Raw genomic sequence first — 63,234 nt, 5'->3', positions numbered from 1 at the left:
TTTACAGCCAGCTGTATGTGCAGCATTCAGCCAGCTAGCCCCCTAGGCACTGCTCCTCACACTCCTCCCAGCTTCCTGTTGCCACATGCCCTTTGGATTCAGATTTTATTTCCTCTGGTTTCATTGAGTAAACCTTTGGTGCCTTAGGTTTGAAAATACAGGAGTAGGACACATTTGGGGTTCACCCTTCTGTTCAGCAAACAGAGACGGTCTTCTTTCAGCTCAGTGGGTCAGAGTGTCCGGGCCCACGTTTCCACCAGTGATCCAGTGGGAATAAAGGCTGCTCTGTCCCAGCAGTGGAGCGAGGTTGATCCCAGGCATATTGGCTGGCTCCTTTAAGACCAGCCTTTGATACAGTGTCAGGAAAATTGTGGTTTCAAGTTCAAACTGTGGTTTGGGGGAGATTCTAGCTTAAAAGGAAAAGAGCAAGGAAGCATCTCTGCTTTGGGGGTCTTTGGGATTAAGTTTCCTTCCCTGGAGGCATTCCTTGAGTTTCATTACTGTTCTTTTCCCCTTACTCTCCTGGGGTTTCTGAGGGTGGAGGATAAGGGTCTTAAGGGAAAAAATAATCATCTCTCAAAAACCACAGTTTGAACTTGAAACTCAACACTGATTTGAATTCTTCAAGTCATGGTTTGAATTGAAAAGGCCTGCCCCCATGCCAGAGACCAGCTTTAATGAGGCAGGCAAGCAAAGGCCTCCAGATTGTGATTATTTAAAAAATTTAATCCTAGATGGGAGAAAAACAGAATGTGGCAGGGTTATTATTCTGGTGCTTCTCAGTGGTTTGACCTGCAGCTGCGGAGACCTGCCATGTTCAGGAGAAGGTTACTACCCGTGGCTTCAGTCTTCACTTTGGAAACCAGAGTGCATGCAGCTTTTTGTTTCCTACAATCTTGGGTATATTCACTCTGGATTGAATTCCAGCAGTCCTTTAGAAACTGACATCCTGCTGCCACACTCCCACATCCCCTCTTAAAACTATTAATCACCTCTCCCGGGGTGAAAGGTTGCCTTTGGAGCTTTGCTGCAGCCAGCTGGAATGGCTCCTCTCCATGTAGGCGCTGATGAGCTCGCCTCACTCCCGGCCTCTGCACGAACGGACCTTTGGGAGAGTAATAGAAACACTGACTCATCACATGACCATTTGGAAGGGTCACAAGCCAGAGGCCTCCTTTCTACAGCCAACAACAACTTGAATCCTCCACCCTCGGTGGAGGGTCCCTTTTGTTACTGAGCAGCCACAAGCTACAGAACCGGGGAGGAAATATTGAGGAACCATATGGGCCCAAACTCGTCCTTGAGGATGAATGATTTTAAGTGAGCAGCTCTCCGGGTCCAAAGTTTGAGAAGCCTCGAGGTCACACAAACCAAAACACAAAACAAACAGAAAATAGTGAAAACCAAACTGAAGAGGTGAACTTGGTATGACGAGCAAGGTGAATGCCATAAGGTCAAAGAAACAGGAAATGAAAGAAATGTCGGGCTATTTAGAAAGTCGTTTCTTTCAAAATTCACCGGTAGGAATTTACAGATTTAAATATCCTGGGCTTCTCCTGTCGAGGGTAGGTAAGGATTTTCTTTATACACAAAGTTATACCTCGGTCATTGTGGCTGCCCACTGACCCAAGTCTGCCAGACTTAACAGGGTGAGACGGAGGGGCTGGAACTCCATTAAGTAGTCAAGTTCAGAAAGGAGGTAGCTGAGCTGTGCTGGAGCGTGGGAGAAGATGGCATGAAGGGTGACAGGTGTGTAAAGAAAAAGCTGTCCTGTGCAAATGTGTTGAGAATCTGTGTGTAGCTTCTAGATCCAGGAACACAGAACACCTGTTTGACACTGATGGTGGTCTAGATAGGAAAGATAAGGACGGTGGTGTGATAGATTTTGCAGGCTCGAATGAAGGAAGAGTTTTCTGTTTATCCCTATTTAATAATTCAGGGCTATGGGATTCCCCTGGTGGTCCAGTGGCTAAGACTCCATATCCCCAAAGTAGGGAGCCCAGGTTCCATCCCTGGTCAGAGAACTAGATCCCATACTCCACAACTAGGACACAGCGCAGCCAAATAAGTATTTTTTTAAGAATGATATCAGGGCTAGATTTCTGACTATGTGCCCACTGACAGTGAGCATCGAAGCACTTTGTGAGTGGTAGTGAGGGATGCAGTCTGAACGGCAGAGGGGGAAGTGCACCTTTGATGTTTAACATAAAGGAAAGATGCCCTAAGACTCTGAGGGTCCTCAGGACTCAGAATGGACATAAATATGGAAGTAGCATTCATTTCCAATACAGAGTATTTTGGCAACCTATTAGCTGAAAACGTGTTGCTTAGATGGGTCAAACTAACAGGATGAGCTTATTTAGTCACTAAGTTATGTCCAACTCTTCTCGACTCCATGGACTGTAGCCTGGCTCCTCTGTCCACGGGATTTCCCAGGTAGAAATACTGGACCGGGTTGCCATTTCCTTCTCCAGCAGGGTGAGGTAACCACCCTGAATTGAACATCTGCAAAAACTCAGCCACACAGGTTCAGGTAAGGAGATCGGCTTAGCAGTTTGTGTTCAATAACAAAAAGACATGACAACAAAGAGCACCGGAGGGAGGCTTCCTTTTACTGTAAATCTTATGTAAGGAAATGACAGCTTCATTGGGTTGTCGAAAAGGCCAAGTAATATCAGGCTGTGTTAATAGAAGTATGGCATCTGGAAGGGAGGGGCAAGAATCCAGACCACTGTTGGCACCGTGTTCATTTGTGGCCACCAATGTTAAGGACCTTAGTGACAGGCTGAGGTCGCCAGTGGAAGGGCGACTGCACAGGCAGAACCAAAGGCACGGGAGTTATTTAGCTGGGAAGGAAAAACACTTCCCAACAAATGAGAGTTACTCAAATTGGATTGGGCTGCCCTCTGGTAGGTAGTGAGACCTTCATCCCCGCAAGTGTTTAAGTAAAAGCTGGACCGATTGGGTCTGGGTGGTGAGGGGAGGTTCCTGCCCAAAGCTGAAGGTAGAACTTAGTCAGCCTTTCAGCTTCCTCCCAGCCGGATGATTCTGACTTAGGTCCACCACCTGCTCACCACCCTCCTGCCTACCATCTCTCGACTGGCCTGGGGCAGCTGCTGAAGGGGACAAGGGGAGTCTGTGGGTTCAAGAGCCGCTAGAGCCCCCAGTCAGGGAGCAAGGGAGCCCACTGACCGGCGCACCCAGGGAGGGTTAGGGTGCAAACCTGCTGGTAGGCTGGGGGCTAGCCTAGAAGTGCCCAGCAGCGAAAGGGCCCAGCATCCCACCTTCTCGTACAACACAGGTATCTCGGGCTCCATCGCGACCAGCAATTCCTGGGGCGCGCAGCCTCCAGCCTTGTTCCCGGAGTCTCTTTCCTCCCTGGGCCTCCGTCTCACGCCCACAGCCCTTCGCAGGAAGCCGACTCCCAAACCCGGGCAGGGGGTGTGGGCCGAGGACGAAACCCCGCCCCCAGGGGTCCCTGATCTTTGCCCCCGCCCCGGGCTCCGCGCCTCCCCGGGAGGCCACCGGCGGGCCGGCGGGCGCCGCTGCCTTTTGTGTGTTTCGTTTCGAGGTGCGAGAGACCCCCAGCCGTTCGCCGCGTCCCCTCGCGGCCCCCGGCGCCTCCTCTCGGCGTCCCCAGCCCCCCTGCTCGGCTCCGCGTGCCAGCTCGGGGCTCGCTGGTTCGCTCCCCGCGACGCCAGGAGGAGGGGCGAGGGCCCGCAGCCCCCTCCCCCGCGCGCGGCGCCGGAGCCCAGCCGAGCCGGGGGGACCCGCCGCCGCCGGTCATGTGGGCCGGACTGCTCCTCCGGGCCGCCTGCGTCGTGCTCCTGCTGCCGGGCACCCCGGCCCGCGGCTACACCGGGAGGAAGACGCCGGGGCACTTCGGGGCCGAGAGGTAAGCGCCCCGCACCCCTCCTCTGCGCCTTCGCCGGAGCGCTACCGGCGCGGAGCCCCGAGGCGCGGAGGGGCGTCCCGGAGCCGCGGGTCCGGGCACCCGCCCGGGGCACTGTCGGCGCGGGCGAGCCTGGGAGGTCGGGACAAAGGGACACCAGCTTGTGGTCCGGGCGGGTGGTCGTCCTGCGCCCTTGACCGGGGCTGTCCTGACTGGGATCTGGCGGGGGGACCGGAGACCCTGACGCTAGGTGAGCCCTTCTGAGTACCGTGGAGCCCGGATCCCTGGCCAGGGGGCCGGGGACATACCAGCTGGTCTTAGGACTGGCGCGCTTTTCGCTCCCAAACGTACCCGTGGCTCTGCCTAGGCAGTGCCTGGCCTGCCCCGCGGCGCTGGCCGCTCCGCGACGGGGGGCTTTGCCTGCGTCCAGGCTCCGTGCCCGCTGTGGACCTTGGAACCGCCGGGGTCTCTAGGTTATGTTTCGGTTTCTGCCAGTGTGTGCACGCGGGCGGGGGTGGGGTGTCTGTCCCTTTGCTCTTTCCCGATTGATGTCTCCCTCCCCTCGTGTCTCCTGGGAGGGCCGGGTCGCCGCGGGCGGAGCGCGTGTGTGCGTGATGCTCAAAGCGAGGGAACACGGTGTCAGCGGGCGGCCTGGCCCGCGGCCACGGCCTCGAGGGCGGGGGGCGCGCAGGGGGGCGGCCCCGCCAGGCTCGCAACTCGCACGTGTGTTCCGCAGCCACCGCCAGCTCCTGCTCAGATCCGCCCCGCTCCGCCGGCGTGTCAGAGCCCTGCTGCCCGCCACCTGTGTCCCCGTCACCGCCCGCCCTCGGCCCCTTGGGGCGCTCTTTCCCTGCCCACCTGAGGATGAGGCTCCAGTGGCCTCCCGGGCATCCTTCCATCCGCCGCTCTGGTGGCCCCCCTGTCCCTTTGAGAGCCCCATCTGAGGAGCCTCCTTCTCAGGCTGCTGCCATAATCGCTCCCGCGAGGGCAGCGGGTGAGACATCCCTGCCGCACCCCCCACCCCCTTCCAGGGCCCCTTCTGTGCGATGACTTCAGAGAGGGAAAAAGCTTTTGGAGGCTCCAGGGACAGTTTTCTGCAGACGTTTCTGTTTTACCCTGTGCCCAGAGTTTCCCTTTCCAGAATACTTGTCACTTTTGACACTGATTATTCTCCAAAAGACCAGACTGACTGTCTTTCCATCCCTGTCCCCAGTGTCTGCTGCGCATCATGGATGCTCTGTAGACTGCCTATTGCTGTTGTTTAGTCCCTAAGTCGCGTCCAGCTCTTTGGGGTCCCAAAGGCCCCAGAGGAACCGTCCAGGCTTCTCTGTCCATGGGATTTTCCAGGCAAGAATACTGGAGTGGGGTGCCATTTCCTTCTCCAGGGAATCTTCCCGACCCAGGGATCGAGCCCGCGTCTCCTGTCCTGGCAGGTGGATTCTTTCTCCCCAAGCCACCAGGGAAGCCCGTAGACTGCCCGACTGGCAGGATATTCCCACCAGTCTTCAGTCTCGGGCAAAACACTGTTGGGGGAGATTTCTTGTCCCTATTCTGTTGGACTAGGATTCCAAGTTCAAACTAGGCTGGGCTTCATCATCCTCTGCCCAGCCCAGAACCAGTTCTTGTCATCATCTCTGACCCCTTCCAGCCCATGCACATGCCGCTCCTGCCTGGAACATTCCTCCACTCTCACCGGCTGCCCCCATTCTCTCTCCAGCCTCAATTGAGGAAACCACTCCTGTGCTCCCTGGGCCTCCCTAGCCTGTAACATTGTGGCACTTGTTGTTATACGTGGTTCCTTGTCTGCCCCTTGAAGGTGGAGAAAATGGCTTGTTCATGGCTGGACTGCCTCGCCTCACCCAGCCTTGGGTACACTGGGTTCCCCTTCACTCCCTTGGGCAGCTCACCGGTGCCCTCTCCCCCTTCCCAGAGATGTCACCTGGGGAATGACATTTCACCATCTCCCCCCTCTTCTTTTGTTATCCCTTCTCAACCTTGCCCTCAACTGCCATTGATTAAGCACCTACTATGTGCCAGATGCTGCCCTTGGTGTGGAGTTGAGCAAGAAGATGAAGCCCCTGTTCTCAGGGTATGGTAGGGGAGCCGGGGAGTGAGTACATCAATAAACTAGGGAGTATTGGGTTGGCAAAAAAGTTTAAGATGTTATGGAACAAACTTTTTGTCCAACCCAATAATTCACTGTCCCAGGAAGTAAGTGTTATGAAGCAGAATAAAGTGAGGTAAGGGTGTAAGGGTGCACAAGTAGGGCCTCTCTGAGAAGGTGACTTGAGCAGAGAGACTTTTACAGGAAAGGGGGTGCTCTGTGTGTGTGTGTGTTTGGGGAAGAGCCCTCCTGATAGGGGAAACTGCAAGTGCAAAGGCCCTGAGGCTGTCGTCCCTGGGGTTCTTCATCCATTGCAGTCTTCCCTTCTCAGCTCTGAGGGCCCACCTTGCTCTCAGAGCAAGTGTCCACATGACAGGCATATACAGGCAGCTAGTGTCTGTTCTCTTACAACTTTGTCTTTGTCCTGCCTCCAGGAGGGACAGACCGTCTGGATCATTTTTCTTTGGAAACTTCTCATTGTCCATTGCGGGTGGAGGTGGGGGTTTCCAGAAGTGTTGGTTGAGTGACTTACTGACTGGCTGGGAGGCTGTCACTGCCCAGGAGATGAATCTTCCCCCGACCCCCAGGACAGAACATGGAAGGTACTCTCTCCTCTCTTGCAGACGCCGGCTGGGCCCCCACGTCTGCCTCTCGGGATTCGGGAGTGGCTGCTGCCCTGGCTGGGCGCCCTCCATGGGCAGTGGGCACTGCACCCTTCGTAAGTGCCTGTCCCTGTGCCCCAAACGTCCTCCACAGCAGGGTGCACCTTCCCTGGGCTGGCCTGAGGGGCAGACTGGGGGGCTCCAGCCCCGACTCCCTCACCTGTGTTTCTCCTCTCAGCCCTCTGCTCCTTTGGCTGTGGGAGTGGCATCTGCATCGCTCCCAATGTCTGCTCCTGCCAGGACGGAGAGCAAGGGCCCACCTGCCCAGGTAAACTGGGGGCGCGGGCCCTGGCTGATGGGAAGAGCTCTGTTTACACTGAGACTGTGCCGGGCACTGGGCAGTTGTGCCCTAGCGCATCATTTTCAAACAACCCTATGAGGTAGGCATTCTCATTCCCATTTTATAGATGAGAAAACTGAGGTGCAGAAGCTAGTGGCTCGCCCAAGTTTACATGGCCAGTAAGTGGCAGAGCTGCATTTAAACTCAGTCCTGTTTGCTTCCAGGGCCCCCTTCCCTACAGAATTTAGGAGAAACCGGGTGGGAGGGAGCGGTGGAGGCGGGGCGGCTGGGACTGCCGCATGGTGCATGCTCACAGGTGTAGTAATTGTTTCAGAAGCCCATGGACCCTGCGGGGAATACGGCTGTGATCTCACCTGTAACCACGGCGGCTGTCAGGAGGTGGCCCGAGTGTGCCCCGTGGGGTTCTCCATGACCGAGACAGCGGTTGGCATCAGGTGTACTGGTGAGAGGCCTGGGAGCAGCAGGGAGAGGCAGGTGGGAAGGGGGTCTCCTCCCTGTCGTCCGAGGCCAGTCTCCTGGGATATGCTGGAGTGAAGCTGAGCTGGGAGCAGCTCTGAAGTCTGCAAGTGGGCACGTGGGCAGCTGACAAGGAATCTGCCCCTTTGGCTATTCCACAAATACCTATCAAACGTGTCTTAGGGACCAGGAACTGACCTGTGGTTGGGGTTATGTGGGCGGTCTCTGCTCATATGTTGCTTCAAGATATAGTGCAGGGAGGTGAGTAAGGACAGTGACAGTCCCACCTAATGGGACCATTACTGGAGGAGTGCACAGTGCCGGGCCCACAGGGGCACAGGGAACTGGGGCTGGAGGTGGGCTGGACTGGAAAAGACTCCCTCGAGAATGTGACATTTGAACGATGAGGCAGGATAAACTCAATAGTTATTTTGTAAAAGTATTATTTGTTCATGATTCAAAAAATTTCCTATAGGCCAAGTCTGTTACTTTCCCCATAGATGCTACTGTGACCAGCTTCTTACTTGTCTTTCCAGAGAGCTTGCAAGCCACCCCCACCCCGACCCTTGTGCCTTTTTAACATTTTGTGAAAATAAACATTTCTTCCCCTGAATATAAAAATAAAAAATAACTTACTTTGGAACATTTGGAAAGTAAAAGAAGGGTATAAAGGTGAAAATAAACATGTCCCAGAAGTTCCTACCCAGAGATATTTGTTACTAAAATGAAGTTATTTTCTTTTCCTGCCCTCGTCCCCTGGGTCTGTATGTGTACTTGTGTGTGTGGGACTGTGTGTCAGGCATGCCTCTCTGTCTGTTTTATAAAATTGGGATCATACCTTATCTATCACTTTTGTTCATTGTTTTTCTCATTTTGTTCTGTGAGCAGGAAATATTAGTAGTCCTTACAACATCACTTTTAATGGCTGCAGATGTGGCTTCTGTAATCTAAGTACCTACTTCTGTGCTCTCCATCCTTAGCTTGTCTGCAATGTTTGGCTGCTATGAGTAATGCTGCAGTAAAGTGGCTTCTAGTCGGCCTCTCTGATTATTTCCAGAAGGAAGACTATTGGGTCAAAGGTCCCATGAAGGAGTTTTGGTGCTTATTCCTCCCCCACCCCCTTCCCCGCCTTTTTCGGAAGGTTGAAATACTTTCCAGACACATTTCTCCTTGCAGAGGCAAACTGGACTAAGGAAAAGCCAGAGACCAATGTCAAAGCAAGTGCAGGGCAGGGGAGTCACAGGGGTGGGATAGGGTGAGTCAGGGGGGATGTCTTAGAGGAAGTGGGCATAGTCCCAAAGTTGCCTGCTGTGGGAAGAGCAAGAAAGGAGAATGGAGGGGACCAGTAGGCATGGGGACCAGGGGTGGAAGGGAGACTCAGGTGGGCAGATTGGAGTGGGAGGAGCTGACCTCGTAGGTCTCCATGGTTCTGAGATAGGAAGGGATGCTTTGAAGCTGGGTGTTGTGGGGGGGTGGTTCTGTCTCTCAGCCCCCTCCCCCGCCAGGCTTGAACTTCCCTAAAGCACTATTGGCTCCCCCTGGACAGAAGCCTGGGGGCTCCTTTGTGCCCCACAGCTGAACCTTAACCCACCACCTCTCCAACTCAGCCTCCCACCAGACTGCCCCCCCACCCCCCCAACTCCTCCACTTTGTTCCCAGTGCTTCCTGGAAGTTCCACTCGACAGCTCCCTTCTTGATGCCACCTGGTCCTCTCAGCCCATGTCTCCTCCATCACACACCTGCTGTGCGGGGCGGCCCCTGGTGGGGCACATACATAACCCCTGCCCTACACTGGCCTCTCGTGGGTGTGCATCATGACTCCTGTGTTCTCAGGCTGCAACCGTCTGGAGAGCCAGCACTGTGTCTTAGTCACATTTGTGTCCTCGACAGATCCCTTCCAGGTCCACTGCATGCCAGCAGTGCTCCACAAGAACCGAAGGGAATTTAATCAACCTTCCTGCCCATTCCCCTGGCCTTTTTGGGGTTGCCTTGCAGGTGGAACTGTTGGAAATGGTTCTGTTTCAACCAGTCTCTCCCGTCATCTGTTCTATGTGGGTCAGAAGAGGCCTGGCCCCGTGGCCTCTTCTTTCTTGGACTGGGGGCCCCTAAAACCAGAAGATTTACCTAGTGTCCTCTTTCTTCCTGGGGTGGCAGTGGGGCATGCCCCATGTGGGCTCAGGGTCCTTGTGGGATGAAGTCCCTCCCCACAAACAAAACATGTTCAGAGTGAGCTATGCAAGAGTGTTTCCTCTCTCCCCAGACATTGATGAATGTTTAAGCTCCTCTTGTGAGGGCCACTGCGTGAACACGGAAGGCGGGTTCGTGTGCGAGTGTGGGCCGGGCATGCAGCTGTCTGCGGACCGCCACAGCTGCCAAGGTGAGTGGCTCTGGGAGGGGTAGTGAGGCTGCATGCTGTCGCCACAGCTTTTAGGCTCTGATGTGGACCTCGAGCCCCTGCCAGGTCCAGCCTGTGCTCTCCAGGCATGACTGCATGTCACCTTCACCACGGTCCTCTAAGCGAGATGCTGCTCTCTCTTTTTTTTTTTGCCTGCATCTCTTGGCATGTGGGACTTTAGTTCCCTGAGCAGGGAACGCCAAGTCTTAACCGCTGGACTGACAGGGAAGTTCCAGGAGATGGTGCTCTCATCTTCACTTTATGGATGAGGCTTGCCCAAGCCATTCCGACAGCAGGAGGAGGGGCAGTCAGGTTGCATGTCTGACACTAAGGCCTTTGCTCTGGACCACGACTCAGTAGAAACTGCTGCTGCCATCGTTGCAGGGTTGGGGGTAGGGGAGGGAGAGGCAGGGGGAAGGGCCAGGGGCAGGCGGAGCAGACTAAGCAGAGCGAGGAGGCCACTGAGACGAGGGAGGGCTGAGGGGACAGGGCTGTGACACATGGGGGTGTGTCATGTGCAAGGCCATGCTGTGATAGAGTCGCCACCTGCCCCTGTGCTGGGCCAGGCTCTGGAGACACACAGCCAGTAGAAAGCATCCTGCCCTCCAGCGCCCCGCCCGATGGAAGGGGAAGAACAGTGAGGTTCTTCAGTGAGGTCCTCATGGCTCTTCTTCTAAGGGCACTAATCCCATCATGAGGGCCCCACCCTCAAGACCTCATCTACCTCCCAAAGACCCCGCCTCCTAATACCATCACATTGAGGGTTAGGGCTTCCATACATGAATTTGGAGAGAATGCATTTGAATAGCACTTGGTTGTCAATCTGATGAGTGCCCTGCCTGCCTCTCCCCAGTACATGAACAGACACACATGTGCCCTTATAGAGACAGAAGGATAAGAGATGCAGGGAGTTAATAGTTATTCAACTCCTGTGTTCCAGGCACCATATTAAGTACTTAACACACATTTTCTCATTTCATCCTCAGAACTGTCCTATGGAGTTGGTACTGTTTTATTTCCATTTTCCTGGTAGAAATAGTGAGGTTTAAAGAAATTAATTTGGTCAAGATCATATTAGAGTTGAGATCTGAACCCAGTCATTCCTCCATCAGCTTTTTCCCCCTCAACAGTCCATCTTGAAGATATTTCCACATCAGGGTCAACAGATTTGCTTTATTCTTGTCAACTGCTGCCTAGTGCTCTGCAGTGCAAGTATCTCATAGTTTACTAACTCTTCTCTTATTGATGAATATACAGATTATTTTCAGTTTTTTCCTAATTTCAAACAAAATTGAAGGGGTGGCTTGGGGAGACTTTGACAGAGGAGGTGGTATAGAAGCTGGGTTTTGAGGTATGAGTAGGAGTTTTCCAGCCAGACAAGATGAGAAAACATTCTAAGCAGATAGGAGAACATGTGTAAAGGAGGAGGGCCACAAGTGCATGGTGCATTTGGAAAATGGCCAGAATTTAGGCCAAAGTAAAGGTGAGGGGGAAGGAGGGAGCTTGGAAAGGCAGCCCTGGGCTTGTGAGCTATGGTGTAGCATTAGTACTTGTGGGAGCCTTGGAGAGATTTTAAGCAGAAAGTAGCCTGATCAGAGGTACTCTTTGTCAGAACTTCCTAGAGGCTGTGTAGAGGATAGCTTGGGAGGAGCACAGGGGGAGGCAGAGAGACACACAACACTGTTGTTATCCTCCAGACCAGAGACAAAGGTGCCCTGGGCTAGGATATGGCAGTGAGGATGGAGAGAAGTGGGCTGGTCCACGGAGAACTTAGGAGTTGATAGACTGGATGTGGGTTTTGAGAAGGAGAGGGGTTAAGAGTCTGGTAGGAGATGGTGATGACAGAGGTAGGTAGAGAGGACTGTATGTTTCCAAAACCCCACAGGGAAATGAGCTCTAGCCATGTCCTGTTCCCTTCCAGACACTGATGAATGCCTTGGGACCCCCTGCCAGCAGAGATGTAAAAACAGCATTGGCAGCTACAGGTGTTCCTGTAGAACTGGCTTCCATCTCCATGGCAACCGGCACTCCTGTGTAGGTAAGGGCAGGGACCCTGCTGTCTTCATATTTAGGTTGCCAATCAGGAAGACTGACAGGGTGAGCCCAGGGACAGGGAAAGGTCAACAGGCTGGACCTCCTTGGTTCCCTGGAGCCTGCAATCGCTTGAGCCTTTGCTCAGAGCCTGCCTTGCCCTGGGGTTGGCGTGGCTCCTGATGGAAGACCCTGTCTTGGACTTTTCCTGGCCACATGCCACTTTCATCCTGTTATGTTCCTCTTCCACCCTCTCCCAGATACACCCCAAGGATTCCTCTCTGCTCACCCATTTTCTTGGCTGCCTTTGCTCCCCTTGGTAAATAAAGCACGTTATGTCTTGGTTGCTCTGGTTTAGAAGGAGACCCCTGTTTTCTCAGCCCATTAGCAGAAATTTCCAGAAAGGGATTGGCATGTTTGGCTTGAGCTTGGCTCATGGGTTGAAGGTGGGGTCCCATGGGCCTGAAAAAAGACCTTGTTCTAGCAGAGTTGGGTGTTTGTCCTGAAGCTTGCCCTGAGCAGTGCAGTGATTTTTTTGAGACTCTTTTTTCAGAAGGGCCCACAGCACCTGATGCCCAGCACTGGGATGGTGGAGGGTTTGGAGCCGAGATTCCCAATGGGGGCCCATCCCCACCAGCCAGCACTTAATTGCTGCTGCACAGTGCTGGAGTGTGAGTCACTGGTGCATCCATTAAATGCCTACTGGATGTACAGACCTTCCAAGGGGACCAGCACTAGACTTCAGCCCCATTCCCAGACATCTGAGTCACGTCATCGCCCTGGGGCAGGGAGACTTCCCCGGTCTTTTGGGCTAAGAAGTGGAGGAAGGATAACTTGGTAGCCCCGACAAGGCAGCCGTCGGTAGCGAGGCTCTCCCTCAGATGTAAACGAGTGTCGGAGGCCCCTGGAGAGGCGAGTCTGTCACCATTCCTGCCACAACACCGTGGGCAGCTTCCTGTGCACCTGCCGACCTGGCTTCCGGCTCCGGGCTGACCGAGTGTCCTGCGAAGGTGAGCGCCTGGCCCCGCCCCCGGCTCTAGGCCCCGCCCCCAGCCTCTCCCTGCTCTCGCTGAGCGCGGGAGACGCGGTGCCTCTTCCTTCCGCAGGAACTTTTTTTCAGTTCATCTTCTTTGTTATTTCCACCACCGACCTTTCATCTTCTCTGTCTCTTTCCCCTTTACCCATCCTTCTTTTATTTTCCTTTCACTGTTTCCCCAGCCCTACTGTTTTCCCCCAAATAGTAAAGGGGAAAAAACCCACCGAAAAACAATCAGTGATAGAGAAGCCTTTGATGTAGGAGTCCCAGTAACCTGGGCTCCGCGGGACACCGGACAGTGTGGGGTCAGTTCTCTGCCATGCTTTAACAGCGTGCCTGTAAACGTCTGTGTAATATCGTGTCAATATCCAAGGCGTTCTGTCTAGTCCCGGGGCCAGTTTTCCATGGTGTGACTGCCCGTGTTGGTCTGAGCTTGGCCACCCAGGTTCCCCTTCCCTGCCCAGCCTGTTTTCTCCCGGGAGCACTCTGATTTGTAATTCTCCCTTTTTCCTCTTACCTTTGCCCCACATTTGCCTCCTCTCTCTCATGGTGGTCGGATCTCTCTTTCAGATTGTTGGGCAGTCCATCTGCAGGGAAAATGTGCACTTTCCTAAGCATGTATGTGAGTGTGTGTGTGTGTGTGTGTGTGTGTGTGTTGGAGGAGGCAACATCTTGTAAGCTGGCCTGTCTAGGGTGGGACCAGAGAGGACCCTGGGCTCTTCCTTCTCCTGAGCCTCAGCATCTCCTCGTGGGAAGCCCCATCTGGGTAGGGGAGCAGGGGAGACACTGCCAACTTGTCCGGACACAGAAGTAGGGAAGGGTCATTCCCGGGATGGATCCCTGAGGGCTTCAGGGATCCTGAGTCTCCTCTGTGGCCAGCGAGGAGGGGAAGGGAGAAGACTGATTTTGCAGTGGCCGAAGCTTCTGACTGCCAGCATCACCAACTCATAACTTCAGTCTGCTTGTTTGGTACTTTTTCATCAATCTTCTCTCCTGATTGTCACTGCAGCCCCATTAGTCTGAGGTTGAACTGGTGGCGTTAGACCCATCCTGCTGATGAAGCAACTGACCCAGAGACGTTCAGCGCCGTGTGATGGTGGCCCCTAGTCCACGCCCCGCGAATCACGCCTCTTGCCCCTGCTACCTCCTTCCAGACCCTTCTGTGTTTCTGTTTCAGCTTTCCCCAAAGCTGTGCTGGCCCCGTCTGCCATCCTGCAGCCTCTACAGCGCCCTCCTAAGATGCTCCTGCTGCTTCCAGAGGCAGGCCGGCCTGCCCTCTCCCCCGGGCACAGCCCTCCTTCTGGGGCTCCAGGGCCCCCGACTGGAGTCAGGAGCACACGACCACCACCTCCCTCGCCTACGCTGTCCACGTTCTCCCCTTCCGCCTCGACACCGCTGCTGTCCACCCCGGTGGCCACCCCCGTGCCGCATCCCTCTCTGCTGGGAACCCTCAGACCTCCCGCACAACTCCAGGAGAAGACGGCGGTGACCCCTCCCTTGCCCAGGGGCCCCGAGACCACACGGCTGGCACCAGGACCCTCTGCCTGTTGGCACCTAGGGGCCACGTATGAGTCAGGGAGTCGCTGGACAGAGCCTGGCTGTTCCCAGTGCTGGTGTGAGGTGGGTGTGAGAGGTCCTTGGGGTTTCCCTGGTCTGGTGTCTGGGGCCTCGTGGTGGCTGGAACTTCCGTTTCTGCTTCTAGGATGGGGAGGTGACCTGTGAAAAGGTGACGTGTGAAGCTGCTTGCTCCCACCCGATTCCCTCCAGAGATGGAGGGTGCTGCCCATCGTGTACAGGTGGGAGCTGGTCCAGGGAAGGCTGTGAGTTTCCTGCAAGGTCCTGCCTCTTCCTTTTTCCTGCCTTTCTGCAACTGAAAGACAGTTATCTAACTTTGATATATCACCTGAAGGGTGATCCCTGGGCCTAGCCCCGAGAGCTTCTGATTTAGCAGGTATAGGATAAGTCCTGGGAATTTGCATGTCTCACAAGTTCCCAGGTGAAGCTAATGCTATTGGTCCAGGGACCTCACTTTGAGAACCACTGGTATCTGTGTTCCCAAGGGGAAGGTTTCATCTTAAGGACATCCTTTTTTAAGCTTTATTCATTCATTCAGCAGGTTTCTCCATATCCAGTTTGCAGTCCCCTCCCCTGTCCCAATCCCCCTCCTAACTGCAGGAAGAGTAATTGTTCATAAATTGTATCGCTTTCCTGATTCCCTCCCACTATCTGCTGACAATTTTTAAAATTTGCTTTCATTGCTGTTAGGATAAAGACCTCAAATCTTAACAAGCCCTTCAGCAGAGTGCTTTAAGACTCACCCTGCTCAGGAATTGCGGGCTTCCCGGGTGGCTTGAGTGGTAAAAGAATCTGCCTGCAATGGGGGACACCTGGGTTCTATCCCTGGGTCAGGAAGAGCCCCTGGAGAAGGGAATGGCTACCCACTCTGGTATTCTTGCCTGGAGAATTCCATGTACAAAGAAGCCTGGCAGGCTGCAGTCCATGGGGTCGCAAAGAGTCAGACACGACTGAGCAAATGAGCACACACGCATGCACGTGAATCGCTGGGGATCTTGTTAAAATGCAGATTCTCATTCAGAAGCTGTAGAGAGGGGCCTGAGCTGCTACATTTCTGTGAAGCTCCTGGTGATAAGATATTGAGGCTGCTGCACTTTGAGCAGCAGTGAAAAAGTCTTTCTAAGGGTGACAATGAAACTGCAACTCACTGATTTTCTTAACGATGATTGTTATCTTTTACTGTTGTCTCTACGGTGTACTAAGCCCTAAATGTCAGTTGCTGTCTACATTACATCTGAGGTTGTGGCTCCTTCCAGGTTCCCTGCGGGGCATGTGGTGGTGTTTCCATTTAACAAAAAAGACAACCGAGTCCCAGAGAGGTTAAGTGACACATCCAAGTCCAAGGCCACTCAGGTGACAGGCCAGGTTTGGAACCTGGGGCTGTATGGCTGCCTTTCTTGCTTTATGGGAATAAAGGGCCATACTTTCAACACAGTTCTGGGCTTATCAGACATGAATAGGACCTTCCCAGGGCACTGTAAGTGGGTGTCTCCTGTGGTTTTCCAGGGGTCTTAGGACCCCACAAGTCTAAGTACCTAGATCTGGCCACTGCTGAGGCATCAAAGCCAGTGAGAGAAGGTTCCGGGTACGTTATGCCTGAAAAAGGAACGAGACCTCCAGCTTCCTCTCCTTTGAAGAGGTTTGATGCTTCCACTCCTGTTTGTCTTTCAAAGGCTGTTTTCACAGTGGCGTCGTCCGGGCTGAAGGGGACGTTTTTTCACCTCCTAACCAAAACTGCACCATCTGTGTCTGTCTGGTGAGCATCCCAAGCTTCCTGAAGCCTCTTGGGTGTTTTCTTAACCTTTGGGGGCTTTAGAGGAAGAGGGAAAGACGGGATGTTAAAGGTGAGCTAGTTGAATGGAGGGAGAGCTCTTAGGCTGTGGATTTGGGTTGGAACTTGTCACAGTTAAAAGCATGGGGGATGGGAAGGCAGTAGTCTGTGGGGTCAGGGAGGCTTCTGCTGAGCAGAAAAGAGCCAACAGGCAAACAGGGTCCATCTGTCTGGGAAGGGAAGGGGAGGGTACTCCTTCGGAAACTTCCTACCAGGGAGGCTGTTTTTCTCTCCAGGCTAAATATTTGCCAGCACAATAAAGGTGTCCACATGGGGAGGGAGAAGGCCCGTTACCAGACTCAGCTTGTTAGTGTTTTGCAAGAGGCAAGAGCACTCCTCCAAGAATAGTTATTAAGCTCCAACTATGTGCAAGACGCAATCAGGTGCTGTCCTGAAGACTGGCTCATGAGCACCCCATGCGCACAAGTCTGGGGGCTTGGTACTTTCCATCTAGTTCCTCACCTGAGGCTCCTGGCAGCTCTTCAGGGTTAGCTTTACTGTCCCCATTCTACAGATGCAAAGACTGACGCTGGCAGGTGGCAGAACTGGAATCTGAGCCAAGGTCTGTCTGCGTCCAAGCCTAGGCTCTGCCCACCAGTCCTCACTGCCTCTGGTCGTCTTTCAAAGTGGCCCCAGCCTGGCAGGGATGATGGAGCTGCAATGTAAAATGGGGGAGGGTGGCACGTAGACCGCTACCACCACCCTTACTGAGCCCTTCCCATGTGCCACACTCTTGTAGTGACCAACTACTTCTGTGCCTGATCGCATCTCATGCGATCCTCAACAACACTGGAGACAGAGGCTCAGAGAGGTGATATGCTCTGCCCAGAGTAGGAGGAGCAGACCCTGGGCCTCAGGTCTGGCTGACTCCAAAACTGGGGACCTTTTTTTGGTCTTAGCTTCAGTTTTTGAAAAGTGAATTTTAATTCTCTGGCCAGTATCAGTGACTTGGTTCAAAACTCAGATGCACAGGAACGTGGAGTAACCTCTTCCTCACTGCCTAGCATCCTTCCAAGAGCTTCCGAATGCTATAGGAGGGAATGGCATGGGGGCAGTGCCATGGGAGGGGAAAGTGCCATGGGGGACAGTACCACGGGGGGCAGTGCCACTGGAGGAATGCCATGGGAAAGAATGCCATGGGGAGGCAGTTCCATGGGAGGGAATGCCGTAGGGGGATACCATGGGGGTAATCTGGGGGGCAGTGCCATGGCGGGGAAGTGCCTTGGGGGGATGCCATGGGGAACAGTACCATGGGGGTCTAGGCTCGTCCATTTTCGTGAGGAAGGCAGCATGCTCTGCTTTCTGTTCTGCCCCTCGTCTTGGAAAGTGGGATATTGGAAACCAATACCATAATAAACCCTGCTACTGGGTCCCTGCCTGCGTCCCTTTGTGTCCATGGTGGCATTTAAAGGTCTTGGATGGCTTCCTTTAGGAGACTTTCGTGTGGGAGAGGAGTCCTGTGGGTGGTGTGAAATAGGGAGTGAGCTGGTTCTGATGGGCCTGACGGTCCATCCTCCTCTCTCCATGCCACCTCTCACCTCCCCAGGCTGGAAACGTGTCCTGCATCTCCCCCGAGTGTCCCCCCGACCCCTGCCAGGCCTCCCCGAAGTCGGACTGCTGTACTTGCATCCCAGGTAAGGGACTCTGCAGGATGAGGACGGCAGCGTAGGTGGGGGTGGAGGGGTGTATTTTGAGTATGTTTTTTTTGAGGGGGAGTGAGCACAGAGGATGAGATGGTTAGATGGCATCACCAGCTCTATGGACATGAGTTTGAATAAGCTCCAGGAGTTGGTGATGGACAGGGAAGCCTGGTGTGCTGCAGTCCACAGGGTCACAAAGAGTCGGACATGACTGAGCTACTGAACTGAACTGAACTGAGCGCAGGAGAGAGCAAGGACTTTGATTTCTGCTCTAGAAACTCAGATTAAGTGAAGCATTTTAGGGTGCTTTTTTTTTTCTTTTTTGCGGCACCACCTGGCATGAGGGATCTTAATTCCCCAGCCAGGGGACCAGGGATCGAACCTGTGCCCTGTGCATTGGAAGGTGAAGTCTTAATCAGGGAAAGTATAGTCCCTCGGACCACCAGGGAAGTCTCAAAGTGCCGGTTTTAATTGATCACCTACTGTGTACACAGCAGTTTGGATGCTAGGTTGGGCTCAGAGCCTGGCCTGCCCCCAGACAGGGGTGGTGCGTTCAACACTGACAGGAAGGGGTTTGGGTCCACCCTTGGCATGGCTCTGCCCCGACGCTGGGAGGGGGTCTCCCTTGCCCCACTCATGAGTTGCTTCTTTGTTAAAATGGGCTTCTCTTTCCTGAAATGACGTCATGGCTGTCACTGCTGGCTCTGGGCCACTGCTGTGTGGGGTGCTTGCCAGCCCTTGATCTCATTAATCCCTGTGGTGCGGCCCTGAGGGAGTACTATTCATAGCTCCATTTTATGGATGAGGAAACTGAGGTTCAGAGAGGTCATCACTGCCCAGAAGCACATGCCAGTTAGTAAAGGAGCAGAGCTTGCTGTCAAGTTTACCTGACTTCAGAGCTAGTGTTCTTATTAAATACTACTTTTCCTCTTAACTTTTGAATGTTATTTTTAGTTAAAACATTTTTTGAATAGGCAATATGCTCCCCTTGAGGTAGGAACTGTTAACCCTATTCTACAGATGAGAAAAGTGAGGCTTAGGAGAACTTTAGTATTTTGCCCTTAGCGAGTTGAGAAGCTAGGTTTTGAACCCAGTGCTCTCTGACTGAACCCAGGTGGAGCCTGGGCCAGTTTTTAAGGTTGTTTTTTTTACCATCAGGGGTGAGGGATGTTCAGATAAGAGGTTTTTACTGAATCCTCCCCAACCCTATCCAGGGAATGATGGCATTCCCAGACCTGGCTGCAGGTGTCTGGGGCCCTCTTTTTTCATTTCTTCTTTTCTCTTACTCTTTTAAATTTTTTTAAAAATGTGGATCATTTTTAAAGTCTTTATTGGATTTGTTACAGTATTGTATCTGTTTTATGGTTTTGGTTTCTTGGCATAAGGCATGTGGAATCTTAGTTCCCCAACCAGGCGTTGGACCTGTACCCTCTGTGTTGGAATATGAAGTCTCAACCACTGGACTGCCAGGGAAGTCCCACTTACTCTTTAGTTATTCAGGGCTTCCCTGTCTTCTTGGTTGAGGACCTTATTTTGTGTGTGCTTCATTCTCCATCAGTTTTTAAGCACCGATCTAATTTTATTTATAGTTGAGGGTTTGGAGGGTAGCAGTGGTTGGGCTCTTGGGTTTGGGCAAGCCGTGGAGTATTGTAGGGGTACATTTTCTTTCCAGAGACCCCCTTACCTGTTTCTTTAGCTGCCCAAAGACCTTAAGCTGTCTCTTCCTTTTTCCTCCACAGTGAGATGCTATTTCCACGGCCGGTGGTATGCAGACGGGGCCGTGTTCAGTGGGGGTGGTGATGAGTGTACCACCTGTGTCTGCCAGGTAGGGGGCTGAGTTGGTGGGTGACGGGCAGGGGCACAGGACTTTCCCAGGAGCCCTTGACTGGGAGAAGAGGAGACACTGGACAGCAAAAGGGAAACCGAGTCAGGAAAGAGACTAAAGGGACCTTAGCATTCCCCAAGGCCTTCCCGCAGTCTCCTTGAAGGTTGTCCTTCAGCGTTGTTATTATAGAGCACCTACTGTGCACCTGGGACAGTGCTGAGTCCTGGGGCCACAGCTGAGCACAGGGCAGCTTCGGGCCCCTTCATCAGGAGGCCCACAGCTAGGCGGGCAGTGGTGTGCCTGGCAGAGGGCACAGTGTGAGCAGAAGGCGGGAGGCGGGAGAGAGTATGGCATAGTCTGAGGCCTGGTGGTGTCCATTCTGGCTGGAGACCAGATGGCGAGAGGAACTGGAGATGCAGCCGAGGCAGGGATCCTGTTTGGCTGGGTTCCAAGAAGCAGGGCTTGGGGTGGGCCTCTTGTGTAAGTGGTTTTCTGGCGGTGGTGCTCTCAGGAGGAATTGGCCAGGGAAGCAGGCCAGGTGGTGAAGGGGCCACGTGGAGACGGGGTCTCGGGCTGATCCCATGGGGAGCTCTGGAGTGGGAGGACACCAAGGAAGTGGGTGTGTCCAGAGGCCAGGGAGCTGAGCTCTTACACCTCCAGCATCAGGTGGTTGTATATAGTCCCTTGCTTCCCAGGGAGTGTGGGGGGAAGGAGCGCGGAGGACACTGTTCCCATCGGCCAAGGGCAGTGCCAGGGGACTGACAGGGTCTGTATGTGGGGGTCCCGTCCCAGGAAAGGCTTTGCCTGCCAGGCAGAGAGTTTGGACTTTGCAGAGGTGTCGGGTTTTAAGTGATGGAGGGGTGCCATCAGATTGGTGCGTGAGAAGGTTCTGTGGCTGCATGTAAGAGTGGGTTGGAGTCGGAGCAGAAAGCTGTTGGAGAAGCGAGGGGAAGAGATTCTGGAGGCTGCAGCTGGGGCAGCCTGGGACCGGGCAGCCTGGGACCCTGCAGCCACACAGTCGATATGTTCCAGGGACCCTCTCCCAGCCTGACCACCAGCCCCCAGGGAAGGACTCACCCTTCCTTCCCGTCTTGCCCCCTGGAGATCTGTCGCTTTCAGGGCAGGAGATGGCAGCCTGCTGGCCTTCTCTTGCCCCTCCCTGGTTCATGCCTTTGGTTCTCTTCCAGAACGGGGAGGTGGAATGTTCCTTCACACCATGTCCGGAACTGGACTGCCCCCGCGAGGAGTGGTGGCTGGGCCCTGGGCAGTGCTGCTATGCCTGCAGGGAACCCGTGCCCATGACAGGTGAGGGCCACCCAGCCTGCATCCCAGGCCGCACCCAGCACCAGGCCTGGAAGCGGAGAGGGAGGAGGCTGAGCTTCACCCGCTGAGACTCGTGTGTGTGTATGTACTCTGTAAGCATGTGTGTGTGTGTGTCAGTGAGTGTGTATGTTTGTGTGTTTCAAGTTTGTATATGAGTAGCATCTGTGTGTGAGTTTGTGTACATGTTGTCTGTGAGGGCTGTCTGTGTGTTTCATTGAGTATAATTGCTTTACAAAGCTGTGCTACTTTCTGCTGTACGATGAAGTCAATCAGCTATATGTATACATATATCCCCTTCCCTCTTGGACCTCCCTCCCACCGCACCCCCCGTTCCACCCCTCTGGGACATCACAGAGCACCGAGCTGAGCTCCCTCTGTTGTGCAGAAGGTGCCCCCGGGGTATCTGTTTTGCACATGACAGTATGCACACACATATATGTCAGTCCCAGCTTGCCCCACCCTCCCCTCGCACCCCGTGCCCACACGTCCGCTCTCCATGCCTGCCCTGGAAATCGGTTCATCTGTACCATTTTTCTGTCTGTGTGTTTCTGTCGTGTGTCTGTTGTACCCATATGAGCGTGTCTCTGTGTGTGAATGGGTGTGTTCATGGATATGTATGGACGTGTACATTTGTGTGTGTGTGCCCGTGTATACCAGGTGCATGCTTCGAGGGAAGAAATTGCCTAACACGGGGAGCCAGGCTGCAGCTGCTGGGGCAGGTGGCTATATGGACACAGTTCGAGTGAGCGGAGTCATCTGTCTGTCCTCACCGGGCGGTGCTGTGGGTCCCTTGGGCAGCAAGACCGCCCCTTGGCACTTCTGCCCACTCGTCCTTTCTCCCCCGCTGCCCCCCGCCAGGCTGCTCTCTCGACGACAACGGGGTTGAGTTTCCGGTTGGACAGATCTGGTCTCCCGGTGATCCCTGTGAGTTATGCATCTGCCAGGTGAATGACAACCTGCGCGCCTTCAGCTGCTTTCCCCGCCTCCCCGTCCCGGCCAGTGCAGCTGCCCCTGCAGAAGGCGGCCACGTCAGGCCCCGTCCCCATCTCCCTTCTGTGCTGTCGGCTCCTGTTTTTGTAGAAGAGCTGGGATCCAGGTTATTTTATCCTCTGTAGATTTTCAGGACGGCAGAGCTTGGCAGTCTGTCTGTCTTAAGAGTGGAATGTGACCCATGGTGCATGTGAGGGGACCCGCTGGCCTAAGGAGTCAGAACTAGGATTTGTGGGAGCAGGTTTTTCCTGGACAGGATTAACAAAGGGAGCCAGGCAGCCCGAGGTCCAGTAGCTCAGGCCTTTTCTGTGCAACTGTGATGCTTCCTTCATTAACATCAATCCTACGACCTCACCTCTTCAGAAATGGATAAGGTGAGGGTGTGTGAGTTTGAGAGTCAGATCAACAGAAATGCAAGCACAGCTGTTTACCAGCGCAATCGTTTTAGCCCCTGTTTGAGTATAGGTTGGCTTTCCTTTCTACTTTAAAAAATATTAAAAAAAATTTTTTGTCTGCACCATCTGGCATCCGGGCTCTTAGTTCCTAACCGGGGATCGAACCCATGCCCCCTGTAGAGGAAGTGACAAGTCTTAACCACTGGACCTCCAGGGAAGTCCCCAGTTTCCTCTCTACTTTGAAAGAATTTTTAGTCCCTTTGAATTTTATTTTTTAAAATGAGGTCCCTGCACTGGCTGTGGGCTTCCCAGGTGGTGCTTGTGGTAAAGAACCTGCCTGCCAATGCAGGAGACATAAAGGACGCTGGTTTGATTCCTAGGTTGGGAAGATCCCCTGCAGGAGGGAATGGCAACCCACTCCAGTATTCTTGTCTGGAGAATCCCATTGACAGAGGGAGCCTGGCGGGCTACAGTCTATAGGGTTACAAAGAGTTGAACACGACTGAAGCTACTCAGCATGCACGCACGCACTGACTATGTCATTGATATTGCTGGGGGGTTTGGTAGAACCTTGGTTCTAGCTGCCCAGGCCTTGGACTCAGCATCTGCATTTTAATCCCTGGGTGACTTGGGTGCACACCAGCTCGTGAGAACCACGGCCTTCACATCCTCTTGATGCGCCATTTGTTAAAAGGCCTTAGACTCTTAAAAAATTTGGAAACGCTTCGTTGGAATTAGAGTGGGGAGGAAAGTTACCTCCGCTGCCTTTTTCCTCCTTCAGGACTGGTCTAGGGCACTCATATTACAAGAAAATCACACAAAACTTCAGCTTCTTTTGAAAGAAAAGAAATTGTGTACGGTGCTTTCATCTTCTGAAAGACATTTCCGGTGGAATAGCTTTCTATAAAAATGGGATTTTATTGTACTCCATAGGTTTGGGGTGAGCCAGGGTTTCAGGGAAATGCTGAGAGAAGAATTTGGGTGGGGTTGTGGCATAGCCTTGGCTGTTGGGGGAAAGGATGGGAAGCTGAGGAGACCAGAATCCCAGCTCTGACCTTCCCCCTCTGGGGTATGATAAGGCTTTCTGGAAGGCTCAAGCCCCCTCTCCCAAGTAGCTGGTTCTCTTTGGGGGAACCCTGCCACCTCCTAGCTGCATTGCGATGCCCCTTAGGCCAGGTCCTGGCCAATTCGCAGCACTGCCCTTTCTTTTGGGGGGCTGGCAGGGTGGAGTAGGGTGGGGAGGTGGGGACTGGTGGGCAAGTGGGGTCTTGGTGAAGTTATTCCTTCCTCCAGGCAGATGGCTCAGTGAGCTGCAAGAGGACAGACTGTGTGGACTCCTGCCCTCACCCGATTCGAATCCCTGGACAGTGCTGCCCAGACTGTTCGGCAGGTAATGTTCTGTCTTGGGGTGGGGGGGGCAGCATAGAACCCCCGGCCCCCACATCTGGGCTCACCCTGCACCAGGCTTCTCTGTGCAGAGCACCACCCCTGCTTCATCTCTGCTCGTTCTTGCAACAGATCCATGGGGCAACTCCATTTTAGGGATGAGGAAACTGGGGCTCAGGGACGGAAAACGGTTTCCCAAAAGGAAGCTCCATCTGGGTGCTGGAAGCAGATATGAAAATGTGCAGAGCTTGCAGCCTAGGTGGGGTGATAAACGAACATCCCTGTGAGACAGTTGGAGAACAGGGAGAGGAAATTAAAGCGATCTTTTATATTTTAATAGTAATTTTCACCTTTTCCATTATTTCACAAGTAACATTTTGTTATAGAACATTTAGAAAATACAGACAGCAAAGGAAAAAATTAAAAAGCAGCCATTACCACTTTTAACTTTATGGTTTTGTCTTTCCAGTCTCTTTTCGTGATATAACATCAATATCTATGTATCTCTATAATGTATCTGTAACATACATTTATATATCTATCATGTCATAAATATATAGCATATCATAGATATATATTACATATTTTTTCTTTCTTTTTTTTTTTTTTACTGTGCCACACAGCTTGTGAAATCTTCAACCAGTGATTGAACCGGTACCCTTGATAGTGAAAACACAGCGTCCTAGCCACTGAACTGCCAGGGAATTTCCTATATAATTTTTCTTATAAAATGTGTCTCTACTATCCCATCACCTGCTGTTTTATACTTACTTGTGTGATAAAGGGGCTTCCCTAGTGGTTCAGATGGTAAAGAATCTGCCTGCAGTGCAGGAGACCCAGGCTTAATTCCTGGGTTGGGAAAGATCCCCTGGAGAAGGGCATGGCAACCCACTCCAGTGTTCTTGCCTGGAGAATCCCATGGACAGAAGGGCCTGGTGGGCTACAGCCCACGGAGTCACAGAGAGTCGGACACGACTGAGTGACTGACATGGGATAAATATCAAGGTGGCCACCCTCGGGCGGGGCCTCTGCAGCCTTCGGGAAGCAGAGAGGGGAGCTGTGGGGGGCCCTCCTGGAGGGTGGGGTTTGGGGTTTGGCTGAGTGCAGAGGAGCAGACAGGGTGGCTGTGGCACACAGGTTGGTTGAGTCCCCGAGTCCTTCATCCTGATCCTGCCTGGTGAGGGGTGGGAGGAACGGCCCCCTTGCCGGGGTGAGAACCCTGAAGTGAAGACACTGTGATTCCTTTGCTGAATCCAGTGAGAAAAAAGTCAGCAACCGATCCAGGAGTGTGTTCTGTCCCTTCCCCCCTCCCCTGGGCAAGTGCCTGCAGAGCCCGCTGGCCTGACCTTTGCTGCCTGGATAGGCCTTGGACTTTCGCCCAGGTGAAGGCGGGCCACCGCACCCCCTCCCCCCGCACCTCCTCCCCCTGCCCCCTCCGCCCCCCACCCCTACCCCACCCCGGCCAGCCCTCACCATGTGCTCTCTCTGGCAGGCTGCACCTACACAGGCAGAATCTTCTACAACAACCAGACCTTCCCATCTGTGCTGGACCCGTGCCTGAGCTGCATCTGCCTGGTACGACCACCCTGACCCTGTCCCCATCTGTAGAAGCTCTCTAGGAACTGCCACCAGCTCTTGAACTCTGGAGGCAAACATCCAGAGACTTCCAAGAAAACTTCTGGGTCGCTTCTGGGTCATGCTGAAAGGCGGCTCCCTCCAGCCCTGCCCAGGGTGAATCTTCACCCAAGGCCAGAGAAATACTTTTATCCCTGCCCAGCAAACGTCCTCTGCTTCTGGGTGACCAGGGAGGGTCTGGGGGGCCCTTAAGGTATAAAATGTGGCCCAAGGTTCTCCATGAGAGTGAAGGTGAGGAATGAAAGCCCAGGACTCTGCATGGAATCTTTAATATACTCACGTTTCTTAGCCCCTGCAATGTGCCCGTCCCTGAGCTCAACACAACCTCAGTTAATCCCCAGGGAGGCCTATGAGGTGGGGAGCTCCGCCGTCCCCAGCTGCTGGGTGGGAAAACCAGTCCCAGAGAGACAGTCATTTGCTCAAGACTCCATAAGTAGTCAAGTGAGGTGCCGGGAATCGATCCTAGCAACCTGAATCTCTTTCAGAAAGCGCATGTTTACCCTAAGCCATATCACCAAGGCCATATCTCAGTCTACGTGACAGGAGTATCGTTTGGTATTTGGAAAATGGAAAAAATAAGCCCTTATTGCTTGTCATACTGGATATGTTTCATGCTGATGAGCCTTCTTTGTTGATGGTGGTCTGCTGAAAAAAGATTGAGACACTTGGGGTGAACATCCCTGGCCTCTGGGTGACCGTGTTCATCCATAGTTGTTTACGTTGGGGAGCTTTGACTTCTGGGTCCTTTCTCCTAAACTGAAATGATTAGTTACTTGATCTTTGGTTGCGCTGGGTCTTTGCTGCTGCCTGTGGGCTTTCTCTAGTTGCGCTGAGCAGGGGCTCCTCTTGTTGCAGGTGGGGACTTCTCACTGCGGTGGCTTCTCTCATTGCAGCCCACGGGCTCAGTAGTTGCGGTGCATGAGCTTAGTTGCTCCAAGGCGTGAGAATTCTTCTAGGATTAGGGATCGAGCCCGTGCACCCTGCACTGACAGGCAGATTTTATCCACTGAGCCCCCAGGGAAGTCCTTCCTAAGTTCTGGGTGCTCAGCTTCCCTGGGCCGTTCATGACTCATTCAACAGGTACCTGTTGACAGATGAGCTCTCAGGGCAAGGCCAGGCCCTTGGCCTCGGAGGGCTTGCGTTCTAGCAGGAAGACAGGCTCCTATTCAGTCTGTCCCCTCACCATGGACCCCTAGCCTGACCCTGGTGGCTCCAATGGGCACTCAATGGCTGTGTGGTCTGTCATTCCCGAGTGTCCCTTCAGCCCCCAGAACGAAAGGCCTTGCGAGTTTTCTGTGTCCTGCAGCTGGGCTCCGTGGCCTGCTCACCCGTGGACTGCCCCATCACCTGCTCCTACCCTTTCCACCCTGATGGGGAGTGCTGTCCAGTGTGCCAAGGTGAGTGGGACCAGCCGCCCCCCTTCCAGGGCTCCCGGGTGGGCCTTGGCTCTCACGGCCCTTGTCTCTGCTGCCCCCTACAGACTGCAACTACGAGGGGAGGAAGGTGGGGAACGGCCAGGTGTTCACCTTGGACGATGAGCCCTGTACCCAATGCATATGCCAGGTGAGCTGGCCCTGGGGACCCCGGAGCTGCCCAGCTGGGGGCTGCTTCCAGCCTTTAGTCCCTTTGCCAAACCTGGAGCCTCTTAGCCAGTGTACGCCCATCTTCTGCCCGCCGTTTTGCAGCTTTAATTACCTGTGGGAATACCTTTGGGTTTGACGGTATCCTCTGCCTGCGTAGTTTCCTTAAGGTGGCCCCACCGGGCCTGGCTTCACCTGTTGTTCAGGTGAGGACCAGGCCCTGCAGCTTCTGCCCGAGATCTTTCTGTGGGTCCAGCTGCTGGTGTAAGAGTTCCTCAAGGGTCCTGCTCTGGGCAGGTGAGATGCTCTGGGTGGATCAGATGCTCTGGGCTTCTCACCTGTCTCCTTCTGTTTCCCCAGCTGGGAGAGGTTACCTGCGAGAAGGTGTCCTGCCAGCAGGCCTGCTCGGACCGCACCACGCCCCGCAGGGACTGCTGCTCCTCCTGTCCAGGTAGGCGGGCCTCTGCGACCTGGAGTCTCACCACCGTCTTTTTCCCACTCTGCTCTTCTCAGAAACACAGAACTTGTACCGGGCTGGATGTGACAAACCCAGGCTCAGAGAGGGAATGTGGCCCACCTGAGGTCACACAGCTGGCTCGTGCTGCGCCCGGGCCCACGCCTGGGCTCGCTGACCCGTGTGCTGAGCCGCCTCGGTGCTTTTTATTCTACACTGTGCCATGCTGTTAGACGAGTCTATTTACTGCTCCTTTTTCTTCATTTCCTCCTTTCTGAGTCTCTTCCCCTGCTTTCTATTTTTTTTCTTTCTTTTTTTCTTTGTGCTTTTTCTTTTTTTCCCTCTGTTTTCTAAATTCTTTCTCTAAAAATTAGAATTTAGGAACTAAATCAATTTTGCAGAAGAATAATTGCTAATATGTATTGAGTACCCTTTATTTATCAGGGAACATCATATATTATTATTTTTTAGTTAATGTATAATTGACACAACATCTGATATTTTTGTTTCAGGTGTACGACATAATGATTTGATATTTTGTATATTGTGAAAAGATCACCAGAGGAAGTCTAGTGAATATCTCCCTACACACAGTTACAATGTTTTTCTTGTGATGAGAACGTCTAAAGTCTAATCTCTTAGCAACTTTGAAATATATTTCAATACAGTATTATTATCTGTAGTTATATTGTACAGTACCTCACCATGACTTATTTATTTCATAACTGAAAATTTGCACCTTCTGATCGCCTTCACCCATTGTGCCCATCCCTCACTGCCTATCACTGTCAACCACTGATCTGTTTTCTGTATCAGTGAGCTCAGCTTTTTAAAAATGATTCCATATATAAGGGAAATTATATGATATTTATCTTTCTCTGATATATTCATTTAGCATAATACTTTCTAGATCCATCCACATTGTTGCAAATAGTAAGATTTCATTCTTTTCTGTTGTTAATATTCTATTATATATATAAATATAAGTATATATATGTATTAATATAAGTATATATAAAATATATATATATATATATAAATATATGTATAGACCCTGATGCTGGGAAAGACTGAAGGCAGGAGGAGAAGGGGATGAAAGAGAATGAGATGGTTGGATGACATCACCGAACTGATGGACGTGAGTTTCAGCAAACTCAGGAGATGGTGAAGGACAGGGAAGCCTGGCATGCTACAGTTCATGGGGTTGCAGAGTTGGACACAACTGAGCAACTGAACTGAACTGATATATATATATGCACACACCACATACTTATCCATCTTTATCTATTGATGGATACTTAGGTTGTTCCCATGTCTTGGCTGTTGAAATAATACTGCAACAAATCTGGGGGTGCATATATCTTTTTGAATTAGAGTTTTCATTTTCTTTGGATATATACCTGGGCATAGGCTTCACTGGTAGCTTAGCAGCTAAAGAATGTACCTGCAATGCAGGAGATCTGGGTTCGATCCCTGGGTTGGGAAGATCCCCTGGAGGAGGGCGTGACAACCCACTACAGTATTCTTGCCTGGAGAATCCCCATGGACAGAGGAGCCTGGCGGGCTGCAGTCCACAGGGTTGCACAGAGTCAGACACGGCTAAGCGACTCAGCACGCACGCATACCCGGGTATGGGACTGCTGGGTCTTGTGGTAGTTCTAGTTTTCGGTTTTTGAGAAACCTCCATACTGTTTAACGCAATGGCTATGCCGGTTTCTGTACCAGTTTACATTCCCACCAATAGTGCATGAGGGTTCCGTTTTCTCCACATCCTCACCAGTGCTTCTTATTGCTTGTCTTTGTGACAGTAGCCATTCTAACAGGTGTGAGGTAGCATCTCATTGTGGTTTTGATTTGCATTTCACCAAAAATTAGTTATGTTGATTATCTTTTCATGTACGTGCTGGCCATCTGTCTGTTTTCATATGTGTTGTTTCATCCCCTGTTCACAGCAAGTCTTTGTGATAGGTACTTTTGTGTGTGCTAAGTCGCTTTAGTTGTATCCGACTCTTTGCAACCCTATGGATTGTAGCCTGCCAGGCTCCTCTGTCCATGGGATTCTCCAGGTAAGAATACTGGGTGGGTTGCCATGCCCTCCTCCAGGGCTTCTTCCCAACCCAGAGATCGAACCCATGTCTTTCACCTCTGGCACTGGTAGATGGGTTCTTTACCACTAGCCACTTGGGAAGGCCCATAGGCACTCTTAGCATCCCCATTTTCCAGGTGAGGAAACTGAGGCACAGAGAGATGAAGTGAGGTGCTCAGGGTCACACAGCTGGTTGGCAGTAGAGCCGGGATTTGAGCCCAGAGTCAATGCTTTTTGCTACTCTGCTGCGTTAACTCCTGGACATTATTAGGAACTCTATGTCATGAGTGTTCATCCATGTAGATCTTTTTGCAGAAGTATAAATGAGACATGGACATCCTACTGTAACACGTGCCTGTGTGCATGCTAAGTTGCTTCTTTTCAACTCTATGAACTGTAGCCTGCCAGGCTCCTCTGTCCATGGGATTCTCCAGTCAAGAATACTGGGTAGGTTGCCACGCTTTCCTTCAGAGGATTGTCCTGATCCAGGGATTGAACTCACATCTCTTATGTCTCCTGCATTGACAGACGAGTTTTTTACCACTAGGAGTCACCACACAGTTTCAAAGAATTCATGTAGCCCGCAGTTGGCCATTTAAAAAGTTCCTGAATGTTGTGGCTTGCTTACCCCTTGCGGCTTTGGTTGACATTTAGGTGGTTTTCTTCTTCTTCTTCTTTTTCTGCCCATAATGGACCTACTGTGAAACATCTTTGGTCAGACACTATTTTTTCCCAAATTTTGTGAGTTGTGTTCAGACCCTGTGGTTAATAGGTGGCGTAACTGCGTCACAGGGTGTCAGGAGTTGTTTGGTGATTCCCACGGCATGACAGCATGTTACCAGATAGGGTTCTGGAGAAAGAGGAAGCTTACAGAGATGGATATAACTGGTTCCCCATTTACCCACCAACTCTACACTGTGTGTTTTGAATTTAATTTTTCCAGTTTAGCATGTCTGTAGAGTACCTCACATGTGGCTATTTTGCACTTTTTTAAACTTCCAGGAGGACAGTGAATTTTTCCATGGATTTGTGGCCTGAAGTTCCTCTTGTATAAAAGACCTCTTTAACTCCTTTGACCTTTTGAAGAGGACATTCTGTATTTAGAGCAGCTCTTCAGATCTGTGGATGAGCAGCTGATGTCAGGACTGGAGGGACTGGAAACATTCTGATCCTGTACAGTCATTAAGTTGGGAACTGTTGAGTAATTGTAGATTCCACTTTAACCAGCACAAACCACTCTGCAAGCTGATGGCTATTATTCCCCCAATTTCTAGAGACTAATCATTAGCTGAAGTGCCAGGCAGTATACGGAGCATTTTATGTGTATCGTTTCATTTAAATACCCCAAGAATGTTTCATGCATTTTGTAGTTCAGTCACTGTCGTGTCCGACTCTTTGCACACCAGGCTTCCCTGTCCTTCACTATCTCCCAGAGTTTGCTCAGACTCATGTCCATTGAGTCAGTGATGCCATCCAACCATCTCATCCTCTGTCTCCCCCTTGTCCTCCTCCCTTCTATCTTTCCCAGCATCAGGGTCTTTTCCTATGAGTTTGCTCTTTGCATCAGGTGGCCAAAGTATTGGCGTATTCAGCATCAGTCCTTCCAATGAATATTCAGGGTTGATTTCCTTTAGGATTGACTGGTTTGATCTCCTTGCTGTCCAGGGGATGCTCAAGAGTTTTCTCCAGCACCACAGTTCAATTCTTTGGTGCTCAACCTTCTTTATGGTCCAACTCTGACATCCATACATGACTACTGGAAAAACCATAGCTTTGACTAAATGGAACTTTGTCAGCAAAGTTCATGTATGGGTGCTTTTATTATCTCCATTTTGTAGATAGGGAGGTGGAGACTCAGAGAAGTTCAGTTTCTGTCTTTTTAAAAAAAACTATTTATTATTTATTTTTGGCCATGCCACCAGGATTTCTTTGGTAGCTCAGACAGTAGGGAGTTTGCCTGCAATGCGGGAGACCTGGCTTCCATCCCTGGGTTGGGAAGATCCCCTGGAGAAGGAAATGGCAACCCACTCCAGTATTCTTGCCTGGGAAATCCCATGGATGGAGGAGCCTGGCAGGCTTCAGTTCATGGGGTTGCAAAGAGTCAGACACGACTGAGCGACTTTACCTTCTTTGCTTTTATTTCTTTACCCAGCCTGTAGGGTCTTAGTTCCCCAACCAGGGATCAAACCTGGGCCCCCAGCAGCAAAATTGCCAAGTCCTAATCACTGGATTGCCAGGGAATTCCCAAGTTTCTGTCTTTAAGGCCATGCTCTAGGTGATGGTGTCCTCAGACTCAGGGCCAGGTCTCTGATTCCTCACTCGCTGCTCAGTCCCATTCTGCTCTGTAGCCCCCTGATGGGGAATCAGGCCCAAAGAGGCGAGATGCAGAGCCCACCCACCTCCTTCTCCTTCACCTGTCTCAGCTGCAGTCACCTCTTCCTAATGAGATGCATTTTTAAGGAGAAATTGCTTTTTATTGAAATACAAGGTGAATTGTTTCCTTTTGATAATTAAAAAAAACCACAGCTTACTTGAGATAGAATACACACACCATACAGGTAACACACTGAAAGTACACAACTCAGTGGTTTTTGGTAGAGTTGTGTGATTGTCCTTCTGATGGCTTATATATATATGTATACGTATATATGTATTTAGTTCATTGAGGTATAGTTGATTAGGGCTTCCCTGGTGACTCAGATGGTAAAGAATCTGCCCTGCAGTACAGGAAATCCGGGTTTGATCCCTGTCAGGGAGATCCCCTGGAGAAAGGGATGACTTCCCACTCTTTGTTTTGCCTGAAGAATCCCATGGACAGAGGAGCCTGGTGGGCTGTAGTCCATGGGGTCGCAGAGAGTTGGACACGGCTGAGCAACCAACACGTCATAGTTGATGTACAAATTTCAGGTGTACAACATGGTGATTCACAATTGTTAAAGGTTATCTCTCGATGATTTTTAACATTTAATCGTCCCAGTTTCTAATGTGTTTGCCAGCCTCTGTCTCCTCCCTTGATCATACCTTTCCCAGTAGTTTTTTTCCTTCCACCGTGGATTAAGTCCTTATGATATGCTGGACTCCAGGTTGAGACTTAAAAAATGACTATTTTTCAGTAGACTTTTTTTTTAGAGCATTTTTAGATTCAAAGCAAAATCAAGCAGACGGTTACAGAGAGCTTCCCATGTACCTACCTCCTGCCCTCCCCCAGGCACAGAGCCACCGCACCCTCCATGGTCAACACCCCCCACCAGATGGTGCCCTTGCTACAACTGATGAACCCACTCTGACCCACATTTGTCACCTGAAGCCCACAGTTTACATCCGGGTTTAGGTGAGCCCTCTCTGGCTCCATTCCATTCAGTCCTCACTGTGTAGCTTCTATGATCATCGCTGTTATTATGAAGCCCATTTTACAGATGAGGAAATGGAGGTTCAGGGAGTTAAATGCCTTACACAAGGTCACACAGCCAGTGCCTTTGGGGCACTGCCTCTCTCTGTTCATGGTTCCTCTTGGGTCTTCCCTTCCTGCAGGCAGGAACTGGCAAGTCCCCCTCCCCGCTGGGCCCCCAGCTGTGCAAGGACCCTCAGAGGACACATACTAGGCATCGTCCCAGGGCAGCTCATGCCAGACCTGCCTCAGGGAGAACCACTGTGCATCTTCTCGCCCCCGCCCCTCTCTCTAGAGTCCCTGGAGGAGAGCCGGGCACTGTCCCCTCGTGGAGACGTGGAGCTCAGCAAAGCAGCCCGGAGCCCCCGTGGAGACCCCGAGGCCCCCATCAACTGCAGCTCCTGCCCAGGGCCCCCAGTGGTGGCTCCTCAGAGGCCAGCGCTCCAGCTTCTCCAGCTCCTCCTGAGAATGAACCTGTCTAACACCCAGACTTTACCTGTGAGCCCCTCAGGAGCCCAGGCCTCACCCTCACCGTCTTCAAGGCCAGGGGGGCCCGGGGCCTCCCAGCCTCCTCAGCCCTCATCGGGGCCTCTGATCCCTCCAGGAGCCTCCTCTCTACCTCCGGCCTCTCCCAGGGCTCCCGGACCCCCTCCTTTGGCTCCAACGGTCCCGTCCTCCGCCTCCGGGGCCCACTCAGCGTCCAGAAGGCCTTCTCTGCCTGCCGCTGTCCCTCGTGGAGCCTCAGCCCTTTCCACAACAGGCCCCGGCGCTTCAGAGACCCCCGTCACTGTCCTCAGGCCTCGCAGGTCCTCTCCAGCCACCTCCAGACTCTCTGCAGCCCTCGTGGCCACAGCCAGCCCCAGCCCCTGGCAGCCCACCCTGGGGACCTCACAGGAGGAGGAGTCCACGGTGTAAGCAGGCCTCTGTTTCAGGGTCATGCCCGGGGCATGCGGGACAGAGAAGACTCTGCCAGCGGCCCTGGGGGTTTGCAGGGCTGCTCTGGGGACCAACAAAGCTGCTGATCCTGCAGGACTCCTGGCACGGCTGTAAAATCCTCAGGGCCTGATGTAGCCTTGTTCGCAGGAAGCATTTGGGATGTGTTGTGAGAATCTAGCAACGTGTTCTCCATGGTCAGCATCCTGCCTGGACCACAGCCCGCCTATCTTTTGAGAAAGGTTAGGGCAGCTGACTCCCTGCCCCAGAGGAGGACGAAGGTCCGAAGGGCCTGGGATTCCACTGGGATTGTGCTACCAGCCGCCACATGTCCTCACCTGGGGTCTCCTGATTAAAATCTGTCTGGTCTCCCGCAGGCTGCCCTGCTCATTCACTTCTCGCCTTTGGAAAGGGAGAAGTCACTGCCTCGTCACTGCCAAGCCCATGGGGGATGAACTAGCACCCACTTCAACCCCCAGCTTGGGAGGAAAGCCTGCATGGGTCTGGGGCTGGATTGGGAGGGGTCTTAAGTGAGCGCCTGGTGACCTTTGATTCTGGGGGACATCTAGAGTGAGAAGGGGGAAAGACAGATGGAGAGGGCTTTGCAGAGTGGGTTCTCTGGGAGGGAGCCTCTGAGATGGAGTAGGAGGCAGATGGAGCCTTAGGGCCCATGCTCAGCTTTAATATCTCTCGGCGCGAGGGAGGGAAGCAGGAGGCTGAGGGGGTGGGGCTGGGCAGTGCCAAGGTCTCAGCCAACCCTCTGTGGAGCTCTGAGGCTGAGATGGCCCTCAGAGTCGTCCTGAGTTGGAGCAACGGCACAGAGCTTCGTGCTTCCATGTTGACTGGTAATTCTATCTGAGCTGCTCCCGGAAAGGGGCGTCAGCCAGAGCAGTTCTCTGTGAGGGCTGGTGGCCCAGAGCTGCCACCCAACAACCTTCTTTCCGACTGAGGGAGTAAATGTGTCTGTCCTGAAGGGGGCCTCTGGGTGGTGCAGCCCAGTTTCCATGACAGAAAGAGGACAGTGCTGTCATTGATGGAGAGAGGTGAGGTGGGGGTGGAAGACAGAGAACTACGCTGTCACCAAGTCACCAACTTGCTACCCCTGAAACCCAAGAAGGCTGCATGATCACGTGCAGCCCCTGGTGCACGGACCCCACTTGCGCTGGCCCAGGCCACCCTCCCCTTGGCTCTTCTCTGCCCTGCTGTTCACCATGTATCCCAGGAGGGGGATCCCCGGTGGTTATTGACTGCAAAGGCCACCTGGGGGTGTCCAGCCCAGATGTTGGTGTAGTTGTTTAGTCGCCATGTTGTGTCTCTTTTGTGGCCCCATGGACTGTAGCCTGCCAGGCTCCTCTGTCTATGGGATTTACCAGGCAAGAATGCTGGAGAAGGGAGTAATTTCCTTCTCCAGGGGGCCTTCCCTACCCAGGAGTTGAACCTGTGTCTCCTCTATTGCAGGCGGATTCTTTACTGTCTGAGCCCCCAGGGAAGCCCTCATGTTAGTGTACAGGGAAGTCGCTCAGTCGTGCCTGACTCTTTGCTACCCCATGGACTGTAGCCCACCAGGCTCCTCTGTCCATGGGATTTTCCAGGCAAGAATACTGGAATGGGTTGCCATTTCCTTCTCCAGGGGATCTTCCCAACCCAGGGATAGAAGCCAGGTCTCCCGCATTGCAGGCAGATGCTTTAACCTCTGCGCCACCAGGGAAGCCCTATGTTAGTGTAAGGAGGGGTCTTAATCCAAGCAGGGTGGCAGGAATAATGAATTTGGAATTAGGAGCCTGAAAACCAAAGACTGTAGAGATGCAAAGGACTTAGAGACCATCAAGTGCAGTGAGACCCAAAATATGTGGTATAATGAGGCCTGGGGTAGCATGAAACCCAGGTTTGAGCCCTACACTCTGACTCGCCATGGGACCTGAGGTCTTCGTTCCCTCATCTGTATAATGGGATTATGGCAGTGCTTCCTCCTGGAGTTGAGATGGTTGCATGTGACACAGACTCCACTGGTCTCTGTGCTTTGTGGTGGTGACCTTGTGCAGCCTGCCAAGCTTCACTGCGCTGCCTGGGATCTGATTTCAGGATGAGAGTATGGAACACTGGCTGCCCCTCCTCAGGCAAGCCAGCTGTCAACATGGTAGAGGCTCAAAGTCAGTGCCAGTTTTCTCATCATTATCCCTGTATTCAACAGAGGATGCGATTCAAGTTTTAGTACTAGTCCTCCCTGTCCAGAACACTTAAGTATAATAAATGGTATTCATTTTGAACATTAAAAAAAAAAAAAAAAGCTGGGGGATAGGGGAGTGGGAGGACAGCTGTGAACACTTCCTCCAAGTTGGTCTAAAAATAAAGACATGCTTATTTGAGACTCCCCCATCCTCTACTTACAGCTGAGACCACAGAGGCCCAGAGAGGTCAGGAGAGTGTCCTAAGGTTGCACAGTCTAGGAAGGCTGAGCTGGGAGGAGGGCCCAGGCTTCTAACTCCCAGTCTGGGCTTTTTTCCTTCGCGTGGCATTTTGTTGGCTTCTTCCGTTGGAGTTGCAGAGAGGCAGTTGATGGCTGCAGTTTATGCTAGGGTGCTGTGATCCCTTGTCTTAGTTTGAGCTCTGTGAGAGCAGACCCAGAGAGAGAGACTGGGTGAGAGTCACCGCCCTGGAGGGGATCCCAGGGAGCATGGTGGGGATGAGGGGGAGGAAGAGGGAAGGGAAGACAGCCAGTCAGCTTTTGTTAAAGAGTGGGTCACTGCTGTGGGCCAATGGCACCCTGTCCTTCTGCGGACCCTCTGGGAGGCCATGTGGCACATGCTTCAGAATTGTCCCCCAAAGCCCTGAGGATGTCACTCTTGTCCCTGTCTTGCTCTTGGACTGTCTGCTCCCCAGTGAGTCTGGCTGTCCCCACCCAAGGATCATGCCTGCCTCCTGTCTGCTTGCTCCGGGCCTAAGAAGGCCTGGCGGGGGATGGGGGGGGGTGCGCGGGAGGGGCGAAGGGAAGGAAGAAATGCAGGAGCTGCCGGCAGAGCACTCCAGCCATCCCCCAGCTGGGCCAGGGCTCTTACCGCCCACACTGCGGTCACCACAGTCCCTTCTCAGGACCCCCGAGGTTGGAGGCTCGTGGTCTCCCCACCCCTGGTGGGCAGGCAGTGCCAACTGAGACATGTGGGAGGTCTTGGGGGGACTTGGTAAGAGCATGCTCTGCCGGCAATGAGCCCAGTATGATGCCCCTTGCCCAGGGCTGGCATCAGGAAAACCACTTTCAAGATCCCAAATAGGCACAGAGTGCTTTTTTTTTTGGTCACACCGCTTGGCTTGTGGGATCTTAGCCTCCTGAGCAAAGATCGAACTGGTCCATGGCAGTGAAAGTGCGGAGTCCTAACCGCTGGACTGCCAGAGAAGTTCCTGGCACAGAGTGCTTTTCGCCAACAGATGAACTGGTCTGAGTTCTCAGCAGCCTGCGCTCCAGTAAGCGGGGGTGGGGAGCACTTGTTCTTGGGTGAGTTCACGCTGCACTCTCTCTCCTAGGAGTCCATCTGTCGGGTTCTGAGCAGTAGAGGACAGGGAGGGTGGGCTGGAGCCTGTTCCCTCTGAGTCAGTTTTACTGCACCCAGGGAATTCCTGAAGGCCCAAATGATCAGACGTGGTTCAAGAGACTTGCTTTTGGGGTTTATTAGTATTCTTGCCTGGAGAATCCCAGAGACAGGGGAGCCTAATGGGCTGCTGTCTATGGGGTCGCACAGAGTCGGACACGACTGAAGCAACTTAGCAGCAGCAGCAGCAGCAGATAAACATGCTTGAGGACAAGCCATGGTAGGTTTCGAATTGGGACAAACTCTGAGGTTTAAAAGTACCTTTCATTAACTTATTTTCAATGTGTGGTAACCCACATCATTAGAAATAAAGATCTGTAAAATTGTATGCAGGGCTTTCTTGGTGGCTCAGATGGTAAAGAATCTGCCTGCAGTGTGGGAGACCCAGGTTGGATCCCTGGGTCAGGAAGATCCCTTGGAGGAGGGCATGGCAACCCAATCCAGTATTCTTCCCTGGAGAGTAGTGAGGCATCTCTCCTCACCATATCCAGCAAACACCCCCTCCCATGCCACCCCTTTTGTGGTTTCTGGTTCTTGGGCACCATTTCTCTGTTTAAATATGTGCAAGCAAATCTTATGCTCTTTATAATCCAAAGATAGAATTGTCTAGGCTCCGTTATCACCTGTTGTTCAGCTTGTGTGTGTTTTTCTCACCTAATAATCTCTTCTTGAGATCTTTCCATCCCATCCTTAGCTCGCATCTTTAATCCTTTGCTTTTTACAGCTGCACAGCAGCTCACAGCAGCACACAGCAGACTTTTAACCGTCTCCTGGGGTGGACTTTGGGTCGGTTCAAATCTTGCCTTTACAAAAGATGCTACAAAGAATAACCCTGGCCTTACATCATTTTGCACGTGTGCAAGTCTGTCTTTAAGATGAATTCCCAGAAGTGAAGTTGTTGGGCCAAAAGGTATATGCCTGTCTGATTTTGATGGATAGTGCCAAATGGCATTCCTTAGGGGTTGTACCAGTGATGTTTCCACCAGTGGTGGGCAGGTATCTGAGTCTGGGAGGGTCCAAGTTCCCCAGATCAGAGCAGAGACTTATGAGATGAAAATAACATTCCTGGGGAATTCCCTGGAGGTTCAGTGGTTAGGACTTGGTGCTTTCACTGCCATGGGCCTGGGTTTGATCGAACCCATGTCGGGACCTAAGATCCCGCAAGACACATGGTGTGGCAAAAAAAAAAAACACTCCTGGACAAGTATGAGTGGGAAGGATGGATTGAGCTAAGTTTAGACCCCCGAGGCTCTCAGGAAGTGGGGAAAGATGGATGGGAAAGAGGCCTGAGACCATAGAAACGGAATGTGAATCCATCTTATCTCATGGAGGGATGTCAGATCAGACAAATTAGCTCGGGGTTTTCTAGTATGAATGATCTAACGGGGAGCCTTTTTAGACTCTGTGTGGATCCAGGAGTCCCAGGGTGAGGGAGCGGAAGAGGGGCTGGGAAGGAGTGGCTGAGCTGCAGCTGCTGGGCTGAGTAGGGAGAATTCGGCGGAAGAAGTTGGGAGGTTGGGGCCAGGAACAGGAGAACAGGAAGGGTCTGGGGAGACCTGGCTGTATCCCTGGAGCCTAGAATACTGCCTGGGGCATGGGAGGAGGTCAGGAAATAGCAGAAACACAAACAGAGCAAAGAGCCAGGACATGGTGAAATTCACCCCCAGAAACCTGAGAATACACCTGTTTGTCCTAGGACCAAATATGACTAGGACAGACTGTCAGCGGGAGTGGGAATGGACCCATCTGTGGTCTTAACCATAGCCTCTCTCAAATCGGATCTACTCTCTCATCTTATCCTAGTTATTTCCTTTTAAAACATTATCTCAAATTCATCGCTCAGTCAATAAATATTTATTGAGCACGTCCAGTGTGCCTGGCCCTGCTCTGGCTGCTGGTGCTTCAACGGTTAAATATTTGATCACAGTCTCTGCCTTGGTGGATCTGAAACAAGTACTCCTACCAAGATATCATCACCAGCTGCGCCCAGTGCCATGAAGTAAAGGAGGGCCACCCTGTGAGAGGGTGGCCAGGGAGGGCTTTGCCGAGAAGTGGTGTGTAAGCTGATACCTGCAGGATGCTAGGAGGGAACAGTGTGTCTGTATAAAGGCCTGAAGTGGGGAGAACTTGTGCAGGCGGTGGGCAAAGGCTAGAGCAGTGGGAGCTAAGGGTATGAGGGATCAAAGTGAGACAGGGTAAGTCCAGGGGTACCAGAGCCTGCAGGGCTTGGAAACCACGCCAGAGATTTATTGTCTTATTCCAAAAGCAATTGCAGAGCATTGAAAGAGTTGAAGCAAGGGAGGAATGTGATCAAATTTATGTTTTAAAAATATTGGGACATCCCTGGTGGTCCAGTGGCTAAGACTCTGCCCTTCCAATGCAAGGGGTCTGGGTTCGATCCCTGGTCAGGGAACTAGATCCCACATGCCTCAACTGAAAGGTCCTGCATTCCATAAATAAAGACCCTGCAACAAAGATCGAAGATCCTGGTGCTGTAACTAAGACCTGGCACTGCTAAAGGAAAAAAGAATAGGTTTCATGAAAGGCTTGTATAAAATTAAAAAAAAAAAAAGATCGTGCAGCTCTGGAAAATAGTCTAGAATGGGTATAAATGACACTGGGGAGACCTGGGACATTGACTGGGAGAGTTCACCCCACCCCTTTGTTGATTCCAATATCTTACATTTATGTGATAAATTACAAATTGGGGAATGATATGACAAGAGCGCCCAAAGCCATTTTGTTCTGAGCACCCCAAAGTCAGTCCCCCTCAGCAGAGAGGCCGGGCTCAAGCCCTCAGGCCGGTGTCTCCAGCAGACCGCCTTCAGCACAGCAGAAGCAGGCGCCGTGTGCAAGGAGAGACTGTGATAAGTTCACCAGCAGGAGAGGAACTGGGATCAAGCTGGGCTGAGTCCAAGTGAAACTGATCACTTTGCAGTAGGAGTTCTCAGAGGCTTTGATTGGGGTCTGTGCCCCGTGAGCCTCGAAGAAGGGCCTAGAATCTAGCCCATCCCATACTTACTTTGACACTTTGAAAAAATAATTTTATTTGTTTATCGTTGGCTGCGCTGGGTCTTCATCGCCACACAGGCTTTTTTCTAGCTGTGGCGAGCAGGGACTGCTCTCCAGTTGCGGTGTGGGCTTCTCGCTGAGGTGGCTTCTCTTGTTGCGGAGCACGGGCTCTAGGGTGCACGGGCTTCAGTAGTTGTGGCCCTTGGGCTCATTAGTTGTGGCTCCCGGGCTCTAGAGCACAGGCTCAATAGTTGTGGTGCACCAGCTTAGTGGAATTTTTTGTTTATTAGATAAACAGGCTTGCAGACAAGCCACAGCAGGGCTTTCTTGATAGCTCAGTTGGTAAAGAATCCACCTGCAATGCAGGAGACCCTAGTTCGATTCCTGGGTTGGGAAGATCCCCTGGAGAAGGGATAGGCTACCCGCTCCAGTATTCTTGGGCTTCCCTTGTGGCTCAGCTGGTAAAGAGTCTGCCAGTGATGCGGGAGACCTAGGTTCGATCCCTGCATTGGGAAGATCCCTTGGAGGAGGGCATGGCAACTCACTCCAGTGTTCTTGCCTGGAGAATAGTGAGGTGTTTCCCCTAACCACGTCTCCTCTCATCCCATGCCACCCCTTTTGTGATATCTGGTTCTTGGGGACCCTTTTTCTGTTTATGTATGTGCAAGCAAATCTTATTCTCTTTATAATCCAAAGATAGAATTGTCTAGGCTCCATTATCACCTGTTGTTCCTCTCCTTGGGGAATGGAAACCCACCCTCTTTCAATCACCAGTGGGGAAACGGATCAGCTCGTTGTCTTGCACCCAGAGTGTTGAGAAGCTCCCTAGGGTTAGTCGGCATCAACCAGCTCATCACAGAACAGCCTGGTAAATTTGGGGATGTCAGCTTCTCTTACCATTCTGGCCCATGTCTCAAGGTCACTTCTGCCTTGCCTGGCATACTTAGGGGTGTCACCATCAGTGGGAACCTCTCCTTAATTCTTTTCCTTTTCTCATCATCTCTTCTTGGCTTTGGGAAAAATAAGTTACTCCCTCAATCAAGAATTCAGGTGCTGGGACTTCCCTGGTGGTCCAGGGGCTAAGATTCTGCATTCCCAATGCAGGGGGCCTGGGTTCCATCCTTGGTTGTGGAACTAGACCCCACATGCTGCAACTAAGTTGAGCTCAATTGCAAGCCACAGCTAAAGATCCTGAGTGCTGAAACTAAGATCCAGCACAGCCAAATCAATCAATAAATATAAAAAAAAAGAGAGAGAGAGAATTCAGGTGCTCTATTCTATAAGAACTTCGATCCCTGGGTCAGGAAGATCCCCTGGAGGAGGGCATAGCCACCCACTCCAGTATTCTTACCTGAAGAATCCCCATGGACAGAGGAGACTGGTGGGCTACAGTGCATAGGGTCGCAAAGAGGCGGATACGACTGAAGTGACTGAGCAGGCGCGTGCGAATTCTGCGAGAATGCAGCAGCCCTGGCATTTCTGGTCCCCAGGTCTTTATATGACGCTCCCAGCTGGTGCAGCAGAGGCCCGTTCATCTTCCGAGCTCTGTTACAAAGTATGTGCTGCCACTGTGTTTGGCGCTGTCCAAATGGCAGTGGTCCATTCTGTCCCCCTGTCCTGGTGTTCCGACCCCAGTGATGCAAAGGGGAACTCCGACAAACAGAAGCAACCACACAAGGCATTTTCCAGGAGGTTATGATTTATTCTACATTATTGATGTGACAGGGAACAGGGCCAAGATTCCACCTCCAGGATCCCAGAGGGGGAACAACCAGGAGAATTATCTATATCAAAGATCAGGGGCAGAATCAGGGAGGGATCTTCCTGGAAGTGGCTGGAATCACACGGGCTCAGGCGACGGGAGCCAGGCCGATCTGGTTGTTGGCCCTATCGAAGACGGTGAAATACTGGCGGATGAAGACATCACCCAGGATCCAGAGGTCCCCGGAGGAGGTGGAGACATCCATGCCCTCGAACCCGCTGGAGCAGACGTCGTCGCTCTGGAGGAAAGGAGAATAAAACCCGAGCTGGGACGCAGACCCTTTGGGGACAGGCGCTGGGGCCTGAGCATCCAGGACCACGGTGCGCTGCCAGCCACGTGCAAAGAGGAGCTTCCTGGCTCATGCCTGGGGACTTGGCTCTTCCTGGCCTGGGGTCTGCCTCTGTAAGCAACTTGCTGCTCTCTTGGTTTCCAGGGATTACCAGACATTATCCAGTGTTTCTGGCAGATGTACGCACCCTGACGTCAGCATCAGAGCTAAGGGGTTTAGGGAGAACTCAGCTGCCGGGAAGGATTCTGGAAGCACTGGTGACACAGCCTTTTCTCATTATTCTGATCCCCACCAGTGGCAAACTGGATCAGCTGCTAGTCCTTTTCATTCACTAAGTCGCTGACTTTGTGACTTTGGCTGCATATTACAATCCTCTCTGGAACTTCAAGCCCTCTGCACCCCATCCCCCACCATGGCTAAGGCTCCACCCCCTCCTAATTAGCATTGCTGGGGGAGGGGCCTAGTTAGTTCTTGCTGAATGACATCCATCCACTGGGCAAAACTAGTTTCCCATCCAGCATTGTACTAGAAGGCAGGGTTTTCCTGGGTGCATCGGCACGACTGAGCGACTTCACTTTAACTTTTCACTTCCCTGCATTGGAGAAGGAAAGGGCAACCCACTCCAGTGTCCTTGCCTGGAGAATCCCAGGGACAGAGGAGCCTAGTGGGCTGCCGTCTATGGGGTCGCACAGAGTCGGACACAACTGAAGCGACTTAGCAGCAGCAGCAGCCGCGAAACCATAGGAGTGTCATAAGCCCTGACCCTGTGGGAGGTGTGGTTTCCATTTGCCCAACATTTTGTAGCTTTGATGTGGGCAATCCCGTGTGATTACGATAACTGCACCTTGGTGTGGGGAAAGGTCTAGGTTTTAGATACAGGAGGGATCCAGGGGCTAGTACCTTGCTGAAGAACCTGGGGCTAATCCTTGAGACCCAGAGCTTGGACTCCAGGGCCCAGCTAGAAATCCTCCTTTCACATCACCAACCTTTGCCTTGCTTTTCCTCCCTGGGGATGCTGCCTCTCAGTTCTCATTTGCACACTTATCTGTGATGTATTCTTTTTCTCCGGAGGCTGTCCAGAGCAGATGGCAGCTCCAGCTTGTGGAAGTGCCCTTGCCCTTGTGCTGAGAGGCATTCTGTGGCCACATTCTGGGTGGGCACATCTAGTGGAAGCCCCAGAGCCCCCTTACCTGCAGGATGTAGGCACTGGGGGGTACAGGGTACTGGACACCGTTGATGGTGAAGACAATGTCAGGCAGGCTATCGATGGAAGAGCAGCTGATCACCTCCTGGAAGGAGCGAGGGTTAGCAGGGCTTTCATTGCTCGTGCGTGGCAGATCCACCACTTGAGTCTAGAACAGGGCAGTCAGGGCTGAACTTACTTCACCAGAGGAATCCTCGCTGGCTCCAATGTAGCTCTGAATGTTGGAAATGGCAGTGGTTGGGCCGGCCAGCAGAGAGGTTCCAGTGTCAACAATGGCCTGGCAGCCGTCGCTGCAAGCGATGGACTCTCCATTCATGGTGATGCTGAAGAAAAGAGGCAAGTCAGGGTCCCCTGAGCCCCTAGGCGGTACATCTCTCAAGGAGGAACCAGGTGACCCTGGTTCCTTCCCCATCCATTGGCCAGTGCATAACATTTCAGCTTCTCTTGTTCACACGCTCCTTCTCTGAACTCATGTAGTCTACCAGGAATTACTGAGTGCCTGCTCTGTGTTAGGCAGAGGACATGCAAAGCCAAACAAGACGGGTGCATGGTTTCTGGCCGCTGGGAGCTCCTACTCTAGCTGGAAAGATAAATTATGATTGAGGAGGAGCAGGATGAGTAGGGGAACAGAACCCAAGCCAGGGTGAGGGTGCTGGTGTGGACCATGCCAGGGAAGGCTTCTCAGGGAGGTGGAAACCCAAACGTTGCTGGGGAGAAGAGCTAGAGGAGGACATCACAGGTAGAGGCGACAGGGGTTGGGCAATGATGCTGGACTGATGGCCAGGTAAGTCCAGCCCTGGCTGCCCTATTCACCTGAGGGGCAGGAGTTCGAGGAACTGATGGGGTTTGGGCATGGCTGGGGCAGACATAGGGAGATAAGTGTGTCCCAGTTTCCCCGGGACTGTCTTGGTTTAACTACTGAAAGGCTGGCATCCCAGGAAACTGCTCACTCCTGGGCAAACCTGGGCTATGGGTCACCCAAGCAGGCTAACTGCGGGCAGAACAGCTGGAGGTTAAGGCTACCTGGGGGCAGACAGTCTTTGAAGTGGAAAGTGGAGGGAAGTGTGTGTGTGTGTGTGTGTGTGTGTGTGTGAGTCTCTCAGTCTGTCTGACTCTCTGTGACCCCATGGACTGTAGCCTGCCAGGCTCCTCTGTCCATGGGATTCTCCAGGCAAGAATACTGGAGTTGTTTGCCATTCCCTTCTTCGGGGGATCTTCCTGACCCTGGGACTGAACCTGTGTCTTCCATACTGAAGGTAGATTCCTTGCCGTCTGAGCCACCAGGGAAGCCAATAGGAGGAAATGTTTTGAAACAACTTCTCCACCATTTTGTCCTGACCTTAGACCAAAAGTGACAAGCCCCCTAGAAGCCAAGATGTATGGACAGGGGACCCCTCACTCTTCATAGAGATTCTGGTAGACTGTCCTGTCTCTTTGCTCAGAAGGGAATTGGCTGTCTCATCCTTGCTGAGTCTCTGGGGCAGGGGTCCCAGACACTGCTTATCCTCCAGTGATGTGCCCTTCCCTGGGTCTCTCTGATTGAGCCAACTTTTACCTTCTCCTTCTGGAGCACATTTCCCTGTGCTGGCTGTTCCAGGGGGATGTTGGAATTCTTAGTTAATTATGAGTGTGTAAAGAAATGGAGTCTGGGGCCCATGCCAGGTTATAGCCCATCCACGATGACCTCACCTGTCCACAGTGATCTGCCAATAGCCCTCAACAGAAACAGGCACCCAGTTCAGACTTCCTGAGTAGTAAGAAGAATCGATGCCACCAAACATCACCACGCTGCCGCTTTCTTCGTTGCTATGGACAGTGGAGGGAAACAGGAATTCATTTATACATTCACAATTCCAACTGAACATATAAACTACGTGCATTCTAAGAGTTAGTTTAAAAAAATAAACAAACTTTTTGTTTTGTATTGGAGTATAGCTGATTAACAATGTTGTGATAGTTTCAGATGTACAGCAGAGGAACTCAGCTGTACATAAGCATGTATCCATTCTCCCTCAAACTCCCCTCCCAGCCAGGGTGCCACATAACACTGAGCAGAGTTCCATGTGCTATACAGGAGGTCCTTGTTGGTTACCCATTTTAAATATAGCAGTGTGTACATGTCCATCCCAAACTCCCTAACTGTCCCTTTCTCCCATCCTTTCCCCAGCAACCGTAAACTAAGAGCTGCTCTTAATTGGGATCTTGCCAGCGTCAAGAGCTGAGCAGTGTGTGTGGTCCACAGGGTTTCTTATAATCCTGACATCAAGACCCATGCCGTGATCACTCTTATTTCTGTTTTACAACTGAAGTAACTGAGGCTCAGAGAGGTGGTGCAGTGTGCCCAACGTCACACAGCCCGGGAGCCACAGATCCTGGGTCTTTTTGGTTCCAAAGTATCTGTGGTTTCTACCACATGCTCTCTTTGCTGTGGGGACCTCAAGAGAAATAAATGAACGACAGTGTCTGCTCTTAAAGCCTTGATAATGTAGTTCATGGTTTGCTGGGCTGCCGTCTGTGGGGTCGCACGGAGTCGGACATGACTGCAGTGACTTAGCAGCAGGCGTTTTTCATTGCCACGACTAGGTGGCGGTCAGAGGAGCCGCTGGCCTCTGGTAGGTGGAGGCCAGGGAGGCTGCCAGACATCCCAAAGCAGCCCCCAACAGCAAGGAATCATCTGGTCCAAAAATGTCAATAGTGCTGGGATTGCGAAACTTCAATCTAGTTGGCCCTATGTGAATTACCTAACTGCCCATAAAAACAGATTATGTTTAAGAGGGCTGAAACTTGAATATTAAGTGGTCAAGAGAAAAAAAGGCTAAAAAGACCCTCCTATTGTACATTGCTGGAGTCCTGATTACTGGAATATTCATTGTCTAAATTTCTGCAGTTTCCGTTTAGACAGGAAAGCAAATGTAGATGACACTAAGAAATTATTCAGCAAACAACTGGTCACAGACAGACCAGTCACAGACAGATGATTCCACTCCCCTAACCCCACCCCACCTTCCTTATAAACATCTGATAGTACCAGTGAGGTTATAGGACAGTCAATATCTTAAAAAAAAAAATAACCCATCAATGACGACAAATCACTTCAAAAGAAAAGGATGTGAGTGTCAGAGGAAGGTTGAGTGTCTCAAGAAAGTTGATGACACAACCTCAGATATTCTGGCACAAACCTCTACTCAGCCAAAACCAAAGCTTGGTTATTCTTTATTCTTAGAATTAGCTCATAGCCACACCTGGAACCTAAATTTTGTTAACTAATTAAAGAAACTTGCTTTCATCATTTAAAAGTTTCTCTGTTCAAGGTCTAAATCCCAATCAAAGCTTCTTTTCATTTATTGCTATGAACTTTGGCTCCAATTTTAAGTGGATTCACTCTTTAAATTTTTGTTTTTAATTTGGCTGCACCGAGTCTTAGTTGGAGCATGTGGGATCTAGCTCCTGACCAAGGATTGAACCCTGGGCCCCTACACTGGGAGAGCAGAATCCTAACCACTGGACCATGAGGGAAGTCCCTAAGTGGACTCACATTAAATGGTGGTCTTCTGGAGAGCAAATAGCTAATGATATTTGACTTGCATAAAGCAAGGCGACAGAGAATCTTGCTAGTAAAATAAGATGATGAAGACTGTTCATCAGAGAGGAATTTGGCACCGTTCTCTCCAAAGATACACCTCTCAAGTCTAATACACTGACCTTGCCAATCCCCCTGCTTGCCAAGATTCCAGCCCATCCAGCCTTTGACAGCCTCCTGCTGGACCTGGTGACCATGACCTCCTTGCTTCACTTACCTGCTCAGGTAGACGGAGAAGAGGTCTTGGGAAACCAGACCCTGGTCCCATATGTTGTCAAAGACAGGGGTGGCCCCGGAGGAAGAGATGCTGGGGTAGGCGAGACCCAGGATGCCGTCGAAGGGAGCATAGTACAGGAAGGAGCCGGGCTCTGTCTCACTCAGGCCAAAGATCTGGTTGGTGTCGCTGATGCCTCCGACCTGCGTGGGGGAACCAAGACGTTTCTCATTGGCTTGTGCTGAGCACCGCGGGGTGCCCACCCTGGGCTCAGAGCATCCCCTGGTTCATTTCATGTAGGACTTGGCTTCTGGGGCATCAGGGTGGAAGGAGGGGAGAGGGATTAGCCCTGGAATTTCTTGTTATTCTGCTGGAAAGAACAACTGAGGCTGATCCCCAGATGGGCACCGTCTGCGACTTGGTGTGAGAATGTGCTGCAGAACAGATGGTCACCGTGTGTGTGTTTTTTTGAAGATCAGATGCAAAGCAGACGCCGGGCAAATCAGAACCCTGGACCCCTGGTGCGCCCTGGAAAGGCGGGGGATGCTTGTGGTGGAGCTTTTGTGACTCAGGGGGGCTGTGGGCTCGGGGAGGAGGAAGAAGAGGAGGTGCTAAAAGAGAACTGAGCCTTTTCCTACCTTCTTCCTACCCCTTCATAGCATTCAGCTTGGGTGCTGACGTTGGCTTCTGGCTTCTGGCATTCCCCTCCCTTACTACTTCTGCCCCCCAACCCCGCCGCCACCAGCCCCTCCAAAATATCCGTGATATCTCTGCCACTTTCTGCATGCCCCAGTTAGGTTGCTTTTGTGTTACCAAGACCCATATTGAATGAGCTGCCACAGAGGGTGAGGAGGGGGTGGGGAGAGGTCTGTGCTGTGGCCTCCAAGGTCCCTGAAGTTGGAAGCTGTGCAGGATGAGGCGGCCGGCCAGAGTGTGCTCACCTCGACGGTGTCGTATCCAAGGATGCCCGTCATGCTGCCGGTTCCATAGGTGATGGACAGTGTCTCGCTGGTGGCCTCATAGGTGGAGGAGTCTTGAGGGTTGAAGCGGTTGTGGTTGGCTGTGAGGACAAGAGGAGACATGGTCAAACTCCAAAAGCTGAGCCAGAGTCATGGGCTGAGGGTGCCTTTGTTTTGGGTTGGATTTTGGAAGAGAAAGTTAACTTTTTTCTTTAGACTTTGGTGCCCTAGTGTTCCCAGGTTCCATTCCTGTCTGGTTGGACCAACTGGTATCATCTCACTATGGATGGAAACTGTGGCTATGAAATGAAAAGACACTTGCTCCTTGGAAGGAAAGCTATGACAAACCTAGACAGCATATTAAAAAGCAGAGACATCACTTTGCTGACAAAGGTCCCTATAGTCAAAGCTATGGTTTTTCCAGTAGTCATGTAGAAATGTGAGAGTTGGACCATTAAGCAGGCTGAGTACTGAAGATTTGATGCTTTCGAACTGTGGTGTTGGAGAATACTCTTGAGAGTCCCTTGAACTGCAAGGAGATCAAACCAGTCAATCCTAAAGGAAATCAACCTTGAATATTCATTAGAGAGACTGATGCTGAAGCTGAAGCTCTAATACTTTGACCACCTGGTGCGAAGAGCTGACTCATTGGAAAAGACTCTGATACTGGGAAAGATTGAAGGCAGAAGGAGAAGGGGGTGAACAGAGGATGAGATGATTGGATGGCATCACCGACATGATGGACATGAGTTTGAGCAAACTCTGGGAGATGGTGAAGGGCAGGGAAGCCTGGCGTGCTGCAGTTCGTGGGGTCGCAAAGGGTTGGACACGACTGAGCGCCTGAACAACAACAATGCTGATGGAAGGTCCTGCCAGGCTCATGCTTACTGGAGCAGGCCCACAGCTGCCCATGGTAATGTGCAGCTGCACACTCTGCCCCTGGACTGAACTTCCTGAGGGCTGGGACCTGCATCCTCCAGGGCACCTGAGCCTGGCACACAATAGGTGCTCAGTGAATGCTTTTGGAGTGGATTACTGAGTGGCTTCAGCGGGCTTGAAATCAGACCTATGTGAGGCCCCGGAGAATTCGGGGCTCCCTGGTGACTCAGTGTCAGGAACCTGGTGAGGGCGGGGGGACACTCACTGCAGGCTTCGCTGGAGCAGTAGATGGAGGGCACCCACAGGTTGGAGGAGCCGGTGTCAAAGATGACAGTGAAGTCCTGAGCGGGGGTGCCAATGCCAATGGTGCCGAAGTACTCCGTCTGCCAGGGGGACACACAGTTCAGCAGATGGGGACTCCCCAGCCTGGCCTCCCCAGAGACTGTCGCTGGGTCCTCTTGGGCACATCCCGTCTCCCCCTTCACTGGCCCCCTTTCGTTCGTCTCTTGATCCTTCAAGGCCCAGCCAGGTCTCCCTTCCTCCTTGAAGTCTTCCCTGATTGCTCTCCTGTCGACCTCTGGCTATTCTCTTCTAAGCCTCATGAACACTCAACAATAACCTGCTGTCCCCTCTTGCCTTGAATGTCTTAGTCTTGTTATCCTAGAGAATGCACAGTCTCGGACAGGGTAGAAACTTACCCAGCAGAGTAAATCTGTTCTTAGTCACTCAGTCGTGTCCAACCATCTGCAGCCTGATGGACTGTAGCCTGCCAGGGTCCTCTGTCCATTGGGTTTCCGAGGCAAGAATACTGGAGTGGCTTGCCATTTCCTACTCCAGGGGATCTTCCCAACCCAGGGATCGAACCCAGGCCTCTTGTGTCTCCTGCACTGGCAGGCAGATTCTTTACCTCTAGCACCACCTGGGAAGCCCCAGCAGAGTAAATGCTTAAACATTTTTTTCTTTAAATTGTTGATGGGGAGATAAATAAGTCACCTAGAAGTGAAGACCCCTTGAGATATCTTTTTCTTAAGTCTAGATGACTGCAATGGGTTTAAGAAAGGGTATCCTTGGGACTTTCCTGGCAGTCTAGTGGCTAAGACTGCATGGTACCAATGCAGGGAGCCTGGGTTCCATCCCTGGTCAGGGAATTAGATGCCCTCATGCCACAACTAGGAGTTTGCATGCCGCCACTAAGACCAGGTGCAGCCAAATAAATAAAAAAAAAGAAAGAAAGTATCTTCACAAATTTTATTCTTAGTGGCAGCAGTTTTTCCCTGGCTAGCCCTGCTCCAACCACACTGCTATGGTTCTTTCATGACCAGCTCATTCCCATCCCAGGGCCTTTGCACTTGGTATTTCTTGTGCTAAGAAAATGTTTATTCTAGATCTTTCCTTGGCTGACTCCTTCTTATCCATCCTTCAGTGCTGTAGTCAAATATCAGCTCCATCAAGAGGCCCTCCCTGACTACTTAATCTAAATTTGCCCCTGCCCCATTCTTTTTCTCCTTACTCTAACTAATTGGCTTTTTTCTCTGTGGCACTTGTGATTACCTGGAATTATCTTACATTCCTATTTATTTGTCTCTTATTTGTCTTTCCATCTAGAATATAAGCTCCAGGATCTTTGCTTAGTCGCTGTTGTTTCCCCAGCTCCTGGCATAGTCTCTGATAGAGAGTAGGTGTTTTATAAATATTTGTAAAGTGAACAAATGGGCTAACTTTACAAAGCTTTTCCCAAGCTCTAACCAAAGTCCAGCCCCCACCTAAGCACTCAAAAAAACCCAACAAAACCCCAAATGAAACAACTTCCCCCAAATCAACCCTCCCCCACTACATTACTGCTTCAATTACTCAAAACAACCCTCTGGTGGTGGATAGTAATAGTTCTGTCTTACAGACAAGGAAGCTGAGTCTCACTCAGACTTGTTCAAGGTCCCATGACTTGGAAACATGAGAGCCTAGACTTCCCTAGGTCTGGCAAATGTCATAGGCCAAGCTCTTAATGACAGGCAAGATTGCTTCACGACCTTGGCTTTCACCCAGGGGACGTATAGTATCCACGGAAGGGCAAGCCCATTGGATCCGAAATGGAAGAGTCAGAATGATCTTCCTGAAACTCCAATCTGATCTTGTCAATCCCTGTCCCTAGTTAAGGTGATCTGGTGGCAATTAAGATGCCAGTCTTTATCCCCCCGACCCACTCTGGTCTGGCTCCACCCACCAGCCCCCGTGGACACGGACCTCGCTTTGAAAATGGACTCTGGCTTCCATTCCTCAAATGCACTCTGCTCCCCGCTGTCATATGGTCTGGTGCAAGTCTTCCCACTCTCTGGGACACTCTCCTGTCCTCTTGGAACTCCCCTCTCTCTTCCTTGCCCCAGGGAGGTGTCCCTGCCCGTCATCTGTCTTGCAGTCAGTGTGTCAGCTTCACTGGGTGGCCTTGGCCTGGTTGTGCTTGTCATGCTTTGTGAGGCTCCCTGATTATCATCTGTCTCTCCTACTAGATTGTGGGACCCTGACATTCGTCCACTGCTGCTTTTCTGGGCTCTGCACAGAGGCTGACACATAGGAGGTGCTCCACCTAGGTAAGCATTGGATGAACGAATGAATAAATGAATTGAGAGCAACACCTCTGACTGTGAGTTTTTCTACTCTCCCTGTGTCTCTGAGATCCAGGGAGCAGACCCTGGGTTACACTTGCCTAGGGGTGTACACTGGCCTGTCTTCCCAGACCCTGGGATCCCCCGTCTCTCCTCTAGGCTGAGTCCTTGGAGCTGGCCCGCTGCCTGCCCACATACTCACATCCATGTAGTTCTGAAGGGGCTGGTCAGACACCAAGGTGGCGGCCTCCCGGATGTACTTGCTGCCCAGGTTGTATTTGTGTGTCTTCATGAATTCCTTCAGCTTGCCATTCTCGATCAGATTCTGTCTCAAGGACTTCTTTTTGACGAGTGGGATCCTGTGGCGGAGCATTTGCACACAGTTGGTTTGGAGGAAGAAGGGTGATTAGGCAAAGGACCTGCTCATGGGGTGCTGTGGAAGACTCAGAAGGAAAAGGAAGCTTGCTCAAGAGCACAAGAAGGAAGCTGAGAAGGGAGATGCTCCCGTCTTTGGGCAGAGTAAGGCAGACAGGAGAAGTGGTTGCTGGAAGTGGCCCGGCCCAGTGCTGGTGCTGAGAACCCTACCCAGCCTGGCCTGGAGGGTCTGTGCTATTAACCACGTCTGCTGTGCTGCGTCCCCCAACGAGCAGAGAAAAGAGGCTCCGGACGGATGCAGAGAGAGGAGTTGCGGGAGGGAAGAGGGAAGGACAGCTAAAGGAAATAACCCCAGGGAAACAGCTCTTGGTGCAGAGCGTTCCCCAGACTCACTTGAAGACGCTGCACTCAGAGAGCACCACCAAAGCAAGCAGGAGCAGCCACTTCATGGTTCTTCCTGGCTCCCAAGTCTCCGGAGAAGGGAAGATGGGAAAGTGTACAGTAGCAGGCAGGCATGAGCCACTCCTTATATACAGCCCGAGTCCTCGGGCATGGCCTTATCAGCCACCAGCGTCACCCATTACTCTCACCCCAAGCAGAAAGTTTCCTGATAAGATTGTGCCTGACCTATGCCATGTTCAGAGTTTCCAGTTGAGTAGCTTTCCATTTGTTATCCAGACCTCAGGCTGGAATGACCCCGCAGAGAGCAAGTGGCCAAGTGGCGGCTTATTTCTTAAATGATAGAAGGCATCCAAACTCGATAAGCGGAGTATTTCGACAAAATTGGTCCAAAGTGTACAGAATGTTGGACAGATGTCAGAGGAGCTCCAGGTACCTGAATGGTCCTTGTGGGACAGATGGTGGGACAGAGCGGCTGTCCTTGCAGTGATGGGCCATGTCCCCAGAGCGTCAGTCCTCAAGCACATCCTTGGGTGGGTGGTTTGGGACTCAGGAAACATTTCCCCATGAAAGGACCGTTATATGGGGTTGCTGGGTGTCTAGCTAGCACATGGGCCTTATTTTTCTCTTGCTGCTCGTGGCTCTTGGGCCGCGTCTTGGGAAAGTGGTATGTATAGTACAGGGCAAGGGGATGGGGTGGGTGGAAGAATGCTTCCGACCCTGGAGAAAGCAAACTTGAAACAGGCTGGGTTTGTCTGTGGAATCTGTGTCCCTCATTTTCTGACACCCTTTTCTTCATACTGCTCCTCTCCCACCCTCTTGCTTACTCAAAAGCCTTTGAGACCCCATCTGGGTCTGACTCCCAAGTGCTCCGTGCTTAAAACTTGACTGAATCAGCTGCAGTGGACCAAAGCAATCCAGGCAAATTCATACTAGGGTGTGAATGACTGAGAAAAGTTCTCTCTCTTCCTCTCTCTCTCTTTTTGGCTATGCCTCGTGACATACTAGGTCTTCGTTCCCTCGCCAGGGATCAAACCCATGCCCCCTGCAGTGGAAGCACAGAGTGAAAAGCTCTCTTCTTAATAAGGATGCTTTCTAGCTCAGTGGATTCTGCTTCCCTTTGTGAGGTTTATTCAGTGGACCAAGTGGAGTGAGAAGCTTGATGTAGAAATTTTGGTGAGGGGGTGGGAGGTGGGGAGGTCACAAGTTGGTAGCAAGACGTGTCTGTGGGTCTTATTCTGATAACAGATTCCCACACCTGGGCCACACCTGGTTTTTCCAACAGTGGGAAACACAGATACTATAAAACTCCAATTTCCCTAGGGCCTCTGGATGAGCATGGAGGGGTGGGCAGTGTGAATCAAGTTCTGGGCCAGTGGTGGTGAGCCTAACTACAAAGCACATTTGCGTTCGAAACATACCCATTAAGACACCTCTGTGCCCCAATCGTGGATCCTTGATCTTTATTTTGCATTTTCTTATCTTTTAGTGCCTGCTTCCTCTCTGCTCTCTTTTCCTCCCTTTGAGCATTTCTTCTTTGAGCTATGCCACCTTCTTTGGGCACATCTCAGTGCTTCTAGGAGGAGCTGGTGGTCCTGAAGATGCCTGCTTGGTCCTGGGAACAGCAGATGGAAACCCTAGCTCAAGACTCCCCCTGGGGCGGGTGGGGGGAGGGGCATGTTCTGGGGGCTGGCCGGGGTCTTCAGAGGTACTTGGTGTCTCACACTGGGCAGTGGGTACGTGGGTGCTCATCATGTGAGCACTTTATGTGTAGGTTATGCAAATATGAAACTGTTTACGATACTTTCAGAAAATAAAAGGAGGCTCTGCATACTTTTCAGCTTAGAAATGGAGGCAACTGAGGTTGGGTGGAGCAGGGTGAGTCAGGGAACCCTCAGGGTTGAGATGTGGGCAATGAACCATGAAGAACATTACGTGTGTTTTATTCATCTTTCATCTCCCTCTGTGAATTATATGGTGCATCAAGTGTTCAACACTTTAATTAATCCCATGTAAGCTCGGCTTAGTTAAGAGCAGCTTGGGAGTGTACTCAGCAGGATCATGATTTCACAGTTAGCGGTTTCTGCCGTTTGCCAGCCATTGCAGTAACTGACACAAGAAGGGCTTCATTCACGTGTTTCTCTTCCTTGACAGTGAGGGGAGATGTGGGGGTTTAGATTCACTACTCTTAGCTCATTGTGGTAAGTGATATTATTATTCCCATTTTACAGATGAAGAAACTGAGGTCCAGAGAGGCTGTGCCACTTGCCTGAGGTGACACAGGTGAGAAGTGACTGAGCAAGGGCTTGAATCTGGGTCCCTGTCTCTCCCCATGCTTTCTCCCTTATGTACCCCCTAACTGGGGTTTACTGGGGGAGCTGTGGAAGAATCTCAGGAAGAGCCCTGGCTTCAAGATTGGGTTTGAATCCCAGCCCTACCTCTGAATAACTTCCAGACCCGGAGCTACTGATCCAGTCTCTGAGACTGAGTTTTTTCATCTGTAAAAGGAGGATAATAGTATCACCAATTCCATGGGATTTTTGTGATGATTAAGTACAGAGTCCTCACCAGACATACACATACCATGGCTGAAATAGAAAGTTCTGATCAGGATGCTGAGTAAGCAGAACGTTCCTCTGTTGCAGGCGGGGAACTTGAGATGTTATGGCCACTTTGGAGAACAGTTTAGTAGTTTCTTATTAAGTCAACATGTATCTACCATTTAGCCCAGAAACCACCCTCGTAGGTATTTACTGAAAAGAAATGAAAAAACATATGTCCCTACAAAGACCTGTTCTCACAAGGACCACTCAAATGTTTATAACAGCTATTTTCATAATAGCCCCAAACTGGAAACAACTCAGTTAGCAGATCCTTGGGTAAGTGAGGAGTGTACAGCCAACTATGGAAGACCATCAGTGATAGAAAGTGAAGAACTGAATCTCACGGGCGTTATGCAGAGTGAGAGTCCAGATGCAAAGGCTGCATTTGTAGGATTCTATTTATATGGCATCCTGGAAAAGGCTAAATAATGGGAACAGAAAATGGGCCCATGGTTTCTAGGGGCTGGGGTCAGATAGAAGACTGACTGCAAGGGGCCATGGGAGAGCTATGCGGGGTGATGAAAATAGTCTAGATTCACCTGAAAAGGTGGATTTCACTCAGTGACAATAGACCAGACACCCCCGACTTTACAGCAGGTGGAGTGCTAAGCCAGAGAGTGAAAGAGGTGTAGGAGTGAAGGCAGAACTGGGCACCAGGCACTGCCCAGGGCCATGGAGGCCTTGGCTGGGACACACTGGGTTCATTTCACATAAAATGATGCAATCCCACAAAAGAAAAGGACAACCGATCATCATCTCTGCTTCTGTTTTGGTCCTTTGAATCATGAGTAAAACATGTCCATACTCCATGTCTGTGGCAGGGGTGACAAGGTTGGCAGGTGGCGGCAAAACTCCAAGGAGCTGGGTGGGGACTGTGAACGTTTCTCAGGCTCCTGGGCGCTGGGCTGTCCAGATGGCCTCTTCCATGTCACCCTGGGGGTAAGTGTGGGATGGCCCGAGTCCATTTAGGAGGGATGCTCCTCTGAGCATCCTGGAGCTGACATATGGTGCTTGGAGCCCAAGATTAGGCATCAGTCTGGGGGAATAGCTTGTCTGTGGGACCCACATAGGAATTTTGGACAGAAGAGAAACCTGTTTGGGAAGCAGGAGGGAGACTCCTCAGGCAGTAACCTACAGGATCCATGTGCACAATCATTCAACATGTTTTTATTTTGTACCTACTCTGTGCTGGGTAGGCTGTCCTAGTTGCTGGGCGTACATCCATGAAGAAGATGGAGCTAGGGTGTACGCTGAGGAGTTCGTGGTCAGGTCAGGAGAGGGCAGGGGAAGGTCCCTTTCCTTCCCACCCGGAGATGCCTTTGGATCACACGGGAAACCCTTGGATTGGTGAAGAATCTGAAGTCTGGGGAAACCTTCACGGGGGCTGGTGCTGACCTGCTTGGTGGCACCAATTCCCAATATATGGCAGACTCTATGATGGCCTCCAATTATCCTCACCTCCTGGTGTTCATGCCCCTTGTGGTCCCCTCCCCTCGAATGTATGTAGGACCTAGGACTTGCTTTTAACCAATAGCATATGGGAAAGCAGATGGGGTGCCACTTTTGTGATTAGATTATGTGACATTGTCACTTTGGTCTTGCCAGCAGGCTTTTTGTATAGATTTTTCTCCCTGGATGGCTCTGAAGAGGCAAGATGCCCCATGAGGAGGCCCACATGGCAAGGAACGGAGGGTGGCCTCCAGCTCCCAAGGAACTGAGGCCCCTTGTCTGATAACCCACAAGAAACTGAATCCAGGGATTTCCCTGGTAGTCTGTGGCTAAGACTCCATGCTCCCGATGCAGGGGGCGCGAGTTTGACCCCCTGGTCATGAAACCAGATCCCACATGCCACAGCTAAAGATCCCACATGCCACAACTAAGACCTGGCACAGCCAAATTTAAAAAAAAAAGAAAGAAACTGCATCCTTCCAGCAACCCTGTGAGCTTGGAAGATGACCTCTATTGGAGCATCAGATAAGATCACATCCCTGGCTGACACTTTGTCAGAGGCCCTGAAACAGAGAACCCAGCCTAGACTAGGCCTGGATTCCTGACTCACAGAAACACTGAGATAATAAATGTGAGTTGTTTTAAGTTGTTAAATTTGTGTTAATTTGTTGCAGTGATGGAAAGCTAATACAGGGCTAGACACCTCCTAGAAAACTCCACAAAGATGCACCTGGCTGCCTCCTGCTCTTCGCCATTTGGGGGCCATTTCAGTGTTCTACGAGGTGGTTTTCTGCTCAGGCAATATGAATGATCTGGGAAGGAGGGGGCTGACATCATTGGTTTGCTTATCTGTAAATCCCCGTCAATATAACAAGGACTGTGTTTCTGTGGCTCTTCAATGCTTTTACGAGTGCTTTGAAATACATGACCTATTGAAAAAGTATTATTCCCGCATCATCCCCATTGTCACAATTCAGAGGAGTTAAGTGATCAGTGCAGGTTCACATAACTATGTAGTGATGTGGGCAGGAGTAGACCCCTGGGTCTTAGAAGGTTCTGGTCTTGGGAGGCTTTTGTCCTGGGCCAGGCTCTGTGCCCACATACATCCACCTGGTTTCCGTCCATTGGTTAGCGTGTACAGTAAACATTCCGTGAAGTCTGATGTCAGCCAGGACTGATCCACGACTGCCTTCAGGGAAGCCGTGTAATCTCATTGTGCCAGACTGGCATGGCAGAAAGATTAGACAACAATGTTTACTTTGCCATTAGCCTTACTTGGCACTTGGCTTCTGGAGGTTTTCGGAACTGCTTTGCTAATGCATGGCATCTCCTGCCAAGGGTACAGGTGTTCAGAAATGTTCTGTGAACATATCAAATCAAGCAATGGAAGGAAATCTGAAGAACTGAATCATGGCAAGACTGGAATGGAGCACGTTAAGCACGATCAGTGTTATTGAGCTGATCTGATAGGCCTTGGGGTGGCTGGTCCCCTGGGAGCTTTCAGTCAGGGTCTCATCCCAGGCATGTGGTCATCCAACAACACAGAGAACATATCTCCACTTCTCAGTCTTGAATCTGTGGAGTTTCTCCAGAGACAGACATAGCTTTTAAAAGTTAAAATTATAAGAACATTTTTGGGACCCAATTATTGCAAATAATTTATGTTCATTGTGGCCTTCCCTGGTGGCTCAGTAGTAGAGAATCTTTCTGCAATGCAGGAGACATGGGTTTGATCCCTGGGTCTAAATCCCCGGGTCTAGATCCCCTGGAGGAGGGAACAGCAACCCACCCAGTATTCTTGCCTGGAGAATCCCATGGACAGAGGAGCCTGGCAGGCTATGGTCCATAGGGTCATAAAGAGTTGGACATGACTGAAGTGACTGAGCATGCACACACACATGTTCATTGTAGATATTTATAGATTTATAAACATATTAAAATAACTCAACTCCACTACCCAGAACTATCCACCCTTAATGTTATAAATGAATATATTTACTTACAAAAGTGAGGTCATTCAATACAGTATATTTATTTGATATTCAAGTTTTATTGAGACATAATTGACTACAGCACTGTTTTGAAATGATGACCACAATAAGTTTAGTGAACATCCATCTATTCATACAGATTCAAAAATTGAAGAAATAGAAAATTTTTTTTCTTGTGATGAGAATTCTTTGGATTTACTCTCTCCCTTTTAAATTTTGGCTGTGCTGGGTCTTCATTCTGGTGTGCAGGCTTTCTCTAGGTGTGGTGCATGGACTTCTCTCTTGTGGAACACAGACTATGCGAACTCAGTAGTTGCAGTGGGTGGGCTTAGGTACCCCTCGGCATGTGGGATCTTAGTTCACTGACCAGGGATTGAACCTGTGTCCACTGCATTGGAAGGTGGACTCTTAACCACTAGACCACCAGGAAATTCCCTGGATTTACTCTAGCAGCTTTCATAGATTATATATAGCAATGATAATTAATTTATCATGTTGTACATTACATCCTTAGTACTTATTTATCTTATATCTGAAAGTTTGTACCTTTTGACAGCCTTCATTCAATTTTCCCTTCCCCTAATCCCACCTCAGTTCAGTTCAGTTCAGTTCAGTCGCTCAGTCATGTCCGACTCTTTGCGACCCCATGAATCACAGCACGCCAGGCCTCCCTGTCCATCACCAACACCCAGAGTTTACCCAAACTCATGTCCATTGAGTCGGTGATGCCATCCAGCCATCTCATCCTCTGTCGTCCCCTTCTCCTCCTGCCCCCAATTCCTCCCAGCATCAGGGTCTTTTTCAGTGAGTCAACTCTTCGCATGAGGTGGCCAAAGTATTGGAGTTTCAGCTTCAGCATCAGTTCTTCCAGTGAACACCCAGGACTGATCTCCTTTAGGATGGACTGGTTGGATCTCCTTGCAGTCCAAGGGACTCTCAAGAGTCTTCTCCAGCACCACAGTTCAAAAGCATCAATTCTTTGGTGCTCAGCTTTCTTCACAGTCCAACTCTCACATCCGTACATGACCACTGGAAAAACCATAGTCTTGACTAGACAGGCCTTTGTTGGCAAAGGTCATAACTTTCCTTCCAAGAAGTAAATGTCTTTTAATTTCATGGCTGCAATCACCATCTGCAGTGATTTTGGAGGCCCCCAAATTAAAGTCTGACACTGTTTCCACTGTTTCCCCGTCTATTTCCCATGAAGTGATGGGACCAGATGCCATGATCTTAGTTATAATAGGTCTGATAGGTCACCATAAAAAGATATATAATATTTGACTGTGTTCCCCACACTGTATGTTTCACACCTATGATTCATTTATTTTGTAACTGGAAGTTTGTGCCTTTTAATCCCTCTCACCTATATCTTTCCTTCTCCTACCCTGCTCCTGTTTGTTCTCTGTATCTATGAGTCTATTTCTGCTTTGTTATGTTTGTTCATTTGTTTAATTTTTTAAGATTCCACATATAAATGAAATCATACAGTATTTTTCTTTGTTTCATATATTTCACTAACATAACACCCTCTAGTTTTGCTCATGTTGTTGCAAATGGCAAGTTTTTACTCATTTTTATAATGGAGTAATATTCCATTGTGTGTGTATATATATACACACACACTATATATATATATATTCACACACACTATATATATATATATATATATTTATCCATTCATTTATTGATGGGCACTTAAGTTGTCTCCATATATTGGTTATTGTAAATAATGCTGATATGAATGTAGGGGTGCATATATGCTAATTTCTTAAGTTCAAATGCATTTTAACAACTCTGCATTTTATTTCCCACCACATGTCTGCGGTTTTTGACATCATATTTTGCATCTTTTGGTTTTGTGTATCCCTTACTTGCTTATTGCAGATACAGATGATTTTGTCACTTTTGTCTTTTCGTCTTCTTCTTGGCTGTGCTGGGTCTTTGTTGCTGTCTGTGGGCTTTCTCTAGTTGCATCGAGTGGGAGCTACTCATGCTACGGGGTAAGGGTTTCCCCCTGCAGTGGTTTCTCGTGTCACAGAGCACACGCTCTAGGCACGTGGGCTTAGTAGTCATGGCAAGTGGGATCTTCCTGGACCGAGGATTGAACCTCATCCCCTGCCTCGGCAGGTGGATTCTTAACCATTGGACCACCAGAGAAGTCCACCTTCATACTAGGTTTAAATGTGACTGATTTACTACCTTTCCTGTGCAGACGTACTGTGTGTCGCCCTTACCAGTGAGATTTTTCCTTGTGTAATTTCATGTTTCTAGCTGTGACCTTTCCTTTTTCACTTAGAGGAAGTCCCCTGAACATTTCTCATAAAGCTGGTTTGCTGATGCTAAACTCTCTTAGCTTGTCTGTAAAACTTTTGATCTCTCTATCAAATCTGAATGAAAGCCTTGCCAGCTGGAGTATTCTTGTGGTAGGGCTTCCCCTTTCACCCGTTTAAATATACCATACCACTCCCTTCTGCCTGCAGAGTTTCTGCTGAAATGTTAGCTGATAGCCTTATGGGAGTTCCCTTGTATGTAAGTTGTTGCTTTTCCTTTGCTGCTTTTAATATTAGCTCCTTATCTTCCATCGTTGCCATTTTAATTACAGTGTGTATTGGTGTGGTCCTCTTTGGGTTGATTCTGTTTGGGATTCTCTGTGCTTCCTGGACTTGGATGACTGTTTCCTTTGCCAGGTAGGGAAATTTTCAGCTATTATATATCTTCAAATATGTTTTCTGCCCCTTTCTCTCTCTCTTCTTCTGGGACCCTTATAACGGGAATATTCATGTGCTTGATGTTGTCCCTTGAACTGTCCTAATTTCTTTCCATTCTTTTTTCTGCTCAGCTTCAGTGATTGCTATACTCTGTCTTCTACCTCGCTGATCTGTTCCTCGGCACCGTTTACTCTACTGTCGATTCCTTATAGTGTATTTTTCACTTCAGCTTTTGTATTCTTCATCTCTGTTTGGTTCTTTATATTCTCTAACTCTTTGTTACGAAGGTCTAATTTAGTCTGTTCATCCAATCTTCCCTCAGTTTCTTTGATCATTACTTTGACCTCTTTATTGGGTAGCTTGCCTGTCTCCTCTTCACTTAGTTCTTCTTCTGGGGCTTTATCTTGTTCCTTCGGGACATATTCCTCTGTTTCTTCATTTTGCCTGATTTGTTATTTTTACTTCTATGTGTTTGGTAGGTTGGTTACATTTCCTGACTCTGGAGAAGTGGCCTTTTGTAGGAGGCGTCCTGTGTGTCCCAGCAGTGCACTTCCCTGTAGTCACCAGAGCCATATGCTCTGGTGCACGCATTCTCAGTTGCACGGTTGTGTCCAGCTCTGTGACCCCATGGACTGTAGGCCCGCAAACTCCTCTGTCCATGGAATTTTCCAGGCAAGAGTACTGGAACAGTTGCCATTTCCTTCTCCAGGGAATCTTCCCCACCCCAGGATTGAACCCACGTCTCTTGTATCTCATAAACTGGCAGGAGGCTTCTTAACCGCTGTGCCGTATGCTCTAGGGGTGCCCTCTGTTTGGTCTGCATGGGGCCTTCTGCTGTGGTGAGCTGATTGCTGTAGGTGGTCTAGTATGCATGGATGGCCCCTAGTCTGGTTGGTTGCCTGGCCTTGCCTTATGCAGAGACTGCCGGCCACTGGTAGGTGGAGCAGCGGCTGGCAGCAGGGCCCTTGGGATCCCAGGACTAGTGCTAGCCTACTAGTAGCCAGGTTTCTTGGTCTCTAGTAGCAGGGACCTGGGAGTCCCAGAGCTGATATCAACCTGCTGGTCCATAGGGCTGGATCTTGGGGCAGCTGGCTGAGGGACGCAAGGTGTCCCAGAGCTATTATTTGCCTTCTGGTGGATAGGTCATGACCTAGAGGATCCCAGGGCTGATACCCACCCACTGGTAGGTGAGGCTGGGTCCTGGGGTTAAGGCCAGGCCAGTGGTGGGACAGTGTCTGGCTGTAGGGTCAGGGGGTTCCAGGGCTGGTGTCAGCCTGCTGGTGGGTGGAGATGAGGTCCACAGGGTCTAGGGGCTAGTGCTGGCCCACTGGTAGGCAAAGCTGTGTCCTGGGGTCTCTGGCTACAGGGCCCTGGGGGTCTCCTGGGACTAGTGCTAGGGTACTGGTGAGCAGGGACAGGTTCTGGACCCTCTGATGGGCAGGGCTGTGTCCCTGGGTGGCCATAGGCTCAGGGGGTCTCAAGGCAGCAGGCCTGTTGGTGGGTGGGGCTGTGTCTCCAACCAGCTTGTGCAACTTGATTTTAAAAGAAAAAATGTTTTTTTCAAGTGATTTCTTAAAAGTTTACATCATCGCTTTTTACAGTGTAATATGTACACAAAACAGTGCAAGTCATAGGGAATAGCTTGATGAATTTTCACAAATATACCCATATAACCTCTATGCAGATCAAGAAACAGAACGTTACAAGT

General features: G+C 51.1%; 2 protein-coding genes across 2 annotated transcripts; one reads left to right on the top strand and one right to left on the bottom strand.

Moving 5' to 3' along the window:
* Window positions 1–3,785: 3,785 nt before the first annotated feature.
* Window positions 3,786–33,900, top strand: VWCE (von Willebrand factor C and EGF domains). The gene is made up of 20 exons (XM_052662354.1): window positions 3,786–3,895; window positions 6,620–6,714; window positions 6,837–6,926; window positions 7,273–7,401; window positions 9,676–9,792; window positions 11,732–11,848; window positions 12,723–12,851; window positions 14,055–14,497; window positions 14,580–14,673; window positions 16,126–16,208; window positions 17,830–17,917; window positions 19,663–19,748; window positions 20,936–21,053; window positions 21,930–22,015; window positions 23,750–23,846; window positions 25,335–25,417; window positions 26,742–26,874; window positions 26,958–27,040; window positions 27,418–27,508; window positions 33,281–33,900. Exons 1-20 carry the CDS (start codon window positions 3,786–3,788, stop codon window positions 33,898–33,900), a joined length of 2,892 nt encoding a protein of 963 aa, XP_052518314.1.
* Window positions 33,901–42,364: 8,464 nt separating this feature from the next.
* On the bottom strand, window positions 42,365–52,825 carry LOC128068979 (pepsin A). Its single transcript, XM_052662260.1, has 9 exons — window positions 52,770–52,825; window positions 52,204–52,360; window positions 49,667–49,784; window positions 48,505–48,623; window positions 47,567–47,766; window positions 45,459–45,575; window positions 43,948–44,092; window positions 43,756–43,854; window positions 42,365–42,514 (listed from the first exon to the last, which is right to left on the bottom strand). Exons 1-9 carry the CDS (start codon window positions 52,823–52,825, stop codon window positions 42,365–42,367), a joined length of 1,161 nt encoding a protein of 386 aa, XP_052518220.1.
* Window positions 52,826–63,234: the final 10,409 nt, after the last annotated feature.

Source organism: Budorcas taxicolor, chromosome 25 (assembly GCF_023091745.1).
Source record: "Budorcas taxicolor isolate Tak-1 chromosome 25, Takin1.1, whole genome shotgun sequence".
NCBI lineage: Eukaryota > Metazoa > Chordata > Mammalia > Artiodactyla > Bovidae > Budorcas > Budorcas taxicolor.
Note: the sequence above shows the minus strand (reverse complement) of the source record. Positions and strands in the feature narration are given on the sequence as shown.

Excerpts from the sequence above, each read along its gene's own strand:
- LOC128068979 (XM_052662260.1), bottom strand. The coding sequence starts at position 52,825 with ATGAAGTGGCTGCTCCTGCTTGCTTTGGTGGTGCTCTCTGAGTGCAGC. Across the intron at positions 52,361-52,769 it reads TCTGAGTGCAGCGTCTTCAA|GATCCCACTCGTCAAAAAGA; the intron begins GTGAGTCTGGGG and ends GCTCCGCCACAG. Across the intron at positions 47,767-48,504 it reads TTGGATACGACACCGTCGAG|GTCGGAGGCATCAGCGACAC; the intron begins GTGAGCACACTC and ends TCCCCCACGCAG.
- VWCE (XM_052662354.1), top strand. The coding sequence starts at position 3,786 with ATGTGGGCCGGACTGCTCCTCCGGGCCGCCTGCGTCGTGCTCCTGCTG. Across the intron at positions 7,402-9,675 it reads GGTTGGCATCAGGTGTACTG|ACATTGATGAATGTTTAAGC; the intron begins GTGAGAGGCCTG and ends CTCTCTCCCCAG. Across the intron at positions 19,749-20,935 it reads GTACCACCTGTGTCTGCCAG|AACGGGGAGGTGGAATGTTC; the intron begins GTAGGGGGCTGA and ends GTTCTCTTCCAG.